General features: G+C 41.3%; 3 protein-coding genes and 1 pseudogene across 3 annotated transcripts; 2 read left to right on the top strand and 2 right to left on the bottom strand.

Annotated features, from left to right (window-relative positions):
- Window positions 1–23,029: 23,029 nt before the first annotated feature.
- Window positions 23,030–24,143, top strand: LOC110692404 (probable WRKY transcription factor 27). Its single transcript, XM_021869401.1, has 3 exons — window positions 23,030–23,421; window positions 23,508–23,566; window positions 24,115–24,143. Exons 1-3 carry the CDS (start codon window positions 23,030–23,032, stop codon window positions 24,141–24,143), a joined length of 480 nt encoding a protein of 159 aa, XP_021725093.1.
- A 7,336-nt stretch (window positions 24,144–31,479) lies between these two features.
- Window positions 31,480–32,815, top strand: LOC110692433 (annotated as a pseudogene).
- A 19,616-nt stretch (window positions 32,816–52,431) lies between these two features.
- On the bottom strand, window positions 52,432–56,918 carry LOC110692403 (ABC transporter G family member 11-like; the record flags this gene model as incomplete). The annotated part of the gene is made up of 10 exons (XM_021869400.1): window positions 52,432–52,988; window positions 53,261–53,368; window positions 53,460–53,732; window positions 53,891–53,977; window positions 54,106–54,300; window positions 54,391–54,519; window positions 54,602–54,724; window positions 54,833–55,004; window positions 55,120–55,409; window positions 56,283–56,918. Coding segments are annotated over 10 exons (2,391 nt in total), but the record flags the coding sequence as incomplete, so codon positions are not given.
- Window positions 56,919–62,732: 5,814 nt separating this feature from the next.
- LOC110692401 lies at window positions 62,733–65,380 on the bottom strand. The gene is made up of 4 exons (XM_021869399.1): window positions 65,155–65,380; window positions 64,128–64,234; window positions 63,536–64,042; window positions 62,733–63,449 (listed from the first exon to the last, which is right to left on the bottom strand). Exons 1-4 carry the CDS (start codon window positions 65,378–65,380, stop codon window positions 62,733–62,735), a joined length of 1,557 nt encoding a protein of 518 aa, XP_021725091.1.
- Window positions 65,381–72,089: the final 6,709 nt, after the last annotated feature.

The following is a 72,089-nucleotide window of genomic DNA, read 5'->3' as shown; positions in this document are numbered from 1 at the left end:
GGAAAAAGAAGAAATTTCCACCTAAGTCAAAGTTTGCCAAGGGCAACTAGGACAAGAAGGCAGCTTCTTCTAAGTCTGATTCCGAATGTTTCTACTGCAAGAAGAAGGGACATTGGAAACGGGGCTGCCTCAAATTCAAGGAAGATAAGAAGAACGGCAACGTTACTTCTTCATCAGGTATTTTCGTTATAGACTTAAACTTCGCTAGCAAAACATCATGGGTATTAGATACCGGATGTGGCTCACACCTTTGTTCCAATTCTCAGGGACTGAGGATAAGTAGGAGGCTAGAGAAGGGAGAGGTCGAGCTTCGGGTCGGTAGTGGAGCAAGGATGTATGTCGTCTCCGTTGGAACTCTCTGTTTGTCTTTGCCCACTGGGCTTGTTCTAGAACTTGAAAACTGTTATCATGTTCCTAGAGTGACCAAAAACATTATTTCAATATCGGCGTTTGACGCCAAAGGATTCGAATTTCGAATCAAAAACAATAGTTGTTTTATATATTTTGATAATGTTTTATATGGAAAGGCACATTCAGAAAATGGTCTTTATGTGCTGTTACTAGACAAACAGGTCTATAACATTGAGAATACTCCCAAAAGGGCTAAGACCATCGAGTCGAATGAAACCTACTTGTGGCATTGTCGTCTTGGCCATATTAACATCAATGGCATCAATAAACTTCTTCAAGAAGATGTTCTTGACTCATTCGACTTAGAGTCGTTTGAAAATTACGAAGGATGCTTATTAGGCAAGATGATAAAACAACCATTCTCCAAGTTGGGAGAAAGAAGTTGAAAATAAACTTGGCAAGAAAATTAAAGCACTTTGATCGGATTGAGGTGGCAAATATTTGAGCCATGAATTCGACGATCACTTGAAAGAAAATGGCATTCTTTCAGAGTTGACACCTCCCGGAACTCCTCAATGGAATGGAGTGTCCGAATGGAGGAATCGGACCTTGTTAGACATGGTTCGATCAATGATGAGTCTTAGTGAACTTCGTATCTCGTTCTGGGGACATGCGCTACAAACAGCAGCACTAACACTGAATAGAGCTCCGTCAAAAGCTGTTAAAAAGACTCCATATGAATTATGGACTAAGAAACCTCCTAGGTTGTCTTTTCTCAAGATTTGGGGATGCGAAGCATATGTCAAGCGATTAATTTCGGACAAACTTCACCCCAAATCGGAAAAATGTTTCTTTGTGGGATATCCAAAAAAAACCAAAGGGTATTACTTCTACAATAAATCCGAGAACAAAGTGTTTGTTTCTCGTGATGGTGTCTTTTTGGAGAAGGATCACCTTTCCAAAATGACAAGTGGGAGGAAAATCGAACTTGACGAAGTTCGAGGGGACGAGCAACAATGTCAACCTGACAAAACTGACAATCTAGATACTTTGGAAGCATCTAAGAAGATTGGTCAGAGTCAAACAGACAATGTAAATGCTCAACCGATTACCCTACGTAGGTCGCAACGGCAAAGATCTCAACTAGACAGATATCTCGGTATAGTCTTAACTGATGATCAGGACATCCTAGTCATGGATTGTGATGAGCCGGCGACATACAAGCAAGGTATGACGAGCCCCAACTCTGCAAAATGGCAAGAGGCCATGAAATCCGAGATGGACTCCATTTCTGAAAATCAAGTCTGGGACTTAGTGAATTTGCCCGATGGTTATATACCCATTGGTTGCAAATGGATCTTCAAAGTGAAGACAGACAAAGATGGAAATGTATCGATATACAAAGCTAGGCTGGTGGCAAAAGGTTATAGACAAGTCCACAGGATTGACTATGAGGAAACCTTTTCACCAGTTGCAATGCTAAAGTCCGTCCGGATCATCCTAGCGATTGTTGCATATTACGATTAGGAAATATGGCAAATGGATGTCAAAACCGCCTTCCTTAATTAGATTTTGGAAGAAAATGTGTATATGACATAGCCAGAAGGTTTTGTCGATCCATGCAACTCTGGAAAGGTTTGCAAGCTCAAGAAGTCCATTTATGGACTAAAGCAAGCCAGTAGAAGTTGGAATCTGCGATTTGATGAAGCCATTAGCAAGTTTGGTTTTATCAAGAATCCAGATGATTCTTGTGTATACAAGAAGGTCAGTAGGAGTGATATTGCATTCCTAGTCCTGTATGTCGATGACATACTGCTCATTGGAAACAGCACAAAATTATTGGAGTCCGTAAAGGGCTGGTTGGGAAGGTGCTTTTCAATGAAGGACTTAGGAGAGGCACAATACATATTGGGCATCAAGATCTACAGGGATAGATCTAAGAGGATGATTGGATTAAGCCAGAGTACTTACATTGATAAGGTACTGGCTCGATTCAACATGGAAAATGCCAAGTGAGTGCATTTACCCATGTCCCATGGCATAACTCTCAGCAAGAAACAGTGTCCGCAGACACCTGTTGAGCGAGAAAGAATGAATCAAATCCCATATGCTTCGCTAATCAGATCGATCATGTATGCCATGATATGTACAAGGCCGGATGTATCGTATGTCCTGAGTGCAACGAGTCGATACCAATTGAACCCAGGAAAGGCGCATTGGACTGCGGCCAAGAACATCCAAAAGTACCTGAAAAGGAACAAGGATAAATTCCTGGTGTATGGAGGCCACAAAGAACTGGTTGTTGAAGGTTACATCGACGCTAGCTTCCAGACTGACAGAGACGACTTCAAGTCACACTCGGGGTATATATTCTGTCTGAATGGAGGGGCGTTTAGCTGGAAGAGTGCCAAGCAGAGCACCACTGCAGACTCTACAAATGAAGCCGAGTACTTGGCCGCTTCGGAAGCTGCCAAGGAAGCTGTTTGGATTCACAAGTTCATTAGTGAACTTGGTGTTGTACCCTCAATCAGGGGACCGATAGACCTTTATTGTGATAATAATGGAGCTATCGCTCAGGTCAGGGAACCGAGAGAACACCAGAATGTCAAACACGTGCAAAGGCGATTTCACATGATAAGGGAATGGAAATCCGAAGGTGAAATCAGAATTTGTAAGATCGGCACGGATGATAATGTAGCCGGTCCTTTGACTAAACCTTTGCCTCAAGTGAAACACAACAAACACGTTGAGGCAATGGGAATCAAGCATGTTGGAGACTGGCTTTGAAATTCTCTGTACAAGTGTTTTAATTAAACGGGTTGATTTAATGTAAGACATTGTACTAAAACCATTCATTAATGGAGTAATTAATTTTTGTGCAAAATAATCATTCACTCCATTACTATTTAATTGTGGTTTAGAATTAAATAATGAGTCCATTCGATTTACAGAAATATTCAAAACACGGTATCAAGACCATGTCTTGGATAAAGAAACACCTGTTAAGTGAACCTTGAATATTAAATCGAAAAGTATCCCTAATCGAGGTCATCTAACAGATGGACAATTGATGACCGCCATAGATTAGTGTGTAGTATGATTTACAAAACTGTTTCTTGTGCTGCGAGGACGTGATGGTCATAAATCATTTGCACAAGTACAGTTTAGAACTATACTGGATAAGACCTATGAGAGTACTTTAAGAAAATTTAAATTTTGTCATAAGTACATTTCTCATTATGACTATCGGAACTTATTTCCTTTGTCCATGAGTACTGTGAAGTTTTCTTGTTTGAGTACTAGGCTCTTTGATGTTTCCAAACGTCTGTCGTAACTGGGGATCATAACGGGAACACTCGGGAGTCTATGCCCTCTTAGTAAGAAGAACTTACAATACAAGACTGGGATTGTCCCCCTACTAAAAATAGGGAAAATGTTTTGTTGTTTAAAAGGCCGCTCGAAGAGTGAGACTGTGAAAATGCATGGCCGTGCTCAGATGGATTTTAGAAATCATCTGCTTATTGACATTCAAACTCGGAGATCGAGAAACACTTCTGAACGTAATAAGGATGACAAAAAATCTTACCTGATAGTCCACGAAGAAACATTAAGAGACAAAGGTAATGAGCTATACACAATATGCACACTTGTCCGGAAGGACAAGTGGGAGATTGAAAGGATTGGTGTCCTTCCAACAAGTGTATTATTCCGATAGAGGGTTCAGAATTATTACAGAGGTAATTCTTCAGTAAGATCAAGTGATCGGAATGCCTAGGTGGAGGCCGCTTCCGATCAGTAATATCAAGGTACAATTGATATTACAGCTTAATCTTAACTGAACCCTTCGGGTCGAACCCAATCGAATCACCGATCCGAGACGACGAATTAATCCGAAAGGATTTAATGAGTCAACAAAGTTTTACGAATACAGACGTCGGAAATCGAGCCTAAAGCGTCGAGACCAAGCGTCGCATTATCAAAATCGACAAGTATAAGCGTAGCCGTAGCTAGGCTAGGCTAGCTCATCATAGGCTCTAGACGCGCCATAGCAGCCCTAGCATCATGCCTAGGCGCTGTCGCAGCCCAAGCGTGATGGCTAGGCACCACGGTTGGCTATCGCTAGCACCAGGCGCGCTAACACGGCCCTAGCATAATGCCTAGGCGCTATCGCAGACCTAGCATGATGCTGGGCGCCATCACAAGCAAGCAGCCCATTGCAAGCCTAGGCGCACCATGTGTGGCCTAGGATGGCTGGGCACCATCGCAGCCTAGGCAGCATCACTAGGCGCACCATACGTGACGTACGATGGTCTGGTGCCATAGCAGCCCCAGCATAGTGTTGGGCGCATGGAAGGACCACACGCACCAACCACAGCTAGTGCTAGGCACTAGCGCATGCGTGATGCGTGGTGCTTGGGCAAGGTATGTGCGTGCATGGGGCACAATGCTGGGGCTTATGCGTGTGGTATTGCGAGAGTGTGTGCAGGGGGCTGGCAAGCAAGCAAGCAACGTCAAGCCAAGCATGCGTGGCTTGTTAGCAGCACGCATGCTAGGCATTGTGTGCGAGAGAGATGTGTGGTGCGCATGGTGTGGGAGTGCGGTGCGTGGTGAGAGGCAAGCATGTGTGGCTCGCTAGCAGCACACGTGCTGGGCCATGCTAGCAGCGATGATGCATGGCATGCTTGCACTAGCGCCAGCACGCACCAGCCAGCACCAGCGCCAGCACGCACTAGCCAGCATCAGCGCCAGCACGCACCAGCAAGCATCAGCGATGCTGCTGGGCCTGTGCTAGCTTGCTGAGCTAGCTGGCACAGCCAGCTTGCGTGCTAGCTGGTAGCTGGGAAGCAGCTTAGGGTGAGGCGGTTTGTGAGGAGAGTGGGGACCAAGGCTTTGGGAAAGCCTTGGGGAGCAAGGCATTGGTCCCCCCCACCTCTCCATGGTCCTCACCTAACACTCACTCACCCTTTGACACTTGTCGAATTGTGATTGCATTTATTTATTGATTTATTTTAGAAATAAATTAATTGGAAAATAAAACATTCTCCCACATTGGTTGGGGAATGAGAATCAAGGGATCATTTCCCTATAAATACCAAGCTTAGTAATGGGATTTGAAACAGCCTTGAGTGGAATTAAAAAGGCAGCTCTAGAAAAGAGTAAACCTTTGATTTGTTAAACTCATAGTTATTTTGTCCGGGTCTTGACTAACCTTCAAGACTTAGGACGCTTGAGTCGGTTCAAGGTACGATTCGTCGGAGATCTCGTCTTTTCGGTATTTTGAAGTAAGAGCTCTTTAGGAGCGAAGCACGCGTCAAAGGTATAATTCTTGTTCTTAATCTTGTTTGATTAAGTTTATTATGCTTGTTTAATTTCTTTAATTAAGGGGCGGGTCTTGTTGGGTTTCGTTCCGCGTAGTGTCGGGTCACTACGAAACCTTACAATGGAGATGGAGAAAAAATGTGACAAGTGTCAGAGGTTTGGCAAGCTAATCCATCGTTCGGCCACTAATTTGACGGCCATACATAGCCCCTTACAATTTGCCAAGTGAGGCATGGACGTCTTGGGTCCGTATACACCTTCAATAGGCAGCCGGAGATACATCCTGGTAGCGGTCGACTACTTTAACAAATGGGTAGAGGCCGAGGCTGTCAAAGGTATCAGTATCAAGACGAAGGACGATATCTCATTTTTGGAGGAACGTCATTACACGATTTGGGGTGCCTATGTCAATGGTCTTTGATAATGGTCCTTAGTTCAAGACACCTGTTCTCAAGAACTGGCTGGGGGATAAAAGAATTGCATACAACTTTGCATCAGTTGGCCGACCCCAAGCAAACGGCTAGGTAGAAGCATTCAACAAGATTATCTCTAACAGTGTCAAGAAAAAGATTGAAAAAGCAGGCGGCCTATGGGCTGACGAACTACCACATGTTGTTTGGGCCATAAGAATGACTGAAAAAGGGGCGACTGGGGAAACCCCATTCCTCTTGACCTATAGGGTAGAAGATGTTCTACCGATTGAGTATTATGAGCCGACTCCTCGTGTCATGCTGTATGACGAGGCGGCCAATTGGGAATCCATGCGCCTAGCATTAGACTCACTCCCCGAGTGTAGGGGCAACGCAGCCCTACGCCATGAGATCTACCGTCTGAGAATGACCAGAGCCTATAACAAGAAAATACACAGGCGTCCACTAAAAGTGGGGGATTTTGTACTACGGAAAATGAAAGCATTCGGTAGGGCTAATGAGTTAGGAAAGCGAACTCTTAATTGGGAAGGACCCTACCGGATCTACGAAGAGTTTAGAGAAGGCACTTATCGCCTGGAAACAATAGACGGCCAACTCCTACCTAGAACATGGAATGTAGACAATTTAAAGAAGTATTACTTCCTAATGATGTAATTTTACAAGGGTTATTAATTAAACTTGCATTTATTTTCAATACTTTGTGGCCATTAGAGGGGCATGCCGCCTGTACATTTGCAGGCGGGTACTCTCCAAAGTGTATTTTACTCCTATCATTAGAGGGGCAGCCGCCTGTACATATATAGTCGGCTACTCTCCAATGTGTATTACTTATTAGAGAGGCACACCGCTTGAACCTAAAACAGACGGCTACTCTCCTATGTTTACCATGAACTAAACAAGGTCTATGGCCGGATGATCAGCCCAGGCATCAGGCTGACTGATCCTATCTAAAAATTAAACTAATACGACCTGTCTTAACATCATAGCAGGTGTTCGGCGACATCCCTCCGGATGAGATTCGTCGTAGAGAGCAGCTCCCTTTTGGGTGGAATAATTCTCTATAAACTATAAACAATCGGACCCGAACGACTGTCCCCAAGGTGAACCCGTTGTCGTTTACACTCGAGACAAAGATAACTCTACCACTAACCGAACCAGTGGTAGTCAGTTCACATCTGAGTCGGATGACCGTCTGTCAATACTTGAGATAAATGCAGACGGTACCTTTTAAGTTAATAGCCAAGCAAAAGTTGGCGAATCAGGGGCGCCAGCCTGCCTCACCGCCTGGTACCTCTACTACTCAAATCAGTGGCGGAGACTGAGTAGCCCTGAGGGAGACTCATAGTCACACAGTCTAGTTTGGAACCTAAAAGGAACAAGAACACTTGTTTTTTGGCAAACAAGGGTACTTGGTAACTATTCCAACTAAGTCTACCAATACAGGCGCAGTTGTATAGACCAGGCGCCTCGTCCACAAGAACAGGCGGCCTGTCTCAACCAAACATCAACGCCCTATAAACTGCCGAAACATCTTGGCTTAATCTGGGTTAATAGCCAAGCAAAACTTAGCGAATAAAGGAAGTCAAGCGGCCTCCGCTGCTTGACCCTCCTACTACTCAAACAAAAGAGGTGGTGACTGGATAACCAGTCACCCTCCCTAGAATGGAACCAAAAGTATTAAAGGACCACCTGTTCTTGAAAACAGGCGGTCGGTCACTACTTTTCCCTCTAGACGTAATAAGGGAACGTCTGTAGCGAATACAGACGGATCCCATCAAAGCAATGTCCCGTTTACAGACGGCCTGCTTCCATCAAACTTGGAAAACAATTAAAATAAAAATAGGCGCCCAACCACCTAGGTAGCGTCATTATAAGAACAACGCCAAGTTTACTGAAATAGGACGATTGTTCCTCAACTACGCCTACTACGACCATCGCTTAAAACCCTCAAGACAGCCGCCTGTGCCCAAGCCCGACCAACAAGCGGCCTGGGTAATGTTCCTAAAATAATCCAAGTTTGGAAATTCTTATATGTATCTTTTTATTTTCAAAGGAAGGTCGACTGAACTCATGACCGACTGACTGATAAAGAAACAATCAGTCGGCCAGGGGCAACAATATCAGTTGGTTGCGATACCCACTAAGATGTCTTCTATACTTAGCAACATTCAAACATTCAAATGGCACATAAGGTTGCTAACCTGGAAAATGGCCAACAAGGCTCGAATCCCGAGGCAAGCCCAATCAGTCCTAGGTTTCCAATTAAACCTAGTATTGGGTACGTACTTCGAGGCTATAAATACAGTAATTAGCCTTCATTGAAAACGATTTTTTATTCAGAATTAATGAGTCAACTCACGAAGAGAAGCCTAAACCCTCGTGCATACTACTTGCTAGACTAGACTTAGCATTCATTGCACACCTTGATCACTCCTCCCCTTAGAAGAACCAGATCACCTTTACTTTCCGCACCTTTGTATTGCAGGTACGTACTAACTTGATCGTCGGAGGCGGAGCACCCACCACCCGGAGTCTCCGTTGTATTGCAGGTACAAGCGCAAGGATCCAGTCCGGGAATTGTAACTCTCCCGTAGAACATTAAAAAAACCCCGAAACATTTTTGGCGCCGTCTGTGGGGATCGAACCCACGACCACGGTGGGCGCCATATTTTTATTACTGCATTTTTATATGTATTTGTTAATATATGCTAGAAATTATATATATATATATATATATATATATATATATATATATTTTAATGTAAGCATATAATTATATCTATTTATAATATTAAATATATTTATATTTTGAATTATATTTTATTATTATTTTAGTTTAGGGTAAAAATACCCATGAAAAGTGGACCAATCCGGACCTACAACGTGTCCGCCACGTGGACCAATCAGCGTCCGCCACATGTCACACTTCGAGAGGTCCAACTTGGACTAATTAAACTACGCCACGTGGCACATAGGCTGCCAACCTGGAAAACGGTCTTCAGGCCCGAATCCCGAGGCAAGCCCAATCAGTTCTAGGCTTGCCATTTGACCTAGTATAGGGCACGTACTTTGAGGCTATAAAAGCAGATGAATAGCCTCCATTAAACACAGGATCAACCCATCAAGAGAATACTAAACACACAATCATACTAATCACTAGACCTTACTTAGCATTATTTGCACACCTTGACGCTACCCTCCATAGCCAGATTGGCCACTCCTTTCTTCATAAGAACCAGATCCCCTTTAGTTTCCGCACCATTTACTCCTAAAACACGTTCTAACTTGATTGTCAGAGGAGGAGCCCCCATCCCTAGGGGTTTCCGTTGTTTTCAGGTACATGCGCACGGATCTAGTCCCGGAATTGTAACTCTCCCAAAACATTTGGCGCCGTCTGTGGGGAGAGTACTTTCGAGATGGCATCACAATCTATACCTTATCCAAGTGAGAAGCGTCTTATGGACGACCCCCAGGTCTACTCGGACCAGGATACTAACAATGAAACGGAGGTCGAGACTCGCACGGCCTCTAACGGGACCCTCAGAGCTCGACGCACCCGTCCCACCGAAAGGAGGGAGCGGGAGGACTGCCAGGTTGGACCCACTCAACCAGCCGACCCGCCGCCAGAGCATCAACAGAAAATGCATTGTGTGTAATAAAAGAAAATGCATTCGAGAAAGTAAATTGTATATATTGTGTGTAATAAAAGCAAATGCATTCAAGAAAAAGCCGTTCGTAGTTAAAAAAGGAAAGGACACCAAATAAGAGCCAAAAAAAAAATTAGTTGATTTCGTTTTCATCCCTATTTTAGGAATTGAGGACAATGCTTCGTTCAAGCTTGGGGGGAGCGTTTCCTTCGTTTTTGTATATATTTTGTGTGTTTGTGTTTAATAAGCTTGGGGGAGTTAGCATTGTTGGTATTATTGTTTGATGTTTGGTGACTTCTTGAGTTTGTTTTTGAGAAAGGGCCACTCTTTTGCTTCACTTAGGAAATACCACCAAAAAATTTCAAATTTTTTCCCCGCTTAGACCCCTAGCCTTACGTTACAACCAATAAAAGACCCTTAGACCCTTGAGGGTTGAGTAAACATCGGTGGAGGGAGATAGTCTTCAAACCTATGGAGAGAATATGCATAGTTAAGATGTCGGGATGACCTTCTCATAATTTTCATTTCTTTATTATTTTCCGGTTCCTTCAAGGAATCATGAGAAGCTAGCTTAAGGGTTGATTTGAAGCTAGTGGAGAGAACGTGGCCTGATTGGTTGGAATGAGGGTGAATTAAGTCCTCATTAGTTCTCTATGCTTAGAATATTTTATGTTTCAATCAACCATTGACATCTTGGAACGTGCATACATTCGTATATTTTAGAAAATTTTACATTCATTGGTGCTTGTTCCTATCTCTTGTCCAAATATGGACTTGTGTTTTTCTTTTTCTTATATGTATCTTTTTATTTTCTTTTTATTTCCTTGCCTTGGTTTTTGACAAGAGTTGTGGGTTAAACTCTTAGGGAACCCACACGAGAGCACACTCGTCCTCTAAAGCGATCTAGGGGTTTAAAGGGCTTGTCTTTAGTTGCTAAAATTGACTGTGATTCCTACGAAAGTGAGTTAGTGTACATTCTCGTCTCCTTTAGTGTGCTAGTCTTGCTTGAATAAATCCTTCTCCTTTTTTCTTTTGGTTTTGTCTTGCTCGAGGACGAGCAAGAGTTAAGCTTGGGGGAATTTGATAAGTATCATTTATAACACATTTTAGGGTGTTTTTCTCCCTTAGTTTTAGGTTTATTTCATTGTTTCTTTGTTATTTCTATTCCTTTTAGTCTTGTTTTAGTAATCTTTGTCTTAGTTTATGGTTTTAGGCCTTAGTTGTGAATAATATGCTTTTTGCTCTATTTCTAGCTTGATTTGCGTGTTTTTCTATGTGTTCTTTCACTCTTTTCTCTCTTGGTCTATTTGTGTAGGTGCTTGACGCTTTCTTCGATGCTTATGACCTGAGAAAAGGCAAGAAAGTTCAATAGAAGAGGCTTGAAGCTAAGAAAGAAGCAAAGAAGCTTGAGACAAGAAAGCTTGAAGCTCGTAGAAGGCCTTAAACCAAGTCTTGTTCACTATTTCAGCCATAACTTTTGATATACACATTGGATTTAGGCGAATCAAATTGCGTTGGAAACAAGACTTGAAGTGATTTCTAACGGTAGGTTGCACATCCCAGGAGGTCTTCTAGAACAGAAGTTATGGTCGTTTGAATCTACAAGACGCTACCAGGCTCCGCAAGCGCGACCCTCTATTCTTCCCAGGCATTGTAACTTTCTAGAGATGCCTTGGAGAAGCCTTGCCGCGGGCGCGGCCATTCTCGCCGCGGCCGTGAGTTTTAGGGTCTTGTACGACCTTAATTTTCAGATTTCTTTCTTTCTCTTCTTGTAATATATATAGAGGACTTCTAAGACTTCCTAAAAAAAAGTTTATGGGGGGAGTTTTCTCTCCTCCTTGAGGGGATGAAACCCCTTTTCTTTCTCCATCATTTCACCTCTTAGATTAGGGCTTAAATTTAGTTTAAATTTTTGTTTTGTAATTTAGTTTAAGAGTAGTTTAGAGAGAGAAAGTGAAGAGCTTCAATGGTGGATTGAGGAGGTTGAAGATGCAAAATGTGACATTGTTTTGGAATCCTTTTCAATACTTCAATGAGCATTTAAACTCTATATCAATTTTATTGCCTTCTTTACTTATTACTTTCTTTGGTTTATTGAATATTTAGAGTAGTTGATTATTTCAATAGTTCCTCTTTGTTGCTTTTCCCCTGTTCTTCATTGTTCTTGTTCTTAGTTTCTTCATTGTTCTTCTTTATTGGTTAATGTTAGTTGTTCATTTTAGTTTAGTTTGTGTTAGTTTCATTGTCTTGTTGATTTAGTCATGTTAGTTTAGTTTCCTAGCTAGGGTTAGGGATGACTGTTGATTAATGTACAAAATGAACACTTTATTGATTGTTTTATGGGGATTGTTGGTGTATTGAACTAAGAAGGAAGGGCTTAATGCTTGGTGTCTTTTTAGCCAATCGATATCATGATTTAATCGCTATTATGCTAGTTGTGCGAGAGTGAGCTAGTTTAATAGAAGAATTTCATTGCTTGGTTGACCACGACCTCATAGGCGGGGTTGAGAGTCTAATGTCCTAGTGTGTGCGAGAGTGACCTAGGTTGTTAGGCAATTCTCCAATTTCATCTACTTGACCTATTAGATAATCAATAGTGTTTGTTTGTGTTTGATTAGTGCTAGTATATCGGTGTGTATGGTTATTTCTTGATGATTTGGAAGTGCTCATTGAGGTGTGTTAATGCTTGCTTTCACTTTGGCTAATTGAATGCATGATTTAGTTGCTACCCTATTAAGTTGCTTGGAAAAGAGCTATTTAGGTAGAAGAGAACCCCTTGAGTTGATCACGAGCCTTTGGCCGGGATTGGGTGTTTAATTGTATAGCGTGCTCAGGAGAGATCTAGATGATTAAGAGTTGCCCCTTGCATTTTATTGCGAATGTCCATGGTTATTGCTATGCTTGTGCTCGTCGCATTAATTATGCTTGATTCCCCTTTCCTAGTGACTTTATTTCTTAGGTTCTAATTCCATAGTTAGTTAGCTATCATCTTTTGTTTGAATCCACCCCTCATATCTCCTATGACCTAGCTTAGTTGGTGGTAGTGTTGACGATAGTTTAGCCGTCTCTGCGGATCGACCCTTTACTTACCATTAGACTTGTCTAGTGTAGGTTTAGGTATAAAAATATTGTTTGGTAGAGGGATAGTTAGTCAAACGACCTAACCAATTCCTCTCTCATCAACCACCCTTGACTTGGGGGCCATATAGCAGGGAGAGAAGGAAGGACTACACTCCTACTTCAGGAGGTTCAATCTAATGAGAATTCAAATACAGGGACTACTTGATGAAGTAGCATACACAGACTTTTTCAAGGGTCTGAAGGACGGGTCGAGCTTCAAATTCGACCTCGTCAGAAAGAGGGTGACCACCCTCCAAGAAGCAATGATGGAGGCGGACACCTACATTCAGGCGACCGACCTCTGCAACGTTGGAAAGCAGTCGGACCACAAGAAGTCCGACAAAAGAGAGAGCCGGCCACAACAGCCGGCCAATAAGGAAGAAAGAAAAAGAAAAGAAGTCTGGGTGGCTGACCATTCTGAACAGCCGTCCCAGAAGAAAAAGAAAGAAATAAAGACGTACTCCCCTAAGTACGAATTCAAAGAGAACAGTAATAAGGCCGGAGGATCCGTGCTGTAAGCTTCAAAAGATCACTTGTCCCATGGTTAGACAGGGGACACCATGCCGCTAAGCAGCCCCTCGATCAGCCGGCAGCCCTAACCATGTTGACATACAAGCTATAGCTAAGCCGGCTAAAGGAAGTTCATATTCTCAAGCTAAGATATATACAAGCGGCCTCAGTGTTGAGTCTAATGGGTCCGTCCATGCATGTTTGCAGGGGCTGGTTATTGCATAGTCGACCACAAGCTCCCTTGCAAGCTTACTATTTAGCCGTTGTTCTCCCTAACAAGAGCATACAATTGCACTCAATAAGGGCACCCGATGTAATACAATCCCAAGCTAAAATATTAGAGTAGGCGGCACCATAAGCAGTGGGCTAGGTCTAACCACCCCCGACTGAAGTTACATGCGCCTATCATGAGACTTAATGGGTACAGCCCGCAAGATACCAGCCTCCGAGCGTTCGTCCAGGCAGCCAAGTAATGCGGGCGTCATACGGCCGAATGCTTAGAGTTAGTGTCAAGCGTGTAAGTTATTGTTACCAAAATCATTATTATGATTATCATTATTTAAAAAAATTAAAAAAAAAAGAGAGAGGGGGAACCGCCTAACTTAGTTATAATATGTATGGCAAAGCTTCACTTAAGAGCCTTAGGTGGCCACCCACTACAATAATTAAAGCTTCTCATTTTGTACATTAGAGAGATGTGTCAAGAAGTGTGGCCTTTGCAATTTGACGCCTGCTTTCATTAGGTGGGAACCCACTACAGCAATTAAAGAGACAAGTACATTAGAGATAAGCTTGAACATGTGGCACCCCTATGTCGAACCTCAAGCTAGAAGGAGATAGCAGCCGCAATAAAACCAACCATGATTAGCAAAGCAGCCGACCAATTCATAAAAGCAGCCGGCAGTACACAAGCATAGCAAACAAGCCTTCCAACTCCAAATAAACAAGCGACAATTATGTGCCAAGCTAACTCTAAAATACACGACTAAATGCCGAGTTCTAGGCGAAAAGGTTTCAACTCCATGAAAACAGAGCAATCTTCGAATTTTGTTAGACAATGCATAATAAGCAAGTTAACTGGCACTATGTTGATAGCTCAGCCGATCATCTCTACGCATTTGGAGATACATTCGACAACAAGCCATGACAAGGCATTTGACTTGACTAAAAGGCTAAAATCGACTGGTATGGTTGATGGCTGCCTCTTGTATGTATTCGAAGCAGCACACTTCTTGTTGTTTGCGTTTCGCATTTAGATGGTTGAATGCTTTGTTGTGATGAAGGAGCAGGCGGCATCCAGATGCAGTGAGCTCGATTTGACAGTATGCAGCTCCCAGCATACAAGTGGCCATCTATACAAGCGCTAAACATTCGGCTCTTCGTTGTTGAGCCTTGCAAACAAGGTCTTAATGGCTCCTACTTCAAATGCATACAAGCATTAAAATTCAGCATTCGATTTGTTCAAAACAGCCGGCCATTAAATTCAATCGTGAGTATTAGGCTGATTAGGGGCTTAAGTAGGCAGCACCTCAATGTTGTTCCTCAAGACAGCAGGCGGCAGCAGCCACCCAGCACCTGGCCAGGTGGCAGCCGGACTAGTACCAGCCACGCAACAACTAGATGTCTCTAAACAAGATTTGGCTATGAGTACATTGAATACATGAGCATGTCCCTCAACTCGGCACCCTAGGATTATTAAAAAACAGCCGGCACATCATAGCCAACTAAATTACTAAGCGCAGCCGGAAGTAGCACAAGCGAAGAGGCCGTATTTATGGATAAACGCCATGCAGAATGAAAAATTTGAGGAAACAACTGGCACTATACAAGCCCCAAACAGGCGGCACCTAAACGTTGTCCCTCAAGAAAGCAGGCGGCAACAGCCACCCAGCATCTGGACAGGCGGCAGCCAGCCTTTGCCTAGTCCCAACTAGGCGCACCAACTCATTATTATGATTGTTTGAGAAAAAAAAATGCCTCAAAAATATTGCCTAAGGTTAGTAAAACCAGCTGTTTAGGCGGCACCCTATAGAAGGCCGTCTCCCTTCGTGGATTACCTCCACTTGTTTGCATGACAGTCTATCAAGCAAGAGAGACGACTAGAATAGTAGCCGACCCTCTATACGACGAAGTCTCGTAGCTATGAAAGTAGTCGACCAACCCTCATTAATGACACCTACCCTTGTGCCAACCATACTTGGCCGTGAAATTGAACAATTTCACCAAGCGGCCACTTGTATAAACGCATGAGCATTTGGCCAATACAACACCGAACTTTGAATGTAATAAGTGACAAGGCCAACTCCTAAGCCAGAAATTTCACCAAGGGGCTAAAGACCGGAGGCCAATGTGTGGGCCGAGCCCTGAGATATTTGGATGCATAGCGCATGTGCTACTCAATCTAAAAATCATATAAAAAGCAAGCGCCATGGGAAAGCATCGCCTGGTTAGCTTGGCCTGGGTAGCTTGAGCATCAATTAAGATCTTCAACCCTCATCATCATTGTTAAGATTCAAGCGGCAAAGCATTAATATGGAGCAAAGCAACCTCCTAAAATAGCATGAGTTAAGACAGAGTGTGGGGCTGGATGGAAATAGACAGCAAGGTCAAAAACCGCATAAGAACAAGGTTAGCATGACCTCCTGTCCCCATTCGAAGATATTAGAGTCATCAATCAAAGAAGGAGGCGTCCCAACGTCATCCATCTTCCATGGAAGGGAACTACCTTATCCATCTGCTCAAACACTTGCAATTATCCCAATAACTTGTACTAATTCAAAGGGCCATGCCACCTGTACACTTACAGTCGGCTACTCTCCAATGTGTATCTTACTCTACCATTAGAGGGGCATGCCGTCTAAATATACAGTCGGCTACTCTCCATAAAAGAAGGACGCGTTACCCAAAACTAACGGCTACTCTCCTATACTTTGCCTAAAACAGACCAAAAAGGTTGGCCGACCCTGTACCTAAACAGACGGCTACCTCCCCTTACTTAAGTCTAAGGTAACTTAACACCTACGTTCACCAAGAACTAAGCAAGGCCCAAGGCCAGTTGATCAGCCTAGGCGCCAAGCCGACTGATCCAATCTTAAAATTAAACTAATACGACATGTCCCAACATCATAGCAGGCATCCAGCGACATCCCTCCGAATGAAATTTGTCGTAGAGAGCAGCCCCCTTTTGGGTGGAACAATGCTCTGTAAATCAAACAAACGACCCACAACGACTATCCCCAAGGACAACCATGTAGTCGTTCACTCTCGAGACAAAGCTAACTCTACTACTAACCGAACCAGTGTAGCTAGTTCACATCTGAGTCGGAAACCGCCTCTCATTACTTGGGATAAATGCAGGCGGTACCCTTTGAGTTAATAGCCAAGCAAAACTTGGCGAATCAGGGGGCTAGCCGGCCTACGCCGCCTGGTTCCTCTACTACTCAAACTGGAGTGATAGAGACTGAGTAACCCCAAGGTTAACTCATAGTCACTCTCTCAAACCTAGTACGGAACCTAAAAGGTATGTGAAGTCCGCCTGTTTTTTGTCAAAAAGAGGCACTCGACCGCTATTCTTTTTAGGTTGACAATCGGTACCCTTTGAGTTAATATCCAAGCAAAACTTTTTGAATCAAGGGGGTCAGCCGGCCTAAGCCACCTGATTCCTCTACTACTCAAACCAAAGTGGCGATGATTGTCTAACCTCAAGGTTAACCAGTCGCCCTCCCTAGTACGGAACCTAAAAGGTATGAGAGGTCTGCCTGTTTTTTGGCAAACAGGGGCTGTTTACCATTATTCATACTAGACCTGACTGAAGTTACCACCTGCAACCAATACAGGCGTAGCTACTCCGGCTAGGCGTCCCGTTCACGAAAATAGACGGCATGTCCCCATCAAACTTGGTGATCACCCAACAAAATAAACTAAGTACCAAACTTAATATATTGCATTTTATATTAAGAACGAACTAAAAGAGGCCAATGGCCAGATAACCTTAAACGCTTACCCCCTATTCAATAGTGGACAGTCCACCTGATTAGGGGCTATCTGCATAGTGGGGCTAAGAATCGGCATCTGTCTAGTTCGGCGGCAATCATTATTATGATTGATTAACTTTGAAAATGTCATACCGCCCAAGGTATCAAAATTTTCTAAGTTAATCAAGTCCATCTTCCATTAGAACTAAACAAAATGCCGACCTAACAGGCCTCGAGGGTCTAACTTTCGAAAGGAACAATCCCTCCTGGAAAGAAAGATTACTCCTTCCGAGGGGCTAATGATTAGGGTAAAAATACCCATGACAAGTGGACCAATCCAGACCTGCCATGTATCCGCCACGTGGACCAAGCAGTGTCCGCCACATGTCACACTTCGAGAGGTCTAGCTTGGACTAATCAGGCTACGCCACGTGGCACATAGACTGTCAACTTAGAAAACGGCCCTCAAGCCCGAATCCTGAGGCAAGCCCAATCAATCCTAGGCTTCCATTTAACCTAGTATTGGGCACGTACTTCGAGGCTATAAAAGCAGATAATTAGCCTCCATTAAACACAGGATCAACTCATCAAGAGAAGCCTAAACACACGAGCATACTAATCGCTAGACCTTACTTAGCATTAATTACACACCTTAAGGCTACCCTCCTTAGCCAGATTGGCCACTCCTCTCTTTAGAGGAACCATATCCCCTTTACTTTCCGCACCATTTACTCCTTAAACACGTTCTAACTTGATCGTCGGAGGCGGTGCCCCCATCCCTGGGGGTTTCCGTTATTTTGCAGGTACAGGCGCACGAATCTAGTCGCGGAATTGTAACTCTCCTGCAGAACATCAAAAAACCCCGAAACATCGGTTGCGACACCCACTAAGATGTCTTCTATAGTTAGCAACATTTAAACATTCAAATGGCAAATTTTGATGCAATTTTGATGCAAAAAGGAAGACAACAAGCAAGAACAGTCAGCATGATAAACAAGTGGTTATGAAAGACTATCTACACTTGGCAAAGGAAACTAACAAAATTTTGATTGTTGGACAAGACGACTAAACAGCCGCCAAAATTCATTCATAAACAGCCGGCCATGGAGGCTGGAAAGAGGTCATCTTCATGATCGCAGAAGAGTCCTCCATAATGGCAGAAGAGTCCTCCATCATATCCTAGGCCAGGGGCATCTTCTCAGACTTAGCCTTAGCGCTGAGTTGCTGGGTCAGGGCCACATCCTAGTTTGACAGGCACTCCTTGAGCTTCTGGTTCGATTTTTTAAGCTTGAGGTCATCTTAGCGGTTTGATTTTTTGCATGCTTCAGCGGCTGCAACTGGTTTTGAAGGTCTTTGACTGCCTTCTCCAGCTCTAAGTTTTTCTTCTTGGCTGCCTCCAATTCGGTTTTGACCTGCAAGGTGGCAGTCGCCTAAAAATACAGAATGTCAGTTGTCAAAATCTCATTTTGGGCAATCTCAAACATTGCCCGATCACAATCAGAGGCGGCCATTGCCTTCGCAGCCTTTACCTCCTTGTTCTTTTCGTTAGTGGGTCGGCGGAAACCATGAACATGAAGCAAGGCCTGCGAGTGAGCAAAATAGGCGTCAAAATTATCCAAGAAACAGACGGCACACAAATGTCAATGTTGCTCAATGTCGAAGAAAATTTATCAAATCTACCTCAAAGAGTAGACCCATGATAGAGTCCAAGTCAAGGGTGTCGACTCCCCTAACTAATTCCCTGTCATCTGAGGGAATAGCCTTGACAATAGATTTGGCCATCTGGACCAAGTCCGGATCCTGATGGCCGCCTGCAATAGGAAGCATGGAAAATTAGACAAGGGGAAAGCAACAGGCCGCTTGATCTAAGAAAGATTTTCAAAGAAATCTAAAATCAATTATACCTCTTGGAGGCCGAGTGTCCCTAGGGACGGTTGTTTTTTTTTTACCCACCTTGAGGGTTCTGCGCCTGCTTTTCAACCGGCTGCTTCCTGGTAGAACCAAGCGTACTTCTAGCCGTATGTTTCCGAACCTTGGGGTTCGGGTGCTGGGAGGGAGACGATCTGGGTACCCCATCCTATGACAAGAAGTCAAAGTTATTAAGTATGGTAAAAAGGGGGAAAACACAGAATTTTTACAAGTGTTGGAAGCTCACCTTGGACTTCTCCTTTGAGGGAGAATCGGTAGAGGACTGCTTCTAGCTAATGATAGCCGTGCGTAGGAGGGCGACCGCCTTTTTTGAAGCAGTGATTCTGTCCATGGCTTCACCTACAAACAACGCATCTCAGAGTTAGTAAAAATTCAAGCAAAACAAAAACTACAAGAACATAAAAAGGGCCGACTACCCTAGTGGTTCGGTCACTAAGGCCATAGGCGGCCAAGAAATACTCATCATACAACTAATTGAATTTGGGTATGCATTTAAGGGGGATAAGCTCTCGGTCCCCAGTATCAGGGTTGGTCCTGATTTCTACTTTGAAGAGTCCTTGATCAAGGATCTCCTCCCTGGCTTGACGAGGAACAGGCGGCAGGCTAGAGCCGCCTGCGAGGAGAGGTGGATCCCTGTTCCATCTATTGTACCTCTTGTTGAGAAGTTTGTTTGGGCTGGAAACAATGAAGAAGGTGTTCCTCCAATCCTTACACTTGTTCTCCTTCCCCTTTGTCATCAAGTAGCCCTTATGGCTGGAAATCTGGTACCAGCCAGTACCGCTTGCTTTTGAGGTCCGACTCAGATAGTTCATTTGGGCGAAGGCTGCAAAATTTGGTTCAACCCCATACATTTCACAGCCGGCTACAAAGCCCAGAATGTTGAACCATGAGTTTGGGGCCAATTGCCAGAGCCCCACCTGGTACCCATCCAAGATTTGTTGAACAGGCGGATGCAAAGGGAATCTTAACCCAGCCTTAATAGGGCCCCTCATAGCATCCAAAGCAGGCGTCCCCATAGCTGGCCCCCTCAGGCCAGACTACTGTATCCTCAACATCCGGCAATGATAGAGAATAATCAGGACCCATTACTTGGTCCGCTTGAAAGGTCCCTAACCTCTCGGGCATGGCCTTAATTCGGCCTTTTAGAACATGACAATAGTAGGGAGTGTTCAATTCCCTATGAGAAGTAGACGGCTGATCCCAGTCATCCCCCTTTTCAACAGTGTGAGATGTTCTCGCCTCATGAAGACGAGAATGCCTCTCTTCTGAATCCGGGGAATGCCGGCTGGATAAGTTGGACTCAAAGTCACTCGAGCTCTTATAGGAGGCCGAATCCTCTTTCTCGATAAGGCCGACACTTGTCCGGATATATCTACAACCATAGGACTGGTTGCCTGAATCTCAGATTCTTCTGAAATTGAGTCACTTGGAGTGCTTGGGTTACCAGGCGACCGGTTCGAGAGCTCGCTCATCTGAATTTGTATATCTGGTCGTCCTCTTTGTTCTGACCATAGTTTCCTACACAGACAAAGAGACAATCGGACTTGGAGCATAGGGCAGAGATTGGTCCAAAAAGGAGCAGGCGGCACTCCTAGTCCTAGATTTAGCATTCCCCGGTGACTGACTAATCACTAACCTAGGTCGTGTCGGGTACTTTTGGGATACCATATCTTCAAAAGAATGCAAAGAAATGAAAAGTGCAAGAGCAGACAGTTACCTAAAGATTGGAAGTTCTTTAAGAAAGGAGATGGAAGTCTAAAGTAGCCGGTCTCCACAAACAATCGGCTAGCGCAAACAGTCGGATGAATAACAGTTGTCCAAAAAATTTCAGAGCTTAAGTTCGGAGGTTCTGAGTTCTCTTGCAAAGTTCACAAATGTGAACTAGACCTTGGTAAAAATGCCCTTATATAGGGTTATCCAAGAATTTAAAGGGTCACACCCTAAATTCAAAAATAGGTGGGAAAATTCAAACGCCCTACCATAGGCCGACACCTGTCATAGGCCGTCGCCTGGTTACGAGTCGATACCTGTCACAGGCATCACGTGACCCCTGTAAGGGGAAAATGTTTAGGGGATTTTTTTCCCGCCACATGGTCCAATCAGCACCTGCCACGTGTCAGCCACGTTGACCGATCAGGGGCTGCCACGTGTCATATTCCAAGAGGTCCAACATGGACCAAGCAGGCCACGCCACGTGGCACATAAGGTTGCTAACCTGGAAAACGACCAACAAGGCCCGAATCCCGAGGCAAGCCCAATCAATCGTAGATTTCCATTAAACCTAGTATTGGGCACGTATTTCAAGGCTATAAATACAGTAATTAGCCTTCATTAAACACGATTTTTTAATTCAGAATTAATGAGTCATCTCACGAAGAGAAGCCTAAACCCTCGTGCATACTACTTGCTAGACCAGATTTAGCATTCATTGCACACCTCGATCACTCCTCCCCTTAGAGGAACCAGATCACCTTTACTTTCCGCACCTTTTACTCCTTAAACAAGTACTAACTTGATCGTCGGAGGCGGAACTCCCACCACCCGGAGTCTCCGTTATATTGCAGGTACAAGCGCAAGGATCCAGTCCCGGAATTGTAATTCTCCCGCGGGACATCAGAAAACCCCGAAACACCCTCAGTCATGTCTAGCCCTCACAATCATGCCCATCCCTCGGCATTTCAACCATTAGAAAAAAAATGATAAAAAAAAATAAATAAAATTTGGAGAGTTACGAGGTCCGAGAGTTAGGCCTGCCAATGCGCTTAGATAACCCAAGCTCTCGGCCTCACCCTCAAAATTCTCCGCCCATCCTCGCAATGAGCTCTCAAATATCCCTCAGCTTTCCTTCCTAATTCACCATCTCTCTTGCCAACCTTCAAGGGAGAAAGAAGAAAAAGATAAAAGCATGCCTAGCGCTTTGATCGATACCCCAGTCCCTCGGCATTATTATCTACCCTGAGCTCTCAGCCGGTGAAGAAAGGGGAAAGAACTCAGCACTATTAAATTCTTCTCGGCATCCCCTCGCAAAGATCGGCCTGCCCGGCTGGGCGCCTGCTGGGATGGCCAAGCATACCGAGCGCTCGGCATCCCTCACCGCGCAGCACTGCCTAGCTCTCAGCATTTACGTGTTTCTCAGCATAGCAGCCTGCTCTGCCGAAGGATAAACACTCAACTATGCTCTCGGCATTCTCAAAGTGAATTTTCGGCCAACTTGACAATCCAATACTACCAGCACTCCCTTTTGGCTTCGGTATTCTCAATTAAAAATAAAAAACAAGGAAAAAGTGGAGGTGAGCATTGTCGGCTATGGGATGTTCTTCGGCAAGATGATGTGACAACCTCATAAGGACAAAAATCTAAAGCTATTGTTTAATACTACCTCCATTTTTTTTATGTGCAACTTTTGTCATTTTAGTCCGTTCACTATTATGTGCAACTTTCTTTTTTCATTCTACTTTGGGTAAACAAAAACCCTAAAAATTACAAATTTGCCCTTACTTAAAAATTCAGATTTTCTTAATGTTACCCTTTTTTATTTAAACACAATAACTTTTTTGTCTAATCTAAAATAATTAACCTAATTTTACCCACCCATTTACTCATCTCTCTACCCACCAACCACCACCCATTCACCCTCTTCATCTTTGCTCTTCATCTCTTTCACCTTCACGCTCATCCTCTTCATCTCTTTCACCCTCACGCTTCATCTCTTTCACCTCCCCTATTTTTCTCTCTCCTCATAACATCCATGGACACCCCTCTAGATTGGGATCTACTCGCCGTTGTCAGAAGCTGCTGCTCCACCACCACCACGGCAGATCTAGAACCTTCTCCATCTATTCCGCTGCCTCCTCCGTCGTCGTCGTCTTCGCAATTTACCCTTCCTCCTAAACTACCTCAACAGCAACAACAACAACAACCGCCTAAGAAAACAACAACCTCCTCGGCTTATTTGGCGTCTCCGGTATCTTCGCCTTCTTCAGTCATCACTAGAAGATCTTTTGGAATTATTGAACAACAACAACATCAACAACAAACGCAGCTTCGAGGATTAATTAAGCTTTCTCATGTCATTTTTGGAACTTCTTCTCCTTCTATTGCTGGAAATAATGCTTCGCAAACTCCGAGAACTAAGAAAAGGTTGGTTTTGTTTGGATTAATTTTTCATATGAATTTGTAGATTGGTGTCAATTTTAATGGGTTTTGTTTTGATTTTTGTAATACAGGAATAATCTGATGAAGAAGGTGTGTCATGTTCCAGCAGAAGGTCTTTCCTCTAATAGAGGTAGGTTTGAGGGGTGGGGTGGTCTGGGTTGGAGGTGGTTAGGGGTGATGGTGGAGGGGTATGTTAGATTTTTGGGTTTTTTGGTTAGGGAGGGGGCTGCCGGAAAAAGGAGGGAAAGACGTGAGGGTGGTGGTGGTTTCGTGGGGGTGGTAGTGGTGGTGGAGAAGTCGGCGGTGGTGGTGGCTAGGTATGGTGGTGGCAGTGGGTGGTTTGATTAATTAACCAAACATTCTCTCTCCACCTTAATTACATACTCCTATAATATATTAATCACCATTATACTATCTTAATCTTGCCCTTCAATATTTTGCCTCGTGAACCGCAACTTGCCCCAAATTTGCACATAAAAAAACGGAGGTAGTAAAAGGAAAAGAGGAGCAGCTTGGCATAAGGCAAGTAAAGGATTACATATGAAGACCAAAGGAAAATGTTGCCCACGTGAATTCAAGGTAAATGGGCTTAATGTTCCCTTAGGCCCAAATATAGTCCAAGTGGCTATTCATGCTTAGCTACAAGCTAATACTTCATTGTATTTGATCAATACGCAGTATCCCTTAACTCACGGTGTCAGGCTTAGCAAAAATTCAAAACAAGTCATGCTCTCGGCTAAGACCTTGTTTAATTCACCTGATTTAAGTTGCTCTGATCTGATCTGAACTTATATTTTCTGATTTGATCTGATCTGAACTTATATTTTCTGATCTGATCTGATCTAAACTCATTTTTTCTGATCTGATGTGATCTGATCTGAACTTATATTTTCTGATCTTATCTGATCTGAACTTATTTTTTCTTATCTGAACTTATTTTTTCTGATCTGATCTGATTTGAACTTATTTTTTCTGATTTGAACTTATTTTAATTATTTCAATATTCAACTTTTAATGTTAATCAATATTAATGTTTAATTATTATTGTTATGATTACTATTACTATTACTATTACTATTACTATTACTATTACTATTACTATTACTATTACTATTACTATTACTATTACTATTACTATTACTATTATTATTATTACTATTATTATTACTATTATTATAAAACCTGCAAAATCAATTGATTTACAAGAAATTAGTGGGGAGTCGAGATACAATCTGGGCCCCCACCCCTCTAGCTATAGCGAACCCGATCTTGTTGAAGATGTGAGCAGTCGCACGAGCACCAATATCCTGAGTCCTAGCGAACACCTGAACCCGCTTCAGCAACGCAACAACATCCTTCTCTAATTCCCCCAATGAAGAAAAGGAGAAAGGAAGGAAACCATAGCCAATAGCCTTGCAACGCGCCCCATACTTGTCTCGCTTCCGCTGAGCCGCAACCGACATAACACGACCTGTAACAAAGTCAACCCAGATTGTGTCAAAGGAGAAGACCCCGTCAAGTCAACACATACAATCTAGGCCTCTATCCCAAGAATAAAGCCACACATCTGCTGGTCGCAGAGCCCCATCCTTTCCTTCAATCAACCCAACGTTAACCTCCTTTCTCGCATGAATCCCAGAGCGGAAACAAATATCTACAAGGTTATCACGAACAACGTTGTGCCGATGTTTAATATCCACCATCCCAGCACAAGACACTGCATGATCCCCAAAAATATCCCCATCAAAAACCCTTGAGCAAGTAGAGCAAGGTGTCGAAACGGGGAACAAGGGAACACCTAACCGGTAGCAAAGAACACAACGGTAAGTCGTACCATTCATAGTCTGACCCAAACCTGATATTGGGACCGCTCGCAATCCAGGCTGAATTATGATCCCCCTCCTGGGACTTCCATAAAGCAACTTGACGCAGAGATAAGGAGAAAGTGGATTCCACAGATGCAGTGACCTTCGTGAAATATATATCTGCCAATTTCTTCATGAGTTTGGGGGCAGCGATCTCACTAGGGTTACGCAAAAGGTCAGTCTCCACAGTCCTATTAAAAAGACTAAGAGTGCCATCGAAGGCCAGTCCTGGACCAACAATACCAGAATTGCGAAGAAGCAAAGCCTGAAGACCAGAAGACTGCAAACGGGACGCAAGGAAAGCATAGTGTCGAACATCACTCGCTGAATAGACACCCAATCCTCCGTAAGAAAAAGGTAAGGTGGCAAGTCGCCATTGCCAATCACCAAAACCTGGCCCCGAAGCAGTTACAATGCGCTCCAAAGAACCTCGAAGGGCCACGTCAAAAGAAATCTGGGCTGCTTCAAAAAGACGAGGAGGACAAGTGCGCATTGAAAAGTAGAGTTTTGAAAGCCCAGTACACGCACGAAGTAGTAACAACTCACATTAGGGATCCTCAAGCTTAGCAACATCATCTATTAGCACAATGGTCTTCGACACTCTCTACAAAACAAGCTCACCACAAAAAGAGGCATCCGCACTGATAGGACCACCAAGCAACTTAACACCATGAACAGGACGAGCAATATCTGGAGGAAAGACACCGGCCAGACGGCTACGTGGGTCCTTCGTGGGCCAGAAAATTTCCGTTTTCTCAACGTTACCATAGAGGCCGAGACGAGGTCCCTCCACCAAAATCAACTCCATAACCTTCCCTACCACCAAGGTGTCACCGTTAATAGTACCATCATCCAAATACCATGCCTACAAACATAAGTCGAAAGAATCCCTAATTCGACAAACCAACGGATGGAGCACCAAAGCAAAAAGCAAAGGCCAAGAGGATCACCCTGCTGCACACCTTGACATGACAGTAAGGTATGCTCCCCATAAAACAGCTTGGCTGGAGAAGAGTAACAGAATTCAACCCAACGCGAGAGAGCAGGACAACGGAGACGAACCTCACGCAATAAAGCCGTACGATCAACCAAATTAAAGGCATTCTGGAAATCCACCAGCAACGTAGAAAGGCCAACATAACCACCACGAGCCTCAGCCAAACGATTAACAGCATGAAGAATAGCCTCACCACCTGTTGGGACCCCAACACCAAACTGAAAACCTCCTAAATAGTTTCCCAAATGCGGACCAACTAAAGCTGCCCCAACCTTTTAAACTAGGCGCCGCCAAACAGTACCCACAGCAATAGGCCGAATACCACCACCGGGCTTAACAAGAGGCGTGAGAGGAGCACTAGCAATATACTCCCCCAACTCAGCAGGACATTTCCCTACGAGAAAGAGATTAACCACCTGCGTAATAGAGCCCACCAACTCATTAGAAATAGCAACTGCAGCACCACTCAAGCAATCCAGAAGGTGCTGAGCACGCAAGTCGTCTCTACCACATGACGTAGCATGTGGAAAACCCTTAATCTGATTCAAAACAACAGTAGATGTAGCAATAAGGGGTTGTTCAACGGGGATATCCGGTAAGATAGGAGCCGGAAAGGAAGGGTGCTTAGCTTGTAAATCAGCAAGAGTAGCATCATTGTAAGGAGCAAGACCAGAAGACGAAAGAACCCTAACCGCAGCAGTGTAATGTCCGTCACAAATCTTTCTCTTACATTGCTTAATATTTCGCTCAGACAAATCATGCTCATCATCAGCTTCCAACAAAGGAGGAGACACATCTACCAACGTATCCCGCACAAGATGCAACGAACCACCAGGCTCACACCAAGAACGAATAGCAGCGGTGATACTCTCTTCATGCCGCTGCCGCCTGACTCCCGAAGAAAACTCATGACTACTCCTCGGGGTAAAGGTTTTAAGAACACAAAGAGGCAACACAAGAAGTTGAACCCAACAAGAGACGCCATCAGGCTTGCAAATCACCTTATCAAGCGCTCCTTTGAGAACCCGAGAAAAACCCAAGCGACACTTAGGAGGAATAGATTTCACCGAACGGAACCGCTTAGATAGCAAACTATCCAGGAAAGCAACATCGAACGCCAAAAGAGGCTGACGAGGCGCACTAGAAACAAGATCAGATACCTCTGAAGAAAGACCCTGTGGTTTAGGAAAACCATAAAGAACAAACCGAACAACACCATCCCCCGAATCAGGAGGGTCCACAATATCATCCGAACCACGACCATGTCGACACTTCGTACGAAAAGTATGAGTCTTGAAACACTCCCCACAAAGCCAAATGCCCATACGCCAAAAAGTTGACTCCGCCTCTAAGAAAACAACCAAATCAGAAGCAAGAGAGCTTTGGGTCATATCCCGCGCATCCGCACAACAATGGCGGTCACGGAGATGAGCGATCAAAGAAGTTTTAGTGAGCCCATTACCCCTGCCATCTTGACACCCATTAAGACCCACAAACGGGCAATGAAAGAGAACACTACAAGGCATAACATCCACCACAACTTGCCACAAGAGAACCACAATACAACACAACGCAAACTGCACCAAAAACGTTCCCAAAACTACACCCTAGAAGCACTAGAAACCGCCTAGCAACTGCAGCCAAGAAGAACATACAAGAACGCAACTGAAACAGCCCTGAAACTACCCCAAAACCACCTGAAAACAGCCATCAGAAGTTGCCCAAAAATCACTGCAACTGATCAACCAAAAATCAGACCATAAACAAAGCCAAAAAGCCCAGAAAACATACGTCGCGAACCACCTTAATGCTGCCTGAAAAACGGCCCTAATTGCAGCTTATACCGCCGGAAAAGGGAAGCCCTCGCCGGACCTATAAACCCCTGGTTATTGATCGCGGAACCAGCCTGAAACTGAACGAGGAACGAGCCTAAATTTCGTCCAGAAATTGCCCTCAAATTGCCCTGAAACTGGCCAAACTTCGACGGAAATACGACAGTTAAATGACGCGACCCTGTGCCGGAGATGCTACCGGAATAATGACGGGAAGCCACCTGAAAATTGCAGTTTAAAAAACCCTCACCAATGAAGCCCGAAACAGCCTGAATTTCGCCAAAAACTGCACCAAACGAACCGTGGAAACTGCCGGAGAAAAGCCTGACCTGAAGGCGCCGACACCGAGCACCGCCGCCTGACCTTTAAGGACTTGAAGCCACCAGAAAAACTGTCGAAAACCAACCCTACGCCCAACCCTAAACGCCCTAATGAGAGCTTTATTTATTTATTTATTTATTATTATTATTATACAAACTTTTTAAAGAAACCTATAAGTATTAAAATTACTCGATAGTATAAGGTAATAGAATTGAGATATTTGTTAATTTTATTATTTACAATATCCCACTTAATAAACGAATTTTTTTTATAAGAAAGAATTAAAATGGGGATCCTAAAAAAACTAAATTACAGATTAAATTTATCATAGCTTTTTTCTATATAGAAAAAAGAGATTTGACTTATTTTCAAATACCTTAATTCTGAAATAATAATATGGATTTATAATGTATCGGATTTGATTTTATCGTTTGTTCGAACTAGAAACACTTTCTATGTTATTTTGTACTAATTTTAATTAAAGTAATGCGTAGCTATTATTATTGAAAACCTTATACGTATACTCCCTTCGATTTAAAATACCTTCTCCATTTCTACATGTGGGGAGTTTTAGGAAAAATTTGGTAAACGTAATAATATATGGAGCTTGTGGGGTAAGTGGAAGAATAAAAAATGTATAAAGCAAACGTATTTGACAGAATAGGAGGAAAGAAAATATGAAATTTTAAAATTATATTTATGGGAAACGTTAGGCTTGTTATCAAAAATATGAAATTAAAAAACAATGAAAATATACATAATATGTTGTACGAAGATATTAATTTTTTTTGTATAGGAAATGTTAGGCTCGTTTATTATTGCTTTTTTTTCTAGGAAAAAAAAGTAATATTTTGTAAGAAGATATTCAAATATTTTTGTTAAAACTACCTGATCAAGTATTATTGTTTTGATCTGAAGAGGGTGTTTATCGAAAAAAGCAAAGTATTATGTTTTTCCTCTGTCCCTTATTAATAATCCTTTTTGGCTAAATTTTAGTCCCAAAATGTTCATCCCATTTGTTATTTCCCTCCGTCTACTTTTTTTCATATCCAATGTAAATTTATCTTTCCAATGTACTTTACTACTTATTTTTGCTTATTACTTCCCGTGAAAATTTCCCATAAGAGGCTATCAATAAGGGATGGAGGGAGTATGTTGTTATAGGAATTGACAATATTATTTTTATTCAATAATATATTGTTTTAGGAAATGACAATATAACTCTATCAGTCTATCCTAGGAAGTAATATTGTCCTAAAAGCTGTCAACCATGCAATATTTTCTATTCTTTAATTTTTCACTTTTCCAGCTTTTGACCGTTGCTTTCCTTTTTCCTATTTCAATTGTCTCTCTCTTTTTCTCTCTACTCACACTTTCTCTCTCCTCTCTGTTTTGTGTGTTCACTTCACACTCTTCACCATTGCTGGTACTTCATTTTTCTGCTTTATTTGTTTTTTCATAATTTTAAATTAGTGTGAATCAATATTACAATTTGGGTGTTTTTTATTTTTTTTATTTTTTTTTTTTTTTTTGGGAATTTGCTACATCAATTTTAGCTTCTCTCGATCATAATTATTACAATATCTGAACTGGGTATCTGCTGATTAATGTAACTCAAATTTTTCTTTTGTTTAATTTATTTATTTTTAATTACTTTTTCAGCAATCTAAACTGGGTTTTCTCGGTACTTAAAACCCTGTACTGTATTTTTACTGTCTGTCAATTCTAGAAATCTGAACTGGGTTTTCTTTAATTATCTCATTTATATAATTAATCTAATCTGATAACCGACAATTAATGACACATTGACTTTATCCTAGGAAATGAATACCGACATGTATTTGCATGGTGCATGGTTGGCTGCTTTCTCTTTATATATCAAGTAATGTTTTATTTCTGAAAAAGTAAAGACCTAATCTGCATGGTTGACTGACAAAAACATTAATTGGGAGTATTGGTAGTTTGGTAATACAGTTTTTTTTGTATATATATAATCCTTCGTATTGTAATATTTCTCACCTACAACACATCAATCTCTCCCAAATTTTGTCCTTCTGTTGCTCATTTTAGTAGCTTCCTCGTATACAATCTCGTCGACAGGTAAATACCTTAACTCTTTGTTGTTTTTTTTATTATATTTTCATGATTTCGTCTACAATCATCACTTCATCGGGTAATTTACGAGTTACGGAGTATATTATTGTTTCAATTCAATTTTTTATCTAAGGAGTATTTATTTAATTTTCAATTATTTTTTTGTGTAGTCAAATTAGTACTCTGACTAATTTTAACACTCGAAAACAAATTGATGATTGTATAGTAGGTGATAAGATGATATTGAGGTAATAGATTGCTGACTTAGGAATATAAGTTTTTTCCTTCGATATATCATTTTTAAAAAAAATTATCTATCGATTGTCAACCTGTTATTTAACTTTTACAATACTTGTGATTTGTGAATTGTGATGCATTGGTAATAACTAAAATTAAGTCACTGTTAAACATATGAAAGTGAGGCATATTCATTCAATAATTACTTTCTGGGTTTAATTGTTTAGATTTGGGTCATGTACTATGCTGGTGGTTATGGGGGTGGGGCTGGTGGCGGTGAAGGGGGTGCTCATGGAGGATATATGCATTGATCGATATCATTTGAGCCAATTTCATCAAGCTTTTGCTTAAATTATGGCTTTTATTTTAATATTTCTCCGACTATTCTCATTTGCAATAAGGTTGGTCATAGCAATGAAATTCGCAAGAACTAAAATAGATATGTATTGTTTTTATATGATTGTGTATGCAACAGTCACGGTGCAATGCTTGCAACATGTTGCATAAAATTGTAATATACTCTTATAGCTTCTGCAATTAATGAACTTTCATTTTTTGTATTATTCAATCACAATTAAAAAGCCTCCATAGTACGTAAAATGTTTAGCATGGATGATAAAATTCATTAACCACTAGTTTCTTGTTTTTGTTCATATTATAATTCTAATATACCAGTACTTATTTTATTGATTTTTGTTTTAGACATATATTTATGTTAAAAAATGATTGGCCCCCAATAGAAAATTGTTCAAGATCCGCCACTGTTGTGAACCATAATTGATTGACCAGAATTTTTTGATAACATAAATTAAATTATAGTTACTTATATATTTCATGCATGAAACTAATAATTTCAAAGTGCTCTTGATCATAGTGTAATGGCTGGTAGGGTAGCATGGTCTGATGATAGTACATAAACTTTTTTGGACATATGCTTGGAGATGAAAGCAGGTGGAGTATCAAAGGTTAATTGGGATAGAATAGTGAGTACTTTGAACGTAAAAAGTGGGAGGAATTTCAATATTAAACAAGCAAGAAATCATTGGGATGATTTAAGGAAAAAGTTCAAAATTTGGAATGAAATGGAACTCAATTGGACTAGTCTTACATTTGATCCTATTACTGGTTGTCCTCTAGTTGAACAAGATGATAGGTGGAATATATTTGTCAAGGTATGACATTTTGTTTATCCATTTTCTTGCATTATGACCTCTACAATGCTAGTTTATTTTTAAATTTATTTAATCGAAATCTTGTGCATTTATGCAGAAACATAAAGGTATACCAGCGAGATTCCTAAGGAGGCAATTACCTCATCTAGAGAAGCTACGAGCACTTTTTTCAAGATCTTTTCCTACTAGCAAATGAAGTTTTTCTCCAGGATTAGGTGGGGAACAAATTGGTAAAGAAAATGAGGAAAGGTCTGGGGACAGTGATGAAAATATAGTAGTTATGGAAATGAGTAGGGGAATAAATAATTCGGGTGATGAACAGAGCATTTCACCTCCTAAAAGTACCTCATTGGGGAAACGTAAGAGTGATGGGTGTACTAGTAAACTTAAAAAAAACAAGAGTAGTAACTTTGACTCTTGTATAGAGTTGTTGAAAATGTCTATTGAAACTAATTGTAAGCAAGGGAGTGGTAATAAGTATAAAGATGTCTCAGAAGCTCTATACAATATTGAGGCTATTGTTCACCAAGGGGAAGGATTTATTTACCAATGTATGAATTTTCTTCATCTTGGCGATAATGCAGATTTCTTCTTAGGTCTCTGAAGTGATGATCAGAAGATCATGTATTTGAAGAAGGCATTTTAAGATCCATCATTGGGTGGTCCTTAATTAGGTTCTTTGGGGTGATGAGTATTCGGAGTTAACTTTGTCTTATGTTTTCCTATGACTTGTTTTGCAGTTTCATATGATCTTTGTTAGTTATTTGATGTTGTTCTAGTTTTAATTAAGGTTCCACATATGAAGCTACTATTTTTTCTGACCTTTAGGTTTAAGTAGCTTCATATGATGCTATTGCTTTTCAGGTGAAGCTTTAGCCTTTATTTTAAAAGTCATTGTTGATTTTATTTTAGAAACTGAATAATGTTGGTATTTTGTTGATTTATGTTGTAGAATGGATAATACACTTCCACTGTGCTTGACAATTATAGCATTGGAAGAGCTAAAAAGACTTCTTACACCAATTGAGAGATTGCATTTAAGGTTAGGTGGAGAATCTGGTAGCGAATACATAAACAGACTACTACATGCCCATCCTGATTTATGCAAAGAACAATTGAGATTAGATAGAAACATATTTGTGGATCTTGTTACTTGCATGAAAAATAAAAATTTATTATCGGATGGTTGTTACATATATGTGGCTGAGCAATTAGGAATATTTTTATATATCATGGCTATTTCGGGGTTTTTTTATGTGTCCTGCGGGAGAGTTATAACACCGAGACTGACCTCCAGCTGTCTGTACCTGCAAAACAATGGAGACTCCCAAGGGTGGGAGTTCCGCCTCCGACGATCAAGTTAGAACGTGTTTGAGGAGTATAGTGCGGAAAGTAATAACCCCTCCTGAGTCAGGAGGGTTCTGCAATGAGGATTGCTCAGTTAACAACCCCTCCTAGGTCAAGAGGGTTTGGCAATGAAGATTGCTTGGTTTTTGAGAGTATTGAATGTGTATTCAATGTATGTTCTCTATATTGTGTATTGTGTTTTTTTTATCTTGTATCCTTATAAATGAGGATGGCTCCTCTATTTATAGAGAAGATGATCAATCCCTTTATATGGTTTGGTGACACGTGTCAGCAAGCTAGCGGGACACATGTCGCGTTGACAGTGGTCCGCTTGTTAGGGGTATTTTACCCCCAAACATTAGCCCCTCGGAAGGAGTAGTCTTTTTTTTTAAGAGGGATTGCTCCTTTCGAATACGAGACCGCTTGAGCCTCTTCAGTCGACATCTGTCTAGTTCAATTGGAGAGAGATTTGATTGACTTGGAAAATTTGATACCTTGAGTGGTATGACATTCTCCGAGTTCATCAAATCATAATAATGATTGCCACTAAACTAGACGGATGTCGACGATTATAGCTTTTAGCCCCACTATGCTGATAGCCCCAGCCTAGGCGGACTATCGACCATCAAGTGGAGGTTTGCATGCAATATTATATGGCCGTTGGCCTATATTTGATCATTTAAGCCAGGGGGCGCTTGTTTGATCATTTGACTGCATAACCGTATGGGATGCTTCAAAGCAACGCTGGTTATGGTATGACCAAGATTTCAAATCCCTTCAGTACTGCTTTGCAGTGACAGCCGGCTTATATCTTGGTTACAATGGATCATTTAAACGTGAGTTATCTTTAACCTTAGCCGGTTTAAAGCCGTTTATGACCGCTAGAACAATGTACCACCCGGAAGGGAGCAGTTCTCTTCGGCGTATTCACCCACATGGGCGTCGCCGGATGCCATTTTTAGACATTTGCCGCTTGTGTTTTTGCACAGGGCTTTTTTTTATATATGAAGGAAGATCATCCGGCCATTGGCCTTCGCTTAATCATACGAGCGCATAACCGTAGGAGATGCTTTTAGCAACGCTGGTTATGGCATGACTCCGGCAATTAGCCTCAATAGGATCATCCGGTCATTGGCCTTCGCTTGATCGCTAGAACAATGTACTACCCGGAAAGGGAGATGTTCTCTTCGATGAATTCACCCGTATGGGCGTCGTCGGATGCCTGCTAGGGCAGACAGATTGTTTTATTTTAATAAGATCATCTGGCCTTTGGCCTTCACTTGATCATTCCGGCCATTGGCCTTCGCTTGATCGCTAGAACAATGTACCACTCGGAAGGGAGATGTTCTCTTCGACGAATTCACCCATATGGGCGTCGACGGACGCCTGCTAGGGCAGACGGTTTGTTTTAAATTTTGTCGCCTGCACATTGCACAGGCGGTGGTTCTACTTATGTTTTCGAAAACCCAAGTAAAATGCGGTATTGAAAACTAAGTAAGGATGTACACAATACTCATACTGAGTTTGTTAGAATGGTACCTTCCGGTGGAGGATGCCAACACGCTGAACGACATTGAAATGCCTCCTACTAGCTCATGATGCCAAGCTCTTCAAATGGTGACAGGCGGCCATGAGACATGCCGCTTGAATTAGTTTTGAATTTAAGTGCCAAGGGCGCTGTCAACCCATGTACATGTAGTAAGGCTCCAAGCAACATACACTCGGAAAAGAACAAGAATTTGTTGAGGTACCCAGGCATTCTTTTGGAGCTCTACTTGATGACACCCCAGACGGCTGATTCAAGTGGCTAGGCTTCAATACATATATATTTAATCGGTTTTATTGAGGTATGATCATGCCGCTGTAGTGTGCGACCACAGGCGGTTGGAATGGTGAGACTCAGGCGTCCTTCATCCATCCTTTCCTTGGTTCGGCTTGGTGAATACTTGTGTGGCCAACCTATACAAGAGGCAACACTTATACAAGAGGCAGGGCTTCACAGGAAGCAATGCATACAGAAGGCAGGGCTTCTTAGGAGGCCATGCATACAGAAGGCGAGGCTTCACAGAGGGAAATGCATACAGAAGGCGGAGCTTCACAGGAGGCAATGCATACAGAAGGCAGAGCTTCACAGGAGGCAATGCATACAGAAGGCGAGGCTTCACAGGAGGCAATGCTTCAAACCCTACAAACGAAGAAAAGCTTCCAGCCCCACACTTCTCATGAGGTTGTATTGACCTTTGTACATACAACCGGCCTCTTTTTTTTTTTTTTTTTTTTAATAATCATAATAATGATGAACACTTGTTACAATCACACTTCGCACCACAACCAGTTTCAATGGTGTACTAAAAGTATCACCCAACCGGACAACTAATGGCTTAAACCACATACATACAGGAGCCTTAGCAACGATGTACCCACAACCGGCATCAATGGCGTAATGCATACTTGCACCATACATCTGGCGATCTCAAGGCTCATCTTGCATATATACAGCCGGTCCATTTTTTTTTTTTTTTTAATGATTTGAAAAACTATTATTTTAATCAAATCATTACACCAATCATAATAATGATTTGATAAATCATTATTATAACAATAATTATTTTAATAACAATAATGCTTCAGCATGCTTGTTGGGATTTGCATGTAATAACGAGACTCTGCTCATGCATATACAGCCGTATAATTGCCGCTTGTTCCCATTTGAACGCAAGCTCATGGCCTAGCTTGCATTCATACAGCCGGTTCAAGTATACACAGCCGGTCTAAGTATTGGGGTAATAAAGGTGCCGGCTGTGCAGCTGATCATGGGCATTCTCAATGCCGCATGCCCTTATTGCAAATAGCATCTAGCAACTTGTTCACCCACAGCCGGTGTCAATTAAGGCTTAACTATGGCTCACTCAAAGTGCTTGACCGGCTGCTTTAATCATGAGGCTGGCTGCTCAATGTGGCTTAATAGCCGGTAAAAAACCGAGATGCTCATGCTGCTTATCCCCCTTGTGACAACCGCAAGCAATTGCAGCTACTGCACACACAAACGGCTTGTTGCCGGCTGACCTTACTGATGAGGAAATCAACGCATGTCGCCTGCCAGCCTAATAGCAAGGACCAAGGAGCTAGCTGGCGCTAGGCTTTCTAGGAGCATCATATTGCTCAAGCACTCACAACCGGCCTCCTAGCTCAAAAATAGCCGGCTGCATAGCATAGCGGCAGCTCTAGCACGCCTAGCATGGTTAGAGGACGCCGGTTGAGGGGTTTAAGCATCGAGAATCTACAGCCGGTGTAGCTTGAGAGAATGCACTCGCCTTTTGGACGTGTTGGGGATGTTTAAATGCTGCTAGTATGTGAGGCAATACAATCCGCTTGTATGGTTAGTGAACAAACCATTACATAGCAAGCAGCCACAACCTATACAACCGGCTAAGGTATTTCCGGCTGTATGTATCGACTCGAGCCTCTTGTTCTTACAAAAGAGCTCTTGGGCGCCTAAGGATACCAAGCAGCCCTCCTCCTTACACAGCCGGGTTCAAATGCTCACGCTTGATGCCCATTTGACTGATACACAACCGACCTTCTACGCAAGTGCACACAGCCGGGCATGGTGCCTTATGTTGGCTGACTTCTTTCGCATGGTGCATGTTTGCCGCCTGACCCCTTGGCTATTAAGAACTTCAAAAACCCATACTAATGCCCGACACACAACCGTTTGTAAGATTAAAGCTGCTATGGTGAGTTTAATATTGCCGGTTGTAGCATTGGACAGTGTTATTTTAGATGAACTACTACAAGAGGGGGGGTGAATGGTAGTAGGTTCCAATCGCGAAACTTATGCGGAAATTAAAAACAAAACGTAAAGGAACTTAAAGCACAAAGCAAGTTTTACGAGGAAACCATCCAGTGCCTAACTGGAAGTAAAACCTCGGCCCTATTGGGACTTATAAACAAATTCCACTATAATAGGCAACTCTCCTAGTACAACCTATTACACAGACCTTTGCTTTGCAAGTTCCGCCACGGACACTTGACTCTATGATAGGACACTTCCTACCAGACCTAAGACACTTCTCAGGACCCTTTTTCTCCCTTTACCCAGGAAACTTCCTAGGTGACCCAAGACACTTCTCAGGTTCCTTTCACTCACTGTGCACTCACAGCTACCACTCGAATTTTACCAGATTTCAAACTCATACACAAGCGTGAATTTAAGAGAATTCACAATCTCACCCCAAAATACAAAACACTCAAAACCCTTTTTCCCATTACAAGATCTCATCGAATATCCCTAAATACATATCTATGAATAAAGAGATAAAACTAATATGTTGAACACTCAAGATCTGTCTGGAACTCACTAGACGTACTGTAACCAAAAACCTGATAGGAACTTTGACCAGGAGGACTGACTTAGCTTCGTGGTGAAGGATAAAACCATTAAGCACGACCACTACACTTCGTCAGCCTCAACTTTGAATGAATGCATATGAGCATATTTATAGTACACTCGAATTATTCATTTCATCTTGAAAAAGATAGATTTTCTGAAAAGATAAGTTTAAAAGATATTTTCTAAAAATCAGTTTTCCGAAAATATATCTTTTTGTTAAGAATAAAAACTGTCAATAATAATAAGATAAACTTAGCATAAAATCAGATTTTATTCAAAACTTATCTTTTTGTTTAAAATACTTTTTAAACAATCTTATCTTTTTCCAAAAGGGATTTATTAGAAGATAAATATCTTTATTCAGTAAAACCAAATCCCTAAAAGATATGCACGTATAAGGTAAATATATATATCATTAAAACCGACTTTTAACGACGTTCATACTTAAGTTCCTATTAGGTTCCTGAACTCTGACAGTCTCTGAGTTCCTGACAAGTCAGTTACTCTAATTTCATTGACTGTTTGGAATTCACCTTGGTTCTATATAGACTTGTTCCAGACCGACTTTTATGTCCAACATACTTACATGAATCCTAGAGCAATATACTTCTATTTCTCTGTCTTCATGTTGCTTCTCTGAAACTCTTGTTCTGGAATCCTGTAGTCTTGATATATTCTGGATCTTAGGGTTTTCCCCAGCATTACACCGAAACCAGGTCGTTACAACCCGTTTTGAAGTTCCTGTTAAGAAACTTCTGGAAGTTCCATTTCTGGAACTCTTCTTCTAAATTTACTTGTATCCTCATGGATCCTCTAAAGTTCCTCTGTTTCAATTCCTACTTCAGCCCTCAACGCTTACTGAACCTGCAAACATCACAACACTAGAAAATCCTTATTAAATGGAAGTTTGCTCAATTCTTAACATCATCATCAAAACCTCATAAGGATCAACAAGTTGTCCCTTTTTGATGATGACGAACTGAGCAAACTTCTGAGAATAACAAAGTAAAACAGAAGGTTAGTTTTTTATTTATAAAAACAATAAAGAAAACTAAACTAAATTAAAAGACTCCTACACATACATAACCTATATATGTATAGGATACTTACCTTATGAAGCTAACATATGTAAACACATGTTTACATAGTTACCTTCATGGTCCCTTAGCCATCATCATGCTTATCAACCATAACACTTATCGTTGTTCTTGTTCCTCTATTGCTTATCCTATATTGCTCAAGTTCCTTACATATATACCTGTCATTACTCAGGTTCCTTGTATCCTGTTCCAAGCATAATTTGCTTTTTCTATGCACAACTTAACATACACGTTAGATAGATAATCATCATTAGTTTATAATCATCAAAACCTAATTGCTCAACAATTTCCCCCTTTTTGATGATGACAAACTATTGATGCTCATCACATATTAAAGGATAATCGTTGTACATTTATTCCCCCTTAGTTTTTCAAGGAAATAACATTTAAACAAGTTAAGAACATACACAAGAACTTAATAGTTAGGAACTTAGCAATACACATCATTTATCAATATATAAATACTTTCAACAATCATGATGTAATAACTTTAGACTTAATTACTGCATACCATAAGCATCATACATATTCTTCCCCCTTTTGTCATTATCAAAAAGGGTATTGTTCCACACGTTTGTTTTTCGTAAATTATATGCACTTAAAGTCATATGTCACACCTACCACCATATAATAAGTAAGTATATACTAGTTAAACACTTGTTGTTCCTAAAAGCCTCAAGGTACTCACTTTTCAAACACGGATACCATTTCCACACTAACTTCCAACTCACAATCCAAAGGCCCAACTTCAAAACCCTTAATTGAACTTGACAAATAAGAAGTTAAAATTCAAGTAAAGATCAGAGCTAAAAAGTTAGAAATGGATTGCATGAATAGACCAATTAAAGCGCAAGCTTAAAGGATATATAAAGAAGCATATGGAACAAAATAAGTAGAGGGAACGTGAAGTGGAATTTGTGCTCTTCGTTTAAACCTTTTGAGATGAGAACCGCCACATTGTACTTTATCTCAAACTCTTGAATCTCCTATTGAACACAACACATATTCATCTTGCCAATTGATAACCAAGTTCCCTTACCTTAACCACCAACTTCTTTGAGGAACATTCTCCATACTGGAACTTAAATAGATTTCAGTTTCATCATAATCAAGTTCCTTCGTCGTTTATTATTGTTCCTTCACTAGCTCACCAAGTATACGAGTACACGACATCAACATAGTCAACATTCTTCATATATAGATACCCAGGAAATTAAATATTTGATCACCCTTTTTCCTTTTCTTTCTCTTTTTTTTTTATTTTTTAAAGGGTGTCATTATACAAATTTTGCATGCTTTCCTGGAATAACACATTTTAAATCAATGAAGATATTACTCACTCATACACTTGAGTTCCACAACCAGATCTGAACCATTTTGATTTCTTGGTTCCTACCTTATTCCCCCTGAGTCCCTTACCATTCTTCTTCCTTTATCTTCAACTTCCTCCTCAACATATAATCACCATTTTTTATGTTTCATCAAATCATTAAAAATCATAAAAAGATGATCAACAAACTTAGAGCACATGGGAATTAAGAATAAGAAGTAAAAGTGTGTGAACGGAAAGAGGAAATTGAATTGGGTGAATAAGAATCTTCAATTTTCTAAATATAAGACAATTAGAGTATATGCAACACAGACACACAACTTAGAGTTGTAGAATAATGTTGCGATCGAAGATATATGGTGTGGATGCTTGAAAGTTGACTAAAAGATAGGTTAGTTCCCTCTGAAATTTAAACAAGTGAGTTACAAACGGTCTGGGAACTTACCTGTCTTGTTCCACCAAAGTTTCTTCCATTGTTCCTTTGGCAACTTAGGAACTTCGTGTTTGACAGCACCCATAGTTCTATTAAGAGACCTCTAATACTATTAGGCAAGTGAGTATGTCTTTTACAACACAAGAACTAAGTGTGACACATAAACAATAAGCGCACATTCTTTACTTTATGTTTAACATGCATAGGAACCCCAACTTGACATAACTTAAGGGAAAAATACTTTATACTCATGTTATATTTCATCGAGTCTTGTTCCATTAAGCAATAAACAAGAATATGATAAGTCAAGACACAACCATAAGAGAATCAATTCACAAATTCACATATTGCATCCATACCAAAGATATATCAATCCAATTCATCTAATGCCGACATGTGAAAGGAACTTATATCTTATATAGTCTCATATCAATAAAGATGTAACTATTAATACATAGGTTGATATGATGGCTTACCTTGGAGTTCTTGAAGTGGTTATTCTGTTCCTTGATGATTTCGAATCTAATATGAACTTCCACTTCTAACACAAGTTCCATTGTCAGTGGTTAATGCTTAAAAATATATTTTCTTATCATAGATTAGCAAAAATCAATGCACAATGTCTCGTTAGTTGTACCAAAAATATAATTAATGTAAGTAAGTACAACTAATAACTCAATCCATCTTGAAAACAAAAATTGATAATTTTAAAGCTCAATTTTCAAGAAGGAACTTGGATAGCAATCTATCCTAGAGTATGTTCCACATAGACATCTATAACAAAATGTTATACAAAAGACATCCAAGACATCCATGTGGTACAACTCTAATCCCATATAAACAACAAGATAAAATAATGTTCAATTACCTTCAAGTCTAGCTACACGAGCAATAAGTTCCTTAAAAACAATACATACCTTTGTATTGGTTGTTTCCTTTAAGAACCAACCTAGCTTTGTTCCATTCACGTGCCTTACTCAACAAGCTTTTTCCAGAACACCCTTTTTGATCTCCGACCCTTTTTAGGTGTTCTAGAATAGGTTTAGAATGTAGTACACACCTTCTTCCTTTTAAGCTCATCGAGTTCCTGTTGCACATCTAATCTTCAAGCTACATCCTCAAATCCTTCAATGTCGTGAGGCTCGGCCTTGGTTACATATGCATATAAGACACTTTAGTTCCATAGTTTGTTGAGATATTGCTGGTCAGAACAAATATTATCTCAGCTCTGGAACTTCGTTGGAACTTGCTTTCTTATATTGAGTTCATTGAACTTTGCTGCATGAGTTGGAACTTAACATCTAAAAGTTCCTCAACATATGTAGCTATCCCTTGCTGTTATTCTTAGTGACATATTTCTTTACTAGGAACTCAGTTAGTTCTACAGTAACTTGTGAGTTCATCTTTATAACCTGTTTGATGGGAACAAACCTGTTAGTCTCAAAATATGTTCACTTATGGCACATTAAACATGATAGTGTCAACTCTATATGTTTTACTAGTCTAGGCGTTTATGGATAAATCGCCTTGGTACTTCTATCATCAAACATCCCTAAGTAGAACATAGGGTGTCTTGTTCATCAAAGATCTATTGCTTCAGTGTTGATGATGTAGCCAGAGACATTGAAAACTATTCTAAAGAACCTGAAAAGACCATTAGTATATAATTTTGTTCTCTTCTTGTCTTTCATGATTCAAAATTGGAAACTTGTTGACAATCCTGTGTTCCTGCAACAAACACTAAACATGACTGGAACTAGGTTCCATTGTTAGATCTATAATCTCATAAGTGATGAATACTTAGCCACATACCCTGTGATAGAAAAGACTTTCAATAAACAGTTCATCATCTCTTCTATTAAGAAAAGAAACCAAGTATTCATTTGCTTTCATTACTTATAAACAAGACATCTCTTTCAATTAGTCTCTACATATCACATGGTAAACATATCCATATCACTAAGATCCAATGGATTAGTGTTGCTTACCATCTACCTGATGTTGAAAGAGAATGTAACATGTGTTTCATTCTCATGCTTCTCGATCTTAACCTGTTTGGAACTTACATGTACATATACCTATTATCGAGTTCCTACTAGGTTTATCAAGCATGAAAAGATTAACATGTTCACAGTTTGAAGCATAGAGGTATCTCATCTTCAATAAAACCTAGAAATGTCAGGTTGTTGTTAGGAATCACCTTGAGATCCACAAATGATGTGTTCCCTTTTTGACTCCCTTCATATGTGACATTTCCACTCTTTATTGATGATGTCATTTTGAAGCCATAAAACAACTAGAGTTACAAGCAATTGAAAACCAGAATGTGCATTAAAAACTTGACAAGAAAAATATTCACAATGGGATAGGAACTTGACTTACTAACTTCCTGTTATGTAGAAATTTTACCTTTCGTGTTAGTATTATAAGTCAAAGTTCTTCCATTGCAGGTTTATAGCAAGAGATACCTTGATTTGGCTATCATCATCTCTTTTGGATCCTCGCTGTCGAGATAATGCAAGTTCCCTCCTATTATAAACCTTCAACTCTTCCATGTTCCTTTTGACATAAAGTTGGAACATGTCCTTCTGGTCCTTTAGACCGTTGTATCTTGGGTAGAGGAACGTGTTGATTTAATCTCAAATTCTTCAACACCTTGTCAAAGTCCCTCATATTATCATTCAAAAGATATAACCTGAAAGTTCACAACCCAAGAGATTCCTTTGTGCCTTTAAAATGTCAGTAGGTTAGTCAAAAGAGGTAGATAAAACCTAAAGCATAAAAGTGTTAAAACATAAAGTTCCTGTAAGAATACTCCCTTTTAGATGTCGTTCCATCAACAAAATGATGAATCTCCAACACGCAGTCAAAGATAATCATCTTAACTCATTATCCTTCATAAGAGTCTGCTACAGGAATTAATGCTTTGTTCCAAATAAGAACTTAACTGGAACTTGAACAAGAATCTTTACAGGAACGTATACGCTAACTCCTATAGCACCTTGATATAGAAGCTTTGTTATTCCTGTATCCCTAATTCGTTTTATCATTCCAAGTTCACCAAGTTCCAACCAATTTAAGCACTGAGCTCCTAATGGAACAAACTTTTACGCACCAATTTGTCTCAATGGACAAACCTACAAAACAATGATTAATAACTTGCACAAAGCTAGAAGAGAAGTTAGTTTGTCATGATATACATTATAAACATCCAAACAACTTCTCTTTTCATCCATTCACAAATAACCTTCATAAGATTAGGGAATTGAATTTCAATTGGAATTTGTGAAGGATTAATACATACCAAAAGAACATGACCAATATTTACAGAGAGATGTATAGGCAACTTACACACTTATTCATGTTGTCGATTCACCTACTACAAACCTCTTATAAAGGCTTTCTAGTGAGAGGAATTTGCACATAATTGCTTATATACAAACAACCAAAGTTCATCATTATTAATAAGTTGTCTCCACTCACTTAGCCTGCAAAATCAGTCATCTTTTGGCTTTGGTTACCCAATTTATATTGGGTACTTTCATGTTAGTAATAGACATTAATAATCCATAATTAAAACAACTACGGTTAAACCAACTATCTTTACTAACAATAAACATCATGTGTCTACATAATAAATATTCAGAAAAACACATACACATGATAAGGTCATTCTTTGGAAAATATTCAAAATATACGTTCATTACCTTGCCCAAAGAATTAAGTTTCCATACAGGGATAATCCAGGTTCCAAGAGACCAAATATGCATAATTCTACATAATACGTTCCTTGAACTATTTCCAGTAAACCGATTCTTTAAAAATAAATCAATTTGTAAATCTGACAAATACTTTTCACTCTATAAATCAAATTTGAGGTTACACAAAATTGATTTGCAAACTTTCAAAACAAAATCCAAAATTTAACTAGAAATACTACAAGGAACTTGTACACATAATGTCATGCATATAATCAAGACTTCAAAGACGAGACACTTACCTCAAAGATGTTCATCTTTGAATCACATCTGCTTCACAAGCAGACTTTGGTCTTCATGTGGTATTCGGAACGTTCTAGGGTTGAGTTCCATTCACTGCATTCCTTGTAGATATCCATCCTAGCCTGGAACTTGCTCCTCGGGGTTACCCGGTTTATCAAGAGCACCTGCTCTGATACCAATTGTTATTTTAGATGAACTACTACAAGAGGGGGGGGTGAATGGTAGTAGGTTCCAATCGCGAAACTTATGCGGAAATTAAAAACAAAACGTAAAGGAACTTAAAGCACAAAGCAAGTTTTACGAGGAAACCATCCAGTGCCTAACTGGAAGTAAAACCTCGGCCCTATTGGGACTTATAAACAAATTCCACTATAATAGGCAACTCTCCTAGTACAACCTATTACACAGACCTTTGCTTTGCAAGTTCCGCCACGGACACTTGACTCTATGATAGGACACTTCCTACCAGACCTAAGACACTTCTCAGGACCCTTTTTCTCCCTTTACCCAGGAAACTTCCTAGGTGACCCAAGACACTTCTCAGGTTCCTTTCACTCACTGTGCACTCACAGCTACCACTCGAATTTTACCAGATTTCAAACTCATACACAAGCGTGAATTTAAGAGAATTCACAATCTCACCCCAAAATACAAAACACTCAAAACCCTTTTTCCCATTACAAGATCTCATCGAATATCCCTAAATACATATCTATGAATAAAGAGATAAAACTAATATGTTGAACACTCAAGATCTGTCTGGAACTCACTAGACGTACTGTAACCAAAAACCTGATAGGAACTTTGACCAGGAGGACTGACTTAGCTTCGTGGTGAAGGATAAAACCATTAAGCACGACCACTACACTTCGTCAGCCTCAACTTTGAATGAATGCATATGAGCATATTTATAGTACACTCGAATTATTCATTTCATCTTGAAAAAGATAGATTTTCTGAAAAGATAAGTTTAAAAGATATTTTCTAAAAATCAGTTTTCCGAAAATATATCTTTTTGTTAAGAATAAAAACTGTCAATAATAATAAGATAAACTTAGCATAAAATCAGATTTTATTCAAAACTTATCTTTTTGTTTAAAATACTTTTTAAACAATCTTATCTTTTTCCAAAAGGGATTTATTAGAAGATAAATATCTTTATTCAGTAAAACCAAATCCCTAAAAGATATGCACGTATAAGGTAAATATATATATCATTAAAACCGACTTTTAACGACGTTCATACTTAAGTTCCTATTAGGTTCCTGAACTCTGACAGTCTCTGAGTTCCTGACAAGTCAGTTACTCTAATTTCATTGACTGTTTGGAATTCACCTTGGTTCTATATAGACTTGTTCCAGACCGACTTTTATGTCCAACATACTTACATGAATCCTAGAGCAATATACTTCTATTTCTCTGTCTTCATGTTGCTTCTCTGAAACTCTTGTTCTGGAATCCTGTAGTCTTGATATATTCTGGATCTTAGGGTTTTCCCCAGCATTACACCGAAACCAGGTCGTTACAACCCGTTTTGAAGTTCCTGTTAAGAAACTTCTGGAAGTTCCATTTCTGGAACTCTTCTTCTAAATTTACTTGTATCCTCATGGATCCTCTAAAGTTCCTCTGTTTCAATTCCTACTTCAGCCCTCAACGCTTACTGAACCTGCAAACATCACAACACTAGAAAATCCTTATTAAATGGAAGTTTGCTCAATTCTTAACATCATCATCAAAACCTCATAAGGATCAACAAGTTGTCCCTTTTTGATGATGACGAACTGAGCAAACTTCTGAGAATAACAAAGTAAAACAGAAGGTTAGTTTTTTATTTATAAAAACAATAAAGAAAACTAAACTAAATTAAAAGACTCCTACACATACATAACCTATATATGTATAGGATACTTACCTTATGAAGCTAACATATGTAAACACATGTTTACATAGTTACCTTCATGGTCCCTTAGCCATCATCATGCTTATCAACCATAACACTTATCGTTGTTCTTGTTCCTCTATTGCTTATCCTATATTGCTCAAGTTCCTTACATATATACCTGTCATTACTCAGGTTCCTTGTATCCTGTTCCAAGCATAATTTGCTTTTTCTATGCACAACTTAACATACACGTTAGATAGATAATCATCATTAGTTTATAATCATCAAAACCTAATTGCTCAACAGACAGAAGCATCACATGGTTCAAACATCCACAGCTATCCCTCTTCGCAAGTAAGGCAGCCGGGCTTGCTTGTTAGCTGTTGTGCCTTGTCGTAATCATACGGCTTAAATGGCACGACTCATGCATGCTAGATGACGCCTGGTCCTTTGCTATTAAGAGTTAAAAACCCACTCATAGCCGATATACACAGCCGGTTTGATGATGCCTAGCACCGGCTGTTTGCTTGGAGTTTTCTTATGCCGGCTGAACCTTGCGACATTCACAAAGAGCAGCTGTGGCTGCTGCACATACAACCAGCCAGCACCGCCTGACCCTTGACGCTTAGTTCACGCGGCTGCTGCCTCCAAATGTTCATATTTTTTTTTTAAACGCTTGCTAGCTCATACACGCACAACCGGTTTGATCATGTACAAAGGTCAGCAAGCTTTCCGGAGATGCGTCGTTTGGAGTTGGCCGGATGTTGGGTTTTGCTAGGAGCATCGCATTGCTAGCTCTCATTTTCATTCGGCCTTTCCCCACGCAACACATCCGGACAGCTCAAGCATCATCTCACGTTCACACAGCCGGTCTTAGCATTATACACACGGCTATATTGTTGCCGCTTGTGTTGCTGCCCCTCACATCTTGTGAGTTAGCTAATGGTATTAGGAGCATGCATTACACAACCGTTTTCATTTTGCTGGGCATACAGCCGGAGTTGCGACGATTGGAGTTTCCCTTTGTTGCCATAGTGAGTGAAATAGTGCCGGTTGTATGCCCTTCCAATCAAGGCCGCTTGCGTATGAGAGAGATGGCGAGTGTGCTGAGCATAGCTAGATTGTTTCGCCACCTAGTGGGTCACAGCCAGCCCTCCTCTTCAAGAAGTGCAGCCGGTTGAGAGCCGCCTAACCCATGCGTAGCTGTGCCGGATGCATAGGTAGAGCTGGCCAGATGCTGGGGTTGATAGGAGTATCGTATTGCTCAAACACTCACTGCCGGCTGACTCTTTGATTGTAATAGTATCCTCCGGCTGGGTTGATGCCGTTTGTTACAATCAATAAGATTGTTTGATTGTGCTGAGCATCGGCTTATTTCATGGCCTCTTGCACACACAACCGGATTGATCATGCCGGTTGTAAGGTGAGAGTTGTACAGCCGGATGCCTTGTGATATGCCGGTTGCGTCTTGTATTCACAAGGTTGCATCAGACACTTAGCAGCCCCTATAAGCAGTTATTTGACTTGGCACGGAGTCGTTTGCATGCATGGAAATGGGAGCTTGCTGGCTGCATACTCAAATCGAGCTCATTGCATCATACTGCCGCCTTCTCATGCATCATAATGCCGCTTGTATATGTTCGAAGCAACAAGCCACTCAGCTCTTGCTTTCGAGGTTCGACGCTTGGGTTCTCAAATGCTTATGTTAATTTTACCCTTGAAACATGCTTGGTTGAATGGGATATTGCCGGCTGTATGCTTTTGGGATAACAAACCATTCTTGCATTCACAGCGTGACATTAAATTGAAATGGAAATGGAGGCTGTATTTTGCTCACCAAAGTTGCATGCGTATGTCCATGCAGTTAGGCTGGATTTCCACTAAAAAGTTGCATGCATATTGTTTCGGGGTTTTCTGATGTCCTGCGGGAGAGTTACAATTCCGAGACTGAAACTGGACGCCTGTACCTGCAAAACAAACGGAGACTCCTTGTGGTGGGAGCTCCGCCTCCAACGATCAAGTTAGTACTTGTTTGAGGAGTAATTAATGCGGAAATTAAAGTGATTGGGTTTCTCTAGGTGAGAGTGTTTTTGCTTAATCCCCTTTAATGAGGATTAATTAAGTATTTATAGTCTTTGAGAAGCGTGCCAATCCTAGGTTTAGGTTAACCTTAAGCTGATTGGGCTTTCCTCGGAAGTTGGGCCTGGGTGGCCGGTTTCTCCATTAGGCATGGAGTATGCCACGTGTCATGACATAATAGGTCCAAGGTGGACGAATAAGCGGGTGCCACGTGGCAAGCCCTGACAGTTCCAACTGAGGGACACTTGGCAGGACCTGATTGGCCCACGTGGCGCATTCCGATTGGTGGGAGCAAAATCCCCTAATCACATATGGCCATGCAGTTAGGCTGGATTTCCACTAACTTTTTTTTTATTAATTTTTTAATAATAAATTAATATATATATATATATATATATATATTATTTTGAGATAATCATAATAATAATATGATTGCATGTATAGCTAACAAGCTTGCCGGCTGACCCTTGAAAGTTGGTCATATGATGCCTGCAGTACTGGACAGTCGGCCCCACAACGCCTGTAATACTTGGCATTCGGCCTCATGACACCTCATGTACGTGACAGTTGGCCTCATGACGCCTGTAGTACATGGCATTCGAGCGCTCTTTCATTTGAGGACACAAAAGGTTGTTTTGCCGCCTGACCCCTGAGAAGGGGACGGTTGCATACATGACTGTCCACACGGCATGTATGGCTGCTGGAACGCTTACTATGCCGAATGGATTCTGAGGGCCAGAAGGGGAGTCAGGAGGTGGTACAGACTGTTGTGAAGCCATCTCAGTGGTACTCTCCCCACAGACGGCGCCAAATGTTTCGGGGTTTTTTTATTATAACACCGAGACTGACCTCCAGCTGTCTGTACCTGCAAAACAATGGAGACTCCCAAGGGTGGGAGTTCCGCCTCCGACGATCAAGTTAGAACGTGTTTGAGGAGTATAGTGCGGAAAGTAATAACCCCTCCTGAGTCAGGAGGGTTCTGCAATGAGGATTGCTCAGTTAACAACCCCTCCTAGGTCAAGAGGGTTTGGCAATGAAGATTGCTTGGTTTTTGAGAGTATTGAATGTGTATTCAATGTATGTTCTCTATATTGTGTATTGTGTTTTTTTTATCTTGTATCCTTATAAATGAGGATGGCTCCTCTATTTATAGAGAAGATGATCAATCCCTTTCTAGGGTTTGGTGACACGTGGAAGCAAGCTAGCGGGACACATGTCGCGTTGATAGTGGTCCGCTTGTTAGGGGTATTTTACCCCCAAACAATGGCTAAAGGCAGTTCTTATCGTGGTGCTGCCAGTCCATTTCAGCACTCCATTGCAATAATTGGGTTGTACTTTAAACAAGTACTGCAAGCAATAGTTCATTTGTCTACCAAGATCATAAGACCATACCAAAGTTTGAGCGAGGTGCCAAAAAAAATAGGTGACAGCACAGAATATTGGCCATATTTCAAGGTATTAAGAAACATTATTATTATCTTGCATTGCATTGTCATTATATTATTTTATGCATGTGCAATGTATAATCACTTATAAAATGTATCTTTAAAAGTTTATGAACTATTAGGATTGTGTTGGAGCATTGGATGAGACTCATATAAATGCAGTTGTAAGCGATGATGATGGTGTGGCATATCAAGGGCGTTCTGAAGAAAAAAACATGGAATGTTTTGGCTGCCTGTTCCTTTGATAGACTTTTCACGTTTATTAACGTTGGATTTAAAGGTAGTGCTCATGATATTACTGTATGGAACCATTGCTTAACCGTACCAGAATTTCGATTTCCCCATCCACCTGCAGGTATAATTAAAAATAGTGTATTATTTTACTCCATACATGACACTATACTAATATGCCATATAACTTTATTTTGTAACAGGTAAATATTATCTAGTAGATTCTGGATATCCGAATACCGTTGGATATTTGAATCTAATAAAAGATAAAGATATTAGAACCCATATGCCCGAATTTCGAAATGGTCCACCACCTCAAGACATACTTGAACTTTTTAATTATCTTCACTCTTCACTTCGAACAACGATCGAGAGATGTTTTGGACAATTAAAATCTTGATGGAAAATATTGACAATGATGCCAAATATGGACACTAAACATCAATTGGCAATTATGGTTGCTACATTCACATTTCACAATTTTATTCGATTACATGAGTTGGATATACCCATTGATAGTGGTATAGAAATCGAACCAAGAGCAGATTATGATTTGTTTTACGAGAATCGTAAAGCTGTAATGAACGAAGTACAACTTAATATAGCGAAGGAAATTTGGAACTTCTTGTAATGAAAATTATATTTGTAAACGTTTATGATTTGGAGCTTATAAGTAAATTTTAATTATTATCGTTTATAGTTTGTGCTATTTATTAATAATAATAATAATAATAATAATAATAATAATAATATTAATAATAATAATAATAATAATAATAATAATAATAATAATAATAATATTTTGTATTTGATCTGAACTTATTTTTTCTGGTCTGATCTGATCTGAACTTATTTTTTCTGGTCTGATCTGATCTGAACTTATTTTTTCTGATCTGATCTGATCTGAACTTATTTTTTTTTGATCTAATCTGATCTGAACTTATTTTTTCTGAAATAAGTAAAAATACGGTGAACTAAACAAGGCCTAACCGTAAGGCTCATCGCTCAGAATACTATCATGACAAGTCATGATCCCGGTTATACATAAGGCATACTTCTCAGTAGATCATCAAAATTTGATATGCTCTTAGCTGTCAACAAGTCGTCATCTATTATCAGGTCTACCTCTTGGACTATTTTACAACAAGTTAGATGTTGCAATTAAAACACCTCTAATGCATTGCTTGGGGGCTGGTTTTCACCCTTGCAAGTCGCTTGGGGCTCGTTTTTAGCCCTCGAGTACTCCTAAAAGCTATTCCGGGTCACATTACAACCTCTCAGCTTCAATTGCACTCATTCCGCGTGACATCCGAACTTCACGCGATCTCGTTCACACATCACGCGTGGGGCTAAATGTTTGGGCCTAGTCCATGTCCTAAACCCAATGATCTGAAATGACGAAAATACCCCTCCATGATCTAGCCCATCATTAATCATTGCAAAGTACAGATTTACCCCTAATCTGTCCACTCAAGTACAACTTTGTCACCTGAAAAGTACAGCTATAAATAGCTCATCATTCATTAATTATGGAAACTTTTTCCTAATTCTTTCTGCTCTCTCTACTTTCTCTCTCTAAGTACATTCTCTCTCTCTAGAAATTACATTCGCTGACTTAAGCATCGGAGGGGCTTTCCCGGGTCACACCCCCGGGGCAGCTAACCTTCTCTGTTTTGCAGGCCTAGCTCTCAGGCGTCAAGGCGGAGCCCTCGGACATACCTTAGCAAGGCGGAGCTCTCTGACTCGGACAATCATTGGACTTAGTTTCTAGGACATCTTGATATCCTACCCTAACACTCCAAGGAGTATTCTGTTTCCAGAAACAATTACGTATTGAAGCATGATCATATAATAGATTCTTGATTAAGATTAATTTGGGGAGTAAGTACTCGTTAAACTAGCTGCTTCATTCTCTACTTTAATAATCTTGAACCCATATTAACCTTAATCAACAATTGATGATCCGTTTCTAATTAATATGCCGCATTTTAATATTTTATTTAAGCATGATCATATAACAGAATATGTGACCAAACCCTATAAATCGTTAATGTACTCGATCATTATTAATTTGCCAATTTAGGGGAGATCAGAGATTATTATTTAGGAAGAACAATTCAACCCACAATTAGAATTTAAGTGCGTCGTAGACTTCGTAGTATGTAACTATGTATATTTTGGGAGTATAATTTAGACTGTGTAACAATATTAATATATGATCTCCTTTGCAATAATATTCTCCAAATATAGTTAGATTCAATAATCAAATTACCATATCATAAAAAAATTGCCTCAATATTGAAGTTGGAAAGAGGACTGATGCTACGGATAAATAATTAAATCATACATTCACAACTTTAGCATATATATATGAATATTCATATTGTTGAGCAGTATGGACATATTTTATGGTCATCACACCCTTCTAAGGATATTAGTAGTAGCATTAGCAGAACCAGAACGACGAGCAACATAAGCTCTAAGAGAAGGGGATTGTGAAAGGCGGTCCGGTGCAACCGTGGTAAAATTCTGGTTACGGTTTTTGTGTTGAATTCTTCTCCTAGCTATGTAACCTCCGATCCACGGGGTTACATCCTCATTGATTTTGATCACGATGAAGAAGATTATTCGATAAACTATGATCATGCTGAATATCACGCTAAGGTCCAACCATTTTGAACGTGTTGTATCAATCTGAAATACATATTCGAGTACGTACTCCCCGGAAATCTTTGGAAGATCCGGTGTCCGGTTGTCGAATACCACCCCTTTCAGATCATTTTGGTATTGTCCCTGTATATACAATAACATTTAGCACCATTGTCATAACATTGACATTTACTATCTAATTTTTAAAGAAGTAAAACATATAGTTGTGTCAAAAGTAAAAATATAGCTAAAATCTATCATATGATATAAGTTTACATGTTTACCGTTATATATTCAAGTAATTTTTACAGGAGAGTTAGATAAATGAACTAATTGTTCATTTATAGTAAGTTGTACGAAGAAGTTTCATTTCATTTCTTAAAGCAGAGAAGCAGCTAGTATAGTGGAGTAAGTACCTGGAGAGCCCAGAAATGGAAACTGATGTAAGACATAGGATAACGCCATACTGGCTTTGGTATGTCGTTAGGAAGCCGGAAGAAACCCGAAACAAGCATGAAAATTCCCTGAAAATAAGGGCAGAGTACATGAAGAAATTCATTGGTGAATCATATGTCTACATAGAATTATTTACATGAGAATCTAGATTTTTTTTACCTGTATGCCAGCTCCAGTGATAATACCCATGAGAAAATTGGGGACAATGCTCGCGATAGCCATCATTAGACTCTCAACAACGGTGACACTTGCATAAAGACAGAGTACAAAGAAGATGTAGTGCTCGAAGCCAGGGTGGAGACGAACCATGAAGTAACAGACAGTGCCCGAAAGAAAGGTAATCATCATTAGGAATGGCATTGCAGATATTGTGTTGCTGACCACAAACGCTGTTACTCCATAGTGTCCATTCAACCTTTCTCTTTGGAATACCTGAAAGTAACAACCATTAATTACTCTTATGTTGTACTTGTTTTTTATTCTTCTTATTTGTGTGGCCTAAGATGCTTTTGAAATTTATGAAATCAAGTTCAAAATTAATTTAGAGAAGTACAATGGAGACAATATGGCTGAAGGTACGAGAATTTTACCTTCATATCTTCAACAAATGACGGAAATCCACCAATAGACATAAATGTGACAAAGCCGAAAACAAATGATGCACAAGAGCCTCTAGCCTGTAACAACAAAGAAAATGCAGCAACGGCGGACAGTTATGATCAAAATGTACATTGAATGAAATAATGAGATGATTTTCGGGAAAAAAAAAAAAAAGATATTTTAATATTATTGGTAAGTTAATTACCAGTATGGCGTTGAAACTAGTTCCAACATTGAAAAAGATTGATCCGATACAGACAGTGACCACGACGTAAATCACCAGCCTGAGCCAGTAGTAACCGAAGTCTCTTGACATGTTTGTGAACGAACGTTTAGTTAAGGTGAACGTCTGCATCAAGAAGCTGGCCTGGCTTCCTCCCGAGTCTATAACAGTTCCTTTCTGTCAAAGTTTACAGCAAATAATTTGAGCATCGAACAAACAGGAAAGGAAGAAACAAATAAGGTAAAAGGAAATAGACGAAAAACTTACCACTTTAGAGATTTCTTCTACCCTCTGTAGTGCTGAATAAGACTGTTGAGAGGTGGCATAATAGCTAATCAGAGTTCGAGTAGCTTCTGCTGTTGTGATCTTCTCTAACGGGTCATCACTTGCTTCAAACTAGTTAATCATAGCGATTTGTAACATTCATTACTATCTCATAAAATTGTTAGAGATATATGCAAAATTAGTTGACATTTACCCGTAATTTCATTGATCCTTTAAGAGTAGCCTTGACTTTGTCAAAATCAGAGTTGATACACCTAAGGAAGTGATCAGATGGATTCCTCAAAGCAGGGCAAGGAAAACCGGCTTGAGCGAAGAACTACAATATTATTTCATCATTGAATTAATAAAATTTGACAAATTACCTAAATAAAACAGTTAATGACGACCAAAGAAACAAACAATGTAAAGACTTGACACTAATTACCTCATATGCCTCTGAAGCTTGCCCGAAATAAACAGTCTTTCCACCAGAAAGCAAGTACAAACGATCGAACAACTCGAACACCTCACTACTAGGTTGATGAATCGAGGCAATTACAGTTCTTCCGTCTCTGGATAGTCCACGTAAGGTTTCTGTCACAAAGAACGCAGACGCACTGTATGTTGATCATTCAACAATGAACTTATGTTAGTATACATTATCTTTAATCGACGAATGACTTAAAACATAATTATGCAAGTAAAATTGGTTTCGATGTAAATTAAAGTAACCTGTCTAGACCACTAGTAGGCTCGTCGAGGAAGAGCAATCGCGGTCTCATAAGAATTTCGACAGCTATACTAACCCTCCGCTTCTCCCCACCACTAATCCCCCTCAAATGCCAGTTTCCAACCACAGTATCAGCACAATCTTGAAGTCCCATTTCGATGATGGTGCTTTCGATCAAAGCTTGCTTCTCCGACCAGGGCATTTTATCCGGTAAACGAAGCCGAGCTGAATATGCTATTGTTTCTCTCACTGTTAATGTCCCAATCAAGTTATCATCTTGTGTTACATAAGCCTGCATTCATACACAACACTGTATCACATATTCATATTATACAACATTTTTAGAAATTGAAACATTGTAATAAAAGGTAATGTTATAAATTTAATGTTACATCAATCTAAAATTGGCAAGCTAAGAGATTAAATCTAAAAACAACATTACTCCGTAGTAATTTTATTTAATTTAAAGTACAGTGTAATCTAATTTTATCTATCAATTTAAGAGGTTATGAAGTACAGTCTACCAACAACATGGGTAAAGTAAGCCAATTAATATCATTTATTCTTCTTACCACTTTCTACCTAACTAATTTTATTTAATAACCGAATTTTAATAACAATCTTTAATGATCAATTGACGATTAATGAAAAGTTCCCATTACCACAAAAAAATAATAATAATAATTTTTCTGAAATAATATATGACCAATAACCATTCTTTCTCATTTAAAAACAAACTTAAAAAAAATAATCGATTTAAGTATAGAATAAGACTCCTATTAATTTTTTCCTTTTTCGTGTTATATTTAACTTTTCATTAGTAAGAAATTAAATAATTTGTGTAAATAAATTACTATTTAGAGTATATCAGATCTGCTAAAAGATAGTAGAAATATACTAAATGAGGTTCAATTTTGTTTTATAACAACAAAATTATATTAGAGCAAGGTACATTCTTGTTGTTACATACGACAAAAATAAATCAAAGGAAGTTTCAATTTTGTTTTTGTTAATAGAAACCATCATTTAATTAAAATAAAAACAAAAACAAAAAAAAAACACTGTCTTAAAAGTTCTTCTACATAACTAGACCGCGTTAGTCGTATAATATTTTTATTTAGAAACGAAGGAAGTATAAAAAGACGATAATAGGTTGGTAGCTTACCGCGGTGCCGAAAGAGAGCTTAGTTTTGCGACCATTAAGCAAGATAGTACCAGAGAGAAAAGCATTAGCAGCAAGACGGCTCGAAAGAGCGTCAAGAAGAGTAGATTTACCAGAACCAGAAGGACCCATAAGAGCAGTAAAAGTACCAGGTTCAGCATAACCTGTTAAACTTTCTAACACAGTTTGAGTATCACCGCTACTTAATGTTACCATTACTATTAGATCTTTCCATGTTAGTCTCGCCGATACGTCGCCAATGAAGTCGGCTTTTGTCATAACATGATCTCGCCATAGTGTCTCACTTAAGGGACTTAACCCCGGTATCGACACCGTTGTCGTCGAAGATATCCCATGATTGTTGTTGTTGTTATCATGTTGGGGTTTGTTTGATTCTATCTCCATTTGTTTGTTTTTATGGTGAGTTCGTTTTGAGAGGAAGAGAGAAGTTTTATTGTGAGATGTAATTTGTGTATTTATAAAGAGAGAGAAGAGAAGAGAGGAGAGAGAAGTGTAAGGAAGTGATGAAATGAGAATTGTATGGAGAGAGGGGAAATATTCGTGAATTTGACTAGGACTCTTGGAGGTTGGGGAGATATTATTGGACAACAATAAGGTATATTTATTTTTACTTAGATGTTAGTCCATTTTATTTGCATGCTTAGACAAAATAAGGTTAAGGTTAAGGATATATATATATATATATATATATATATATATTGATCTTAATTAACTTCTTATTTAGTAAGTATTTTAACAAATTGTTCAATTGGATTCAATTCGTTTTGTGTACAAGTCATCTCTTTTTCCATTTTTAAGTTTACAAGAAATAGTTTTAAGGAAAATAAAAAAAGTTACATATATAACAAGTTCGGAGAGATATTATAATTTTGAGTCAAATCATGCATTTACGTACACATTTTAGGGTGGGGTACATATTTAACCTCAAGTTGTAGCTCAAGCTATTTGATTAACAAGCGAGCTAAGTTAATCCATTAGATTCAAATTAAAAAACAATTATTTGATCCATTTTTTGCGAGATCTACTACTCCGTACTAATCAATACGTCCTAATCTCTTAAGTCAATATATGATAAGACACTTAGTAGAAAGGTTGTTACTTATCAATCAATCAAGTGTAAGTACACGATAGAGTGAGCTTAATCACAATTAATATTATTGTTGGAGTAAAATAGACCATAATATAGAGCAATTAGTTAAAATTGGATGAGAAAGAAGAAAAAAGCAAGAAATAATAAATGAGAAACAGGTAGAAGTTGGAAGGGGTGCAATAAATGGGAGGGTATACCATACTGATTGCAATGCCAACCCTCGAAAATAAAAGCATTTACTACTTTTTGTTTTTTTAGTTTTAAATTTTTATATTTAAATTATATTGTCGAAATGAGATGAAATAACGGAATTGCAAAATGCAAGCTGGTTGGGGTATACGCCTCGCAACGCGGTCCGTCGTTTCGACATTTTATGGTGTGTTCACGAACTTGGGCTTCTTAATATTGTGGGGGACCTATTCCTTATTATTAAGGTATCATTCACATTGTTATACAATAACTATACAAGTATATATGGAGTTTCATACCTTACTAGTTTTATTGGTAAAGAGGACTTAAGGGTCCTTTATACGGCGTAAATTCAACCATATAGCCGACGTTGTTGTTGTTGATGCTGTTTCTTTGTTTTTGGGGTTTTCAGACCTTGTTTAGTCGTCTATCTAACATTATGCCACACTGCCACTCATATACTAAGATAATAATAAAAATAATGGAGTGTCATTTAAATAAAAAATATATATATATTTTGGGAAGCAATAATCAACATATTCATACCTTTTTCTAAGGAAATTATGAGCAAATTCATGATAAATTTTTTATCTGAATTAAGGTCCTTCAATTCACCTTATTTTCATGATTTCATAAGATTTAAGTTTGGATGAGTTAAGTTTAGAAAAAAAATAAGTTTGTTAAAGGTTATCCAAAATTAAATCAAAACAAAAATAAGTTCTAATAAGATTATAAGTTAGATAATTGAAAATTAAGTTAAAATATAATACAACCTATATTCTTTCGTCAATTGTTAGCAAAAACAATATTATAGGTGATCAAAACGTCTTTATAAGCTAGTAACGGGCTAAGGTAGTTGAGTAGGAAAATATTTTGGAACAAAGCATTTGCATTGCATTTCTTTAGCTTGTTCTCGATATTGAGCCTCAATAGCCGAGGAGGATCGAAGCAATTGAGCAAGTTTTTGCACATCGGCAGAGGACTAAAACTTTTATAGCAAAGCAACAATAGTTGACTAAGATACATTACGATTGGTGCCTAATCAGTATATATAGCTTGGTTAAACTCAATCTTTCAAATTAGTTGATTAAAAGTTGATCTCTTACACCAAATTGCTGTTGCTTGATTGCAATTTAATTTAGTTTCATAGTTTTAAGCCTATGACTTGTGAGGTTGGGATCCAATAAGAATTTCTTAAAATGAGAAGAATGAGAAGGGTGAAATGTGCAAAAGTTTTTCACTAAATATGCATAATTTTTTCACTAGTGTACATAACTGATTTTCGAAATAATAAATTTTTTGAATTTTCTGGAAAATCAGAAAATATGCACATTATGTTCAAAATTTATGCACATCGAATTTGGGTCAAATTTTTGTACGCACATATAGTTAAAAAAATATTCACATTTAGTACAAAAATTATGCACATAAAATCCTCTCATCCTTCTCATTTGACCCTCTATATATATATATATATATCATTTCCATTTTCACAGCCAAATTTTTAAAAAAATTTGACTAAAATGTATACATTCATAACATCAACTTTTATGATTTTTGTTGTTTTGGGTATTTTTACCCAGGACACATGGTCCAATGGGAAGGTGACACGTGTCAATTCAAGTTAGGTTCCCAGAAAACCAATCCCCTACTGACACTTGGCATCTCCAATGATTGGGAAGAATTGGGGCCTTTCTGGCCCAATTCCCAAGGGAGCCCACCATTCCTAGGTTTCCGTAACCTAGGATGGCGGCACGCATTCTGATACCCTATAAATAGGGAGATGTTCCCATCATGGGACTCATTAAGAAACATTCATAAAAAACAGAGCAATCATTAATTGCAGATATTCTCTCGGAATCCGAGAAGATACTTTACTTTTCGCACTTATTACAGACTCCATACACGTTTTAACTTGATCGTTGGAGGCGTAACTCCATCCAACCGGAGTCTCCGTTGTTTTGCAGGTATAGGCGCGAGGATCCAGTCTTGGTGTTGTAACTCTCCCGCAGGACATCAAAAAACCCCGAAACATTTGGCGCCGTCAGTGGGGAGAGTACTTCTAAGATGACTTCGCAAGAACCTGTACCACCTCCTAATGAGAAACGACCCTTAGTCGGAGTAGAGGTCTATACAAACCAAGACAGTGGTGACGACTTCAATGTTGACACCTATGTGGCCCCAGACGGGTCACTTAGAACAAGGTGCACCCGTTCCTTAGAAATCAAGGAATGGGGTATTGATCAGGCTGGCCCAAGTGTGCCAATTAAAAAGCCGTCTGAACCCCAGGCGGCAGAAGGCGCAGCCCATGTCAATCGAAATGAACTCATGGAATTCATGACAAGTTTCAAAGGGGAAATCAAGGATCTGATTAACAAGAAGACGGCTGGCTCCATCAGGGGTCAGTTGGCCAAAAAGAAAAAGCCAGTCAAGGACTGTGTGCCTACTCCACATCCCAAACCAAGAGATGAGAACCGACCCTTGATTGATCTGTCTAAAATCCGATTCCCTGAAACAAAAAAGAGGAAGGTCATCCGGCAAGTTCAGCCGGATGGATCAAAAAAGACTTACTCGGATGACATGATAGTCAAATCCAGCAAGAGAGGCTGTGTCACTTGATGAATTTCATCTAAGTCAGGTGCCCCCGTCAGAGAATAATCAGGCGGATGCTCTTTCCAAATTAGCGTCATCCGCCTCCTATGACGCACCTAGAACGGTTTTTCGGGGAGTCATTGAGAAGAGAAGCATTGATCATGACCTCATAGGTATCCTGGACCGAAGTGCCACCTGGATGGACCCCATCCGGGCTTATTTGGCAGACGGTACCTTACCGGATGACCCTTCTAAAGCAATGGCGCTCAAGAAGCGTGCTCTGAGCTTTGTTATGCATCATGGAGAACTTCTCCGGAAGGGTTATCTGCAGCCGTTTCTAAAGTGCGTAACCCCTGAAAGGGGAAGAGAGGTTCTAGAGGATCTGCATGCGGGATTTTGTGCCTCACACATAGGCGGCAGGTCCTTGGCAAGAAGAACTAGACGGCAGGGTTACTTTTGGCCCACTCTTGAGGCAGACACCATGGATTTGGTGAAACGGTGTGATAAATGCCAAAAGTTCGCCCGGCTGATACATCGACCGGCAACTGACTTGACAGCCATCCATAGTCCGGTTCCGTTCGCAAAATGGGGCATGGACATCTTGGGTTCGTATACACCTGCCACAGGCGGTTGTCGATATATTTTGGTGGCAGTAGATTACTTCACCAAATGGGTTGAAGCAGAGGCGGTCAAAGGCATAAAAACAAAGGACGTGATCTCCTTCATTTGGAGAAATGTCATCACCCGGTTTGGGGTTCCAATATCTATGGTCTTTGATAATGGACCTCAATTCGAAACGCCTGTCCTCAAGAGCTGGTTGGGAGACCAAGGAATCTCCCATTGTTTTGCATCCGTTGGCCGTCCCCAGGCAAACGGACAGGTCGAGGCCTTCAATAAACTGATCTTAGACGGTATAAGGAAGAAGGTGGAAAGAGCCGGTGGACTATGGGCAGAGGAACTACCTCATGTCCTTTGGGCCATCAGGACCACTGAAAAAGGGGCAACCGGTTAAACCCCATTTCTCATGACATACGGCACTGAGGCGGTGCTCCCCATTGAACATTATGAGCCAACGCTTCGCATCATGCTATATGATGAGGCGGCCAACTGGGAAGCCATGCGGCTTGCACTGGATGCTCTCCCAGAGCGAAGGGGCAACGCAGTTTTACGTCATGAGATTTACCGCCTGAGAATGACAAGAGCCTACAACAAGCGGGTTCACAAACGACCCCTGAAAGTAGGAGATTTTGTGCTTCGCAAAATGGAAGCAACCGGGAGGGCCAATGAACAAGGCAAAGTGACTCCAAATTGGGAGGGACCCTACCGAATATTTGAAGAAGTACGAGATGGCACATACCGCCTGGAAGCACCAGACGGTAGAAAACTGCCTAGAACATGGAATGTAGATAATCTCAAAAAGTACTACTTCTAGAAATGGTATAGCTATTGTATATTTCTATATAATTAACGAGAAAGATTTACTACATATAGTGCCTCCATGCGCCATGTCTTGTGCTTAACACAAGCGGCTCCCTTTACTTATTACCCATGCGCCCTGTCTTGTGCTCAACACAAGCGGGCCCGGAAATTTCTTGAACCAGCCGGTGACGCCCATTCGAGTGAATTCATCGAAGAGAACATCTCCCATTTGGGTGGAAAATTGTTCTAGTGATCAAAAATCAGGCGGCCCTAACCGCCTGATTGATCCATAGCACCAAAGAATTGCGGGTTAGCATTCCCAAACATGCATCCGGCCCCCTCTTTGGATCGAGTACCATTTAAGGCTGATCTCAAAACAGACAGCCGGTACCTAATGTCCCGCCTGATCAACTAAGAGAAGGCAGGCAGGCAAACATTTGGGTTAGGCCAATAATCTATGGTGTTCTTGCGAAAACCCAACCGGCAAATCGTTAAAAACGGTTGGCACTTAGCAATTAGCTAAAACCTTAGCATTTGCGCTATAGCATATGGATAGCCGCCTAGCACCATTTCGGGTATACCAGTCTCCTATCCAGGGGCAATTACCTACCCTAACCCCAACAAGTCATGCGGAAACACATTCATTCAAAAAGCATGCGGAAAAACATTCATGGTTTGACTTTTTGAAAAACACCAGTACTCATGGTTGCTACCACCATAGTTTACACAAGGCAAAAAATAGAATTGCTTGCGAAGACCCAGACGGCAGAGATACCGGCTGGGTTCTCTTGTCTACCCTCGCAAATTTCTTTGCCTAGCTTGCGAAGACACAGACGGCGGTGACGCCGGCTGGGTTTTCTTGGCTATCCTCGCAAAATTATCAAAGCAAGAAAGATGCGACATTCACGACATTCAAAACAGCAAAAAGGAAAAGAAGCAAATTCATTCAAAACCGGACCAACCGGTTGAAATATAGCAGAAATAACCGGCATAGCCGGTGAAAATGTTAAAATTGTTTACAAGATAAACCGGCACAACCAGTGAAAATATCAGTGCTCAAAATAAAATACAATAGCAGAGTAATCCAACCCTTCCGGCGCTATTACAAGATAATGCACGGCGCGCAGGCCGGGAGGTTGTTGCTACTCTACATTCACTGTTACCCGGTCGCCCTGAGCCTGGCTCCCTTCCGGATGAGCCGGGTCGGCGTTGGGGACGGAGCCGGGAGCAACCTCATCCTCGACTGTCGTCTCCAAAGCAGTCGCTTCCGCCTGCATTCGCTGGAACTCGGCTTCCACCCATTGCTCATACGGTCCGGGCCCCGGCTGGCCCTCCTCTTCAGCCAGAATGGCAAGGTCTGCGTACTTGTAGGCGAGCTCCCAGACGTTGTAATCTACACCCGGGTGGATGATGGAGAACGCCCTCTTCATTCTGTTTTGGCAGTCCTGCTCATTCTCCTCTATGAGCCGGCTCTGATCAACCTCTAGGGTGGACTGGAAATTACGCTGAGCTTCGGCAGCCTCCTTGACCAGGTGGTCATTCTCTAATAGCAGTCGTTCGCTGCTCTTCTCCGCCTGGTCGAGCCGCTTGAGGGGCTCTTCATGCTTTTTTAGCTCGTCTTCAGCATTATCCAGGGCCGCCTGGAGGTTGTCCAGCTTGAGCTTTTGCTCGGAGAGGGCCCGTTGGAGGGACTTGACCTGATCCGTCTGTTGCATGATTATAGCTTTAGTTTCTAAGTCATGCACAATCATGGAATAGTGAGAAACGCTATGTGCGTCATCCGCAGAACATTTGGCTCTTCTTACCTCTTCCTGTTTGCGGATGTAGGCCTTCTTAAGCCCCTCCACGCGGAGCAGTGCCTGCAACAATAACACACCCGGTATTAGTTGAAAGACCGGATGGGTTTACTACAAATAAAATGTCGGGTGGGTACTCAGTGACTTACATCGGCCAGGTCGACCATATCCCGGTCGGCATTGAAGGTATTGATTCTAGGAATCGCCTCCTTCTCATCCCGGGGGACGGCTTTCAGCATGGCCCGGGCGTATTGAGCAGCGTCCGGCCAGCGTGGTGAGTTATCTGCACCAGAAACAGACGGTGAGAATGCTGCATACGCTCCACCAACGGACAGTCGGCTGATCGGAGAATCTCCCGGCTGCGAAGAGGAGTACGATTTTACCCGCAAGGGTATGTCGAGCAATGTGAGATCGAAAGGGCTTGTACCTTTTTGAGAAGCCTTTTGGCTTCCAGAAGCAGATGGACTGGTTGCGGTCTTTATTGGAGTGGCCTCTAAGGCCTTCTCAGTGTTAGACCCGCCTGGGGTCTTTATTGTTTTACCGCCGGTTGTAGCCCGGTCGGTAGAAGCAGTTCTTGGCACCTTGAGTGCCGGTTCTTCAACAGACGGCCTTTGCCGGATCTGTTTTTGCAAGGAACGGGGAATAACACCCCCATCCTGAAACAAGACCGCAAACGGTTAGATGAATAAAACAGCTAAAACAACATCAAAGCCAAGCATAGAGAAGGTCAGGCGGGCTAACCTTCTTAGCCGCCTGAGCGGCAAGTTTCTTCTCCAGATTCTCCTTTTGGATATTTGAAGCCTTTTTTGCGGGTGTCTTGGCGGTGGGCAGCATCTTCTTGGCTTCTTCTGCAAAACGAAAGTACATCCGGTCAGATATATGAATCTTACATTGCAATCAAGAGAAAAAGGTTAGCCGGCATCAAAATTAACCGGCTAGGGTTCGTAACCTTTGGTTTTAAACATGCTGCTAAGCCCACAGGCGGACAAGAAGCACTCATCTTTGAAAAATTCGTGTTTGGGCAACCAGTTCTTGGGTACCCTTATTATCTCTCCGGTTGAGAGAGAGGTAGAGGTCAATTCAAAAAATCCGGAGTCCAGAATGGCCCTCCTATCATTATCAGGGACTGGGGGCAGCCGACACTTCTGCCCCATAAGCTCTGGTTTCCGGTTGTAGGTCTGGTACTCCCTGTTTTCCTCTTCAGACGGGGCCTTGACCAGGTAGAACCGGTTCTTCCAGTCCGACCATTTAGACGGCTTGTCTAAGGTCATCATGTACTGGGGGTGAGTGGTCAGGGTGTACCAGGCCCTCCAGCCGCCTGGGCTCCGGCTCAAGTAGTGCATATGGGAAAACGCCTCCCAGCCGGGGTTGAGACCCTACATCTCGCAGGCGGCGATGTACCCTAAAATATTCACCCAAGAATTTGGGGTGAGCTGCCAAACGCCAAGGCCATACCCCCTAAGTATGGCCCTGATTGTGTTGTGAAGGGGGAAGCGGACACCAGCTAGGAAAGCCGCCTCGTAGCATCCAAACCAACTGTTAGCGTTGGGTTGGTCATCTTCCTATACAACCGTCCCGAACTCCCCCGGTACGGTCATCTTGTATCCTTCACCAAGCGGCCGCCTGGTGATAAAGTCTTGTAGAGAAGACCGCATGAGGGCGCGGTCCTTCAAGGAGACGGCGATCATGAGAGGGTCGTTTCTGCTTTGCCATGAAGGCCTCTCCGCCTCCTCGCTATCTTCTGATACGGTTAAGTAGCTGGAGCTACTGCTTTCAACCCGGCCGTCATCAGAGCCGGCTGGGGAGTTGGGAGTATCATTGGCAGCTTCTGGCTGCTCAGCCTCCTCAGCCAGAGAGGTCTCCTCGTCGGAGCCTAGAATGCTATCGCTTGGGGTGGCGGGGGTACCGTCGGATGGTTCTCTAACCTCCCCGTCTGGGCCTCGAGTTTCAGGCGATAACTCGTTCGAGTCCCCGCCTCTGTAATTGGGGTCCATAGTTGTTCCCCTAATTCTGGACATGGTGTTCTGCACAGACACAGAGTCGGTCGATACAGGCGTTGAAAAGGGGAAATTCCAAAGATCAGAGGCGGCAGATCCAGTTCTAGACTCAGCCGTACTAATTAACCGGCTGAGTTCACAACTATAGTCCGGGTTTGGGTATAAAGGATCCATCTACCTAGGGGAATTATAAACAAAAATGCAAGCAAAAGACGCAAATGGTACCTAGAGTAAAGTGGTGAAAACCTCAAGAAATTTCTTGGGGATGCTTGCGAAGACACAGGCGGTTTGAATACCGGCTGGGTTCTCTGAGGTACCCTCTCAAAAATATTTTGCTTGCTTGCTACTGCACAGGCGGTCAGAAAACCGGCTGCTCTTAAAGCTATGAAGTCTCCGCGTGCTCTGAATTTCAAGTACCAGATGCTTTGAAATGCCGGATGCTCTCAAAATTCAAGAAATTTCACGAAGTTTGTAAATGAGCTCTCGTGTGCTTCCTCCCCTATTTATAGGGGTTGTTCCGGAAGGCGAAGGGGCGCGACCTTTCCCCTTCTGCTTTTCCCTCTTCCTTCAGTTAGAATTTGAAGGGGTTTCAAAAAAAAAAAAAAAAAAAAAAAAAAAAAAAAAAAATTGTGAGCTCTCTTCTCAGGTGCCACGTGGCACCTTGCCACATCAGCACCTGAGAGGGGCAAATGTTTGGGGTAAAATCACCCCAGCCGCGTGGCCCAATGGCTAAGCGAAATGTGGCACCTTGCCATTGGTAAGCAGGGCTCCAATCCCCTGCTGACACGTGTTCTAGGAACCCTAAATGGGGAACCAATGCTCCCCACTATAAATAGTGGGAGAATCCTCATTAATGGGGCAATTCAATGGGCATTCAATACAATCATAAATACACTTACACTAAAACCGAGCAATTGCGGAATTCTCCCATTACGCGAGAAGTAATTTTACGCTTTACGCACTTTCTTCCTCCCGTACATCACTGACTTGATCGTCGGAGGCGGAGCTCCACCCAACCGGAGTCTTCGTGGTTTTGCAGGTACAGGCGGTCGAAGGGCATTCTTGGAATTGTAACTCTCCCACAGGACACATCAGAAAACCCTGAAACAGAAACCATACGTCCCTAAGTACGAGTTCAACAAGGACTGTTACTCCATCCTCATGGAGATCAAAGACCGGGTAACTATTGAGAAACCGGCAGCAATTAAAAGTTCCACCAAAAGTCGGGATAAAAGCAAATATTGTCATTTCCATGATAATATAGGCCATGACATTAAAGACTGCTATAGCCTCAAGCGGTTGTTGGACCATCTGGCTGACAAAGGGGTGCTAAAGTCCTACATTTTGAAGTCTAAGGTGACCTTTAGAACCAATAGTGGGCAGCCATCTAAAAAGTCAGACCAACTTGCTTTGAGCTTAGACACTGATGAAAAGCATATTTATACATAGCATGTGGTTTTGTGGGAGGGGGTCCCACCATCCGGGGCACCAAGGACTACGTCAGAAGGCTAGATGTCAACTCAGTTGATGAGGGCAAGACGTCGAAAGATACCTTCCCTGAGGTCGTCATCTCAAAGCAAGATAGGGGTAAGGTTAGGCGTCCACATGATGATCCCATAGTCATCGAATGCAAGGTCAGCAATCAACGAGTGGGCCGGATCCTCATTAATACCGGAAGCTCGTCTGACCTTATCAGCTACAAGTGCTTGGCAAAGCTCAAGTACAATCCTAGCAGCTTGCACAAAGTCCCCCACCCCTTAGTCGGTTTTGGGGGTTGGGTAGCGCATCCGGTGGGGAGGATTGACCTGCCTATACGGCTGGGAGAAAAGGGGGAAGGACACCACATGGTTGTCAAATTCTTGGTGGTTGAAGAATTGACCGCCTACAAATTGATTTTCTGCCGTCCAACCCTCAATGAGTCCAAGGCAGTCATCATCCCATCCCTCATGTTGCTGAAATTTGAGAGGGATGATGGGTCAGTGGGTTCCCTAAATGGGGATCAGAAGACGACAAGGGAGTGTTACCTCTTAGACGTCAAGCCTACTGTGGCTGCAGCCGGCCAAGGCGAAGAGCCCATTGACCTTGATGACTTCAAGGAATTCGCGCCTGCTCGTAAGGCAGCCGGTGAAAAGAGGAAGGCAGGCCAGTTGGTGGCCGTCAAAAAAGAAAAGCAATAGCAATCACTGACCGGAGAACGTACGGATGAACTCCGTCCCCAGCCGGCTGGTGAGCACATTGATATTGTTCTAGATCGTCCAGAACGCACTGTTAAGGTGGGGACGGCTGCTTTTGCTAAATTGGGTGTAGACCTGCACAACCTATTGAAAGAGTTCGAAGACATCTTTACCTTTGAAGTGGAAGAGATGCCAGGCGTTTACCCAGATCTTACTGTCCACAAACTCGCCGTGGATCCAAAAACGAAGCCGGTTAGGCAAAAGAAAAGAAATCACAACACGGAAAGGTCTCAAGCGGCTGCCGCCGAGGTCAAGAAGTTGATGGATGCAGGGTTCATTCGGCAATGTTACTACCCGGATTGGGTAGCAAACGTCGTTCTTGTGAAAAAGTCGAATGGTACCTAGCGCATGTGTGTTGATTACACAAATCTGAACAAGGCATGTTCGAAGGATAGCTACCCACTTCCAAAGATCGACAGTCTGGTCGACTCTACAGTCGGTCATGCCTTGATGAGCTTTATGGACGCCTACTCAGGCTTTCATCAGATACCCTTGTGGAAAAAAGATCAAGAAAAGACGACATTCGTCACTGATCAGGGGTTATTCTGTCACACTGTGATGCTGTTTGGCTTGAAGAACGCGCCTGCTACCTTCCAACGAATGATTAATACAATCTACATTAATCAAATTGGGAGGAATGTAGAGGCATACATAGATGACAAGATAGTCAAATCCAAGCAACACGCGGATCGCCTTACTGACCTCCAAGAAACGTTCACCACCCTCAGGCGGCACAAGGTCATGCTCAATCCCAAGAAGTGTATCCCTAGTATTGAGTCTGGGAAGTTTCTCGGATTTTTTATTGATCAAAGGGGGATAGAGGCTAATCTAGAAAACGTACAGGCGGTAATTAACATGAAGTCACCCCGCACTGTCAAAGAAGTTTAAAAGTTAACAGGTTTCCTGGCGGCATTGGGGAGATTCCTTAGCCGGTCAGGTGACAAGTGCCTCTACTTTTTCCAGGCAATAAAAAAGAAGACAAGATTTGAATGGGAAGAAGATGCTGAGGCGGCATTTCAGAAATTGAAGGAGCACTTGCATTCATTGCCAAGGCTTGTTAGCCCTATACCACAAGAGATGCTTTACATGTATTTGGCCATCTCAGATCATGCCCTTAGTGCCGTACTCTTGGCTGAAAGAGACGGCGTCTAGCTTCCAGTCTACTTCATTAGCCATGTTCTTCGAAATGCTTAACTACGCTACCCCATGGTTGAAAATTTTGGCCTCGCTCTTTTCATGGCAGTCAAGAAGTAAAAACTATACTTCCTAGCACATCTGGTTGTGGTCTATACAGATCAACCCCTCAAGTGGCTAATGACAACTTTGGAGTCATCCGGCAGGATGCTCAAATAGGATATTGAGATGCAGGGTCTTGAAATCACTTTCGAACCTAGGAAGGCAGTGATCGGTTAGGCGTTTGTCGACTTCATTGTCGCAATGACAAGGCCGGCAGAGCCGGAGAATCTTGACCAGGTTTGGAAAGTGTATGTAGACAGGAGCTCGACTATGAACAACTGTGGTGCATGGGTTATATGCCAGTCTCCTAAAGGGGAAAAGTATAAATATGCACTACGGTTCAAGTTTCAAGCCTCAAATAATGAGGCAGAATATGAAGTCCTGCTAGCTAGTATCCGCATGTGTAAGGCGGTAGGGGCAAGAAAAGTAGACGCCTGCTCTGATTCACAACTGATTGTAAGTCAATACCATGGTGACTATGAGGTCACCCATCCGGCTATGATTAAATACTTGTAGGCAGTCAAAGAAGAGGCCGGAACACTTGATGAATTTCATCTGAGTCAAGTGCCTAGGTCAGAAAACAATCAGGTGGATGCCCTCTCCAAACTGGCATCATCCGCCTCCTGTGATACGCCTAGGTCAGTCTTTTGGGAAGTTATGGAAAAGAAAAGTATTGAACAAGATCCCATTGGAATTCTGGACCAAAGCTCGACCTGAATGGATGGCATCCGGACTTATCTCACAGACGACACTTTGTCGGATGCATACTCAGAAGCTGCTGCAATCAAGAAACGGACCACAAGCTTTGAGATTCATAAAGGATAACTTTTCAAGAAGGGCTACCTACAACCGTTATTGAAATGTGTTACCCCAGAGAAGGGGAAAGAGGTTCTAGAGGATCTGCACTCGGGCTTTTGTGCATCACATATAGGCAGCAGAACTCTAGCAAAAAGGGCCAGGCGGCAAGGCTACTTTTGGCCCACCCTTGAGGCAGATGCCATGGAAATGGTGAAGAAGTGTGACAGGTGTCAAAAAATTTCCAAACTCATACGTCGTCCGGCTACTGATTTGACGGCTATTCACAGCTAGTGCCATTCGCCAAATGGGGCATGGACATCCTGGGTCCATATACGCCTGCTACAGGCGGACGAAGGTATAATCTATTTTCCGTTGATTACTTCACCAAATAGGTAGAAGCAGAGGCGTTCAAAGGCATAAAGACAAAGGATGTCATCTCCTTCATTTGGAGGAACATTATCACCCAGTTTGGGATACCTATGTCTATGATCTTTGACAATGGCCCCCAGTTTGAAACGCCTACCCTCAAGGATTGGTTGGGAGATCAAGAGATCTCACATTGCTTCGCATCAGTCGGTCGGCCCCAAGCAAACGGGCAGGTTGAAGTCTTCAACAAGCTAATCTCAGACGGCATAAAGAAGTAGAAAGAGCTGGTGGCCTATGGGCAAATGAGTTTCCTCATGTCCTATGGGCCATCAGAACAACTAAAAAAGGGGCAACCGGTGAAACCCCGTTTCTCATGACATACGGTGTAGAAGTTGTCCTGCATATTGAACATTATGAACCAACCCTTCGAGTCATGCTCTATGACGAAGAGGCTAATTGGAAAGCCATGCGGTTAGCACCGGACACACTCCAAGAGCGCAGAGGCAATGCCGCCCTGCGTCATGAGATTTACCATTTGAGGATGACGAGAGCTTACAACAAAAGCGTACACAAACGACCCTTGAAAGTGGAGGACTTTGTGTTACGAAAAATGGAGGCAACTGGTAGGGCCAATGAGCAAGGGAAGTTGACTCCCAACTGGGAAGGCCCATTACCGGATTTATGAAGAAGTAGGAGGTGACACCTACCGCCTGGAAACTCCAGAAGGCAGGCAGCTAGCCAGAATTTAGAACGTAGACAACTTGGAAAAGTACTACTTCTAAGACTTGTACATTTTTTCACTTGTTTGTTGCTTTCTACATATTTACTGTCTGTATAATGTACATACGGACTTGTGTAAATTCTTTACGTCTGCTCCAGCATGAGTAGATAAGCTAAGTCAAATACTTAGCAGCTACTGATGAGGCCATTGGCCAGATATCTTTGAAACCGTCACTTGCTCCAACATGAGCAGGTAACCGGCGACGCCCATCTAGGTGAATTTGTCGAAGGGAACATCTCCCATTTGGGTGGTACATTATTCTATAAATTATAACATAAACGGCCCCACCGATTGTCTAGACTTAAGATAACTCGCAGTCCTTAGAATGATCAATTGAGCCCTAGATATAGCCAGTTATTGCCCAAAGGCAATACAAACGGTAACTGATATCTTGGTTGGATATAACTGGTCATTGTTCAGAAGCAAAACAAACGGTTATCATAATTAAAGATTTACGTTAAGTCAAAACCTTAGCAGTGAAAACATAACTTGGTTATGACACCTACACACAGTCAATGGCCGCTTGCTATTAGAAAATTGGCAAAGACTGATTAACCCAAGGGGTAAGTCACAGCCGGTTGACTCGAAAAATTGAAGTTGGAACCCAGGCGTTAAAGAAAAAAGCGCCTGTTATTCTAACTTAGAATTAAATATTGAGAATTGATTCAGAGCCGGTCAATTACCGCTTAGCGTCCATCCGGATACTTATTGGACGACTACACGCTTGGGTCAGGGATGAACACCAAGTGCACATCCATCCAGGAGCAAATTATCCTGATGCAACCGGTTAACTACATGCATTCTAGTACTTAACAAGAAATTAATTCTCCGGTTAGCCGCATGCATTCTGGTACTTAACAAAAATGCCAAAAAACAAAATTCTACATGCATTCGGGTATTTAACAAATTTGCACGAATTGAAAAATTGAAGCAAGATTGGGCAAATACCGACAAAGCAGCCGGTAGAACATATCATTAACAAGCCGGCAAAAAGGCCGAGAGAGTAATTGTAAATTGGATCCCCATCCAATGAAAAGACACAAAAATACACGGCACGCAGGCCGGAAGTACAAGTAGCTAAATTACTGAGCCGGGGAAGAGGCCGCATCCTTGGCAGGCAGGACTACATCACAGGTCTCCTGGACATCCTCGTGATCCTCCTCCTCTCTTTCAGAGTCCGCCTCCTCCTCGTCCTCGACGGCTGCGGATTCCTTCTTCAGCCAGTCTTGGAAGGGCTCTAGCTCTGGCTGGTTTTCTTCCTTAGCCAGAATAGCGAGATCAAAATATTTGT

Source organism: Chenopodium quinoa, unplaced genomic scaffold, assembly GCF_001683475.1.
Source record: "Chenopodium quinoa cultivar QQ74 unplaced genomic scaffold, ASM168347v1, whole genome shotgun sequence".
Lineage (NCBI taxonomy): Eukaryota > Viridiplantae > Streptophyta > Magnoliopsida > Caryophyllales > Amaranthaceae > Chenopodium > Chenopodium quinoa.
This window is presented reverse-complemented; position numbering and strand designations above follow the sequence as displayed.

Bases quoted from the DNA above. Each gene is read 5' to 3' on its own strand.
- LOC110692404 (XM_021869401.1), top strand. From the start codon at position 23,030: ATGGACACCCCTCTAGATTGGGATCTACTCGCCGTTGTCAGAAGCTGC. The intron at 23,422-23,507 runs GTTGGTTTTGTT...TTTGTAATACAG, and splicing joins ACTCCGAGAACTAAGAAAAG to GAATAATCTGATGAAGAAGG. The intron at 23,567-24,114 runs GTAGGTTTGAGG...ATCAATACGCAG, and splicing joins AGGTCTTTCCTCTAATAGAG to TATCCCTTAACTCACGGTGT.
- LOC110692401 (XM_021869399.1), bottom strand. From the start codon at position 65,380: ATGGACCCCAATTACAGAGGCGGGGACTCGAACGAGTTATCGCCTGAA. The intron at 64,235-65,154 runs GTAGCTCCAGCT...TTCGTTTTGCAG, and splicing joins TGACGGCCGGGTTGAAAGCA to AAGAAGCCAAGAAGATGCTG. The intron at 63,450-63,535 runs GTAAGTCACTGA...TTATTGTTGCAG, and splicing joins ATATGGTCGACCTGGCCGAT to GCACTGCTCCGCGTGGAGGG.